Consider the following 66,380-nt stretch of genomic DNA (forward strand, 5'->3'; position numbering starts at 1 on the left):
TCCTGGCTGGTTTGCTTGACTCTACCCAAGTAACTTGAGATTCCTCTTCATTGCTATATTCTTCATCATCTTCAAAGATATTCAGCCCCACATCAGCCTTGCAAATTTCTTTATTAAAGGTCTCAGCCACAAGTGTCTCAAGTACACTCAAACTAGAACATTCTTCTATTTCATCCGGGAACTTCATGGCTTTAAAAACACTAAAGGTCACTTGTTGATCGTTCACCCTCATGGTAAGTTCACCATTTTGCACATCAATCAACGTCCTTCCTGTGGCAAGGAACGGCCTCCCCAAAATGATGGGTACTTCTCGATCCGCTTCATAGTCAAGAATGATGAAGTCGGCCGGGAATATAAATTTGTCAACCTGCACTAGTACATCCTCAATCTTCCCTTCCGGATGAGCCATTGATCTATCTGCTAACTGCAACGTAACTGTGGTTGGCCGAGCTTCACCAATGCCCAGCTTCTTGAAAATAGACATAGGCATTAGATTAATACTAGCGCCCAAATCGCATAAAGCTCGTCCCACATCTCTTCCACCAATAGAACATGGAATCGTAAAACTGCCTGGATCTTTTAATTTAGGAGGGATTTTACTCTTCAACATAGCACTGCAACCTTCTGTGAGAGCAACGGTTTCGAACTCACCCAGCCTCCTTTTCTTCGTCAAAATATCTTTCAAGAACTTAACGTAGTTGGGCATTTGCTCCAAGGCTTCCACCAAGGGAATATTGATATGGAGCTGTTTCAGTACATCCAGAAACTTCCTGAATTGCCCATCTTGCTGCTGTTTTCTAAAACGCTGAGGAAATGGTGGAGGTGGCTTATGCAAAGTCTTTTCTGTAACAGAATGCCGACCCGATGCTGTATCAACTGGGCCAATTTCAGAAGCTGAACTTGCTGATTTTTTACTCGTTTCCCCTTCAGTTTGGATTGAAGTGGGCTCCCTGCTGCCTTTTGTTTTCTCATCATCATTTTCCAGAATTTTCCCACTTCGTAAATTAATTGCTTTGCAATGTTCTTTACCATCCCTCCTCGGATTCTCAGTGTCACTAGGCAAAGAACCTTGTGGCCTATTTTTCAGATCATTAGCCAGTTGCCCAAACTGAATTTCCATATTACAAAGAGATGCTGCTTGGCTCTGAATCACAGCATCATTCTTTGCCATATAATCCCTCATTAAACTCTTCAAAGAACTAGATTGAGAGCCTTGAGATTGGTGAGGTTGCTGAGCCCTTGGCTGTTGCGAAAAACCTGGCGGAAATGACTGTTTCCCTTGTGCTGGCGCTCCACTTGAACTTGCTCCTTGACCCCCCCATGACAGATTTGGATGTTGCCTCCACGCTGGATTGTAAGAGTTTGAATACAGATTGTTGTTGCGGTTGAAATTTTGATTACCCACATAGCAAACCGATGCTGGATTTGATGGGCAATTCTCAAAAGTATGTCCGTCTCCACAATAAACACATGAAATTTCTGCACTTTGAATGGCAGCGGCTGGCTGAATATTTCCTCCCAAACTCATATTCTTCAAGATGTTGGTCATTGAGGCCATTTGAGCTGTTAGAGTCGTTAATGCATCTACTTCAAGAACTCCCGCCACCTTTCTACTCGTAGGAGCTCTAGTGTTTGACCATTGATAGTTATTACTTGCAATCCTTTCCAAAATCTCAAATGCTTCGTTGTAAGACTTGGAAAGAATGGCTCCATTGGCTGAAGCGTCCAAGACCATTCGAGAGGCTGCATTGAGACCATTGTAGAATGTCTCCATTTGTATACAATGTGGGATACCGTGGTGTGGACATTTTCTTAAAAGCTCTTTGAATCTTTCCCACGCGTCACTAGTGGACTCATCTTCCAGCTGCTGAAACGACATAATCTCACTTCTAAACTTTGCATTTCTCGTGGGAGGGAAGTACTTTCTTAGAAATTTCTCAGCCAAGTCATTCCAATTTGTAACTGAATCGGGAGGAAGGGTGTTGAGCCATGATCTAGCTCGGTCCCTTAAAGAGAACGGAAATAGCTTCAGCCTTAATGCTTCTTCACTCACTCCTTGAAGCTTAAAGGAATCGCTCACCTCCAAGAATGAACAGAGGTGGAGATGAGGATCCTCCGTTGGCATCCCGCTGAACTGCCCCACGGTTTGGAGCATTTGAAACATCACTGTCTTGAGCTCGAATTAAGCTGCTTGTATTTCTGGCCTCACAATGCCTAGATTTAGCTCATTAAACATGGGGCAGCGTATTCCCGTATTGCTCTGGCTCTGTCATCTGCCAAAACAATGGGATTAGTAACTTGCTGGCCATCCCCCTCTTCATCAACATGCTCAGCCATAGTGCCTCGGCTGTTAGCCTTTTGAGCCTTCCTCATTTTTCTGAAAGTGCGTTCGATCTCGGGGTCAATAGGAGCAAGTTCAAAGTCTTCTTGTTTGTTCATGCACTAGATTAAACCTGAAAACACACAGCCCCAAACAAGCAGAATTAGAACCAAACAAACAGAAATAAATTGCAAAATAGTTGATAATACACAATTTTAATTTTCAATCCCCGGCAACGACGCCAAAAACTTGTTGCGTAAATTTAAGCAATTAAAATGTGCAAGTGTACACAGTCGGCAACAAGTAATACAGTGATAAGTGAGTATCGTCTCCACAGGGATTTTAAACTAAATAATTACAAAAATCAACTAAAGAACAATTTAAAAATAAGATAACAAAATTAAGAACATGATTGGAGTATGAATCTGAAATTAAATGGGTATACGTAATTTAATCTAAAATAAAATGAAGAACTCAGAAAAAATTAACTCAGAGAAGATCTATGTGAACAATTAGATTTGGATGGCTATTTCCCCCTATGTTAATCTGCCTAGTTGTTATAGCAATCGTTCAGTAATTATGCACAGAGTTAACAGATTTCACAATAAGCCAGTAAGCTTTTTCCAAAACCCACTGATATAATTCCACAACTTAATTCAACACGTTCCTATATTAAATCAGGTTGTAAAACATGCATTTATTCACCAAATCTCAGGTTATACAAGGTAGCAAAATATTCCTATTTCACTACTAAGAACTACCTAAACATGGCATTTCTCTTGCATCATTCAAGTTGATTCCACTAGATAGATTCTTTCCAAAATCAGATCTAGCTAGTTTAATTGTTAGTTATGGCCAGTAATCAACAATCATTAAACATTAATTTTACTTGAATGAACAAAGGCAAATTACTAAACTCATGCATTGCATTAATACTTCATCACAGAAGGTTCATAGCCACCCAAATCTCAAGGTGATTAGTTCATGTCTAAACTGAAAATTACAATCCAAAACAGAAATTGTTCATCCATAACAAATATTCAGTTCACAAATTATAGAATCAAGAGTATACACTACAGAAAAGGAAATATAGAAGAAAGAGAATAGTAGAATCGGGTTCTAGAGTCCTCCTCCTTCCTTGGCCGTGATTCTCCTCCTGTAGGTAATGCCTTTTTCTGTATATATCTCTCTATTTTTTTTCACTGTACTCTTCTTGCTGAAAGATTTTTTCTGTACTGTGTCCTCTACTCTTTTCTGGTGTATTACCGCTGCCCTCTTCTTTGGGTACTTTCCCTTACCCCAATTAGAAAGCCCAATCCATCTTTGGTCCATTTCTTCTTGCCAGCAGCAATGCTCCCTTTCTGTCCCCTTTGTCTTTTGATTCCTTTAATTTCCCTTGGCGCTTTGAAGGTTCCTTTCCTGAATGACAAAAACACACAAATTTACATAAATATTTATAATTACTAACAACAACTCACAAACTCTTAAATGGACTCACTACTTAAAACATAAAGGTAAAAGTTGAACAAATTTACAATTAACACACTTTCATTACTCTTTTCAACCTAAAAACAAGTTCAAAAATCATAAAAATAACTCTAAATCATAGAGTTATCAGGTGGCAACCCTGGCAAATCTTCTGGAAACACATCCAGAAACTCACATATAAGTCTAGTCTCTTCTGGTCTCACTGACACGACCTGAGTGGTATCAACCACAGTGGCTAAGAATCCAATGCAACCTCATTGCAATAGATCCCTAGCCCTCAATATAGAAATCATAGGAATGTGAGGTCCATGCACAGTACCAACAAACACAAAAGGATCCTCACCTTCAAGCTCAAAGGTGACCATCTTCCTTCTACAATCAATGGTTGTCCCATACTTTGCCAACCAGTCCATACCCAGTATCATATCAAAGTCAGTCATAACCAACTCTACCAAATCCACTGACAACTCTCTGCCCTCCACTGTCACTGGCAAAGATCTGACCCATCTCCTAGATACCACTAACTCTCCAGTGGGTAACAAGGTACCAAACCCCACAGCATAAAAATCACAGGTGATAACTCTACAAAATAGAGTTATTTTACCACTTTTTATGTGCTAATTGTTGCTTAATTCTTGAGTTTTTAAATAATTTATTAAGTTTTTAAGTAATTTTGAATTTATTAGTCTTATTTTGATTTTATATGTTTTTGTGTGTTTTTATAGTTAAAATGTTGTAGTTAATTATTTGAATTATTATTGTTAAGTTAGTGGTAAAAAAATGTTGTATTATTGAACTTAAATGTAAAATATAAATTAAGTTATAATTAATATTTTCAAATAATTAAATTGATTTATTTTATAGTTGAAAATATTGTATTATGATTTATTTTATATTTATTTTGTAGGGAATTATGACATTTTTGCTCTTAGAAAGAAAGAAAAATGAAGGACAATATGACATTTTCAAGAAAGCAAGACAAGAAAAATTGTGGCATTTTTTCATTCTCTCTTCAGCCATTTGCCATCTGCCCAGGCCCATTCAAAGCCCACAAAAATTGCCAGCAGCCCATATTTTGGGCCCAACTCCTCCTGAAGCCCATGCCTCCAATTCAAGCAAGCCAGCCCACGGTTCCACCTGGTGCATTTCCTCCCTTCAGCATTAACCTTTGGCTCACCTCACTAATTTCCTTCAGCATCTTCCAACAACACCAAAAGCCTACCATTCTCTCCACTTTCCTGCGCCTATCTCCACCAAAGCATGCAGCCTCCTTGTCCCAACATTTTGAGCCCATAAAATATCACAAAGTACTATTTGCCCCCCTGTCTCTATTGTAAAAAATGCCACATTTTTACCCTACTTTCTACACATTTTACCCAAACTCATCATCACCCCTATAAATTTACCCCTATATGTCATATTATTCATCATTTCAAATTTAATTTAATCAATTTAATTAATTTAAATTGATTATTTTAAACTCATTTTTTGGCTATAAATAAGGGATTTGGGGTGTCCATTTTGGGGGAGAGGTTACTATACCAAAAACTCTACACATTTCAAAACCTCTCCATTCTCTTCTTCTTCTTTTTATTATTTTCTATGTATTTTTAGAGGAAATTTTGGGGGTTTCTCCTCCAAATTTTCCTATTTATGTTTGTAATTTTTAGTGTGTATTTGTTATTCTAGCTATGTGTTTCTAATCTTTTTAAGATTATTAAGGTGATGATGAAACATTTTGTAACTAGATAGTATTTATTTTGTATGTTGATTTCCCATTTTGTGTAACAAAGTTTATGGAATTTTCTTCTTTAAATATCTTCTTTCATCTTAAATATCATGTATTTTGGATTGTTAGTACATATTTACAATTTGTTCTTCATTAGTGCTAAAACATGATATTCTTTGTGTAAGATGTGTCATTAAATTGTACACATCCATGCTTAGAACAAAAATATTATGTTTTGCCTTATAAATAATGTTCATTGATTTATTTGTTATTTCATTAGATTGATTTACACTAAATGCTTTGAAATTATAATTTTGAAAAGTGAAGAAAAATCCTATCTTTTTAGAAATAATTTGTGCTTAAAGTTATAAATCTATTTAGAAAATGATAGTTTGATTTATTTTAACTATCACTAAAACTTGGGAATTAATGTACTTATAAATATTATTGAACTTATATTTTGTGGATTCTAATCCTTAATAATCTTATTTTACCATCTTCATTTCTATTATTAATTTATGTTATATATATTGTCTTTAATTTCTTTATTATTATCTTTTATTTTATTTTTATTGTTATAAATTATCATCAATCTTTGGAACTATGTTAGAATTTATTAATTTTGGTTTAAAATAGTTTCCTTTTCGATTTTAGACAACTCCTTTGGGTTCGACCTCGTGCTTACACGAACACTATTCTATAAATACGATTCGTGCGCTTGCGAGTATAATTATTTAAAACATACTCGTTTTGGGTCCATCAACAGGGTCTACACAATCTATCAATAACACTACTAGCAAGAAAAGAATGTGTAGCACCAGAATCAATCAACACATTATAAGAGGTTTGTAACGCCCTGGCTACCCCAGAGCAGTTACGGTGAACGGTGGACCGGAAATTTGACTCGTTGCCTGAGTCCTTTGGTCAAAAACGTGCTCTAAGTGTAATTAACAGGTTAAGGTATAAAACCAATAAAAAAGGAAATGGAGATTTTATTACAAACTGCTCTGCAGAGCTAAACAAAACATTTACAAGTGGTTCTCAGTACAAAATAGTCACTAGTGTCTGAAATTTTACAATCCCGCCGACCTAAGCGGCAAAAATAGGGTAAACCCCCTAGTTCCTCTGAGAACTCCTTGGCCGTGGTGGTCAAGCGGCCGCATATGTACACAACACCACATCAGCTCTCCACTCAAGGCTAGGTGAGCTTTTCCTTTCCTTTACCTGCACCACATAGCACCCATGAGCCATAGCCCAGCAAGAAAACATAATACTTTTCATAAACATTATCAAATGATTATCATTATAATCATACTGAACATAAAGCTTTCAACAAGCGAATGAACAACACATGAATCTAGCGGGAGAGTGGCTGTTAGGTAAGCCACTAGCCTCCAAGCTCTCTTTTCTAGCAGGAGAGTGGCTGCTAGGTAAGCCACTAGCCTCCAAGCTTTCTTTTTAGCGGGAGAGTGGCTGCTAGGTAAGCCACTTGCCTCCAGGCTCTGTTTATTCATCGACCCTCAGGGTCGGTCAGGCATTAATGCTCCTTGAGTCATTCAATGCTAGAAGTCGATTAGATCTAATCTCCGTTGGCTTGCGTGAACCACGCTAAGTCCATCCTTGACTAATAAGTCAGCGCCAAGTGACCAGTGTCCAGTATCAACGCCGAACTTGACTAATAAGTCACAGCTTCACAGCTGACACTAACACCTTTGCCAATTCTGACTGACAAGTCAGTGCAACGTGACCAGTTCCCAGTACCACTGCCGAACCTGACTAATCAGTCACAGCTTCACAGTTGATCCTAGCACCTTTGCCAAACCTGACTAATTAGTCAGTGCTATGCACAAGCGAACAACATATGCTAAGCATTCCATGTTCAATCCATGTCCATATTACACAATCAACATTCCTTACAAATATCCATGCATGTCACACTCGGGGTGCAGTTTTCTTACCTATGATTCGAGCTAGAATGAACAAGAGAACGACCTTTGAGAACGGTTTAGCTTTTAGTCCTTTAGCGGTTACCTAATCACAACACATTTGGGATACCATTAATAACCAAGATAATCAAGGGTCTCAAACCATTATCTAACCTCCAAGAGATCAATCCAAACTAATCCAAGTAGCAAGGACACTCCCGAGGCCTAAAACTAGGTTTCCGGGGTCAAAACGAGCAAACGGGGCGAAAACAGGGCAAGGGCTGCGGCCCTAGCACCTTGGGCCGCGGCCCCCAGGGTTCCCAGAGGCTAGGGCCGCGGCGCCTCAAGAACAGGGCCGCGGCGCTCCACCCTAGGCCATTCCCAACCGCGTTTCTAACACTTCAAAGCCTCCAAAATCATCCCTAATCATTCCCCAATCATCAAAACAAAGTTCCCAAGCTTCCCCATGCATCAAAACCCTCAAAACCCAAGGCTCGAACGAACCGAAAACTCAACAATTCACAAAATCAATTCAAATCTTAGAAACTCGGAAAAACTCAAAACTTAAACTTCGATTACCTTCAATTGGGTTGTTTTCCGTCGAATCCTTCAGTTAAGAAGCTTCTAATCTTCCCTAGGATCGCTATGCCTCGATCCTCACTCGATTCCGACTCCTAGAACTCAAGATTTCGTCAAATATGCTTCGAGTGGCGAAAACGAACTAACGAAGGGAAACGAGAGGTTTTCTATCGTATGTTCTATCTGATAAGCTACTTCAACCTTAAGTAACCTCAAATAAAACCTAATGCTCGGGGTCCCGAAAACACCCCCGGGGACATTATAGTCAAAACCTCCAAAATTTCACCCTAATCTCAAATATTCCCAATTTATCATCAAATGAACATTTCTATTACCCCAAAATTGACCTCATTATGGTAAAACCACTAATCCACTAAAAATAACCGTCTCATGTTGCTTAGCTCGAATATATCTCCATAATAATGGAATCTCATTCACAAATCAAGTTATGCACCCAAATACACAAATTACCCTCAACGGGCCAAATTATCATCACACCCCTGTAACAAGAGATATGGACACACATGCATGCATTTCACATCATATCATAATATAATCAACATATACATGCATTTAATCAATTAACAACATATTTAAGCAAGTATGGCCCTCCCGGCCAACTCTTCATGCCGTTAAACACATCGGAGAATTCGGGGCATTACAAGGTTCCAGCACTAAGAAGCTGACTTGTAACAACTGAGGGAGAAGCCTCAGCTTCTGCTTGAGTCAATGCGAACACTTGAGCTGGGGTCGAGCTGTCCGCTTTTCTGGGTTCTTCCTTTCTTGCCTTAGGCAATCCTTTTTAAGATGACCCACTGCTCCACATGAGAAGCAGGCCCTTGCCCTACACTCTCCCAAGTGATGCCTCTTGCATCTAGGGCACTCAGGATAAGACTTCCAGGCTTCACTACCTCTTGGACGACCCATAGAAATACCACGGGACCGCCTATCAGGACCTAGAACTGGGAAGGTGTCAGGAACCTTCCTCTTCTGATCAATGGGGCCAACACCCCTACCTGAACCCACAAATGGAGGACCTGTCCTCCTAAAATCCTTTCTGGCTGCACTGTCATGCCAGATCCTGTTCTCTGCACTTTCAACTATGAGTGCCTTCTCAACCACCTATGCATAGGTAGTAACCCCAGCCACAGTGGTGATACGTACATCACGGGCTAATCTGGGTTGTAGCCCCTGCAAGAATCTCTCTCTCCTGGTCCCATCAGTGGGTACCAGCTCCATGGCAAACTTTGCCAAACGATCAAACTTTAAGGCATACTCAGTAACTGACAAGTTTCCCTGAAGTAGCCTAATGAACTCCTCGGCCTTCGCCGCTCTAATAGCATCATTATAATATTTTTCATTGAATAGAGTCTGAAACTCTTCCCAAGTCAGAGCATTAACATTCTTGGTCTGGGTAATCACTTCCCACCAAATCCGAGCATCCTCCCGAAACATATAAGTGGCACAGGCCACCCTCTCATTACCATATACCCTCATAAAGTCAAGAATAGTGGTAATCATGCTCATCCATTGTTCAGCCTTGGCAGGATCTGCACTGCCCTCAAATACAGGAGGTTGATGCTTCCTGAACCTTTCATAGAGAGGCTCCCATTTATTTCCAACCTTAGGCAGCTGCCCAGCAGCTGGCACCGACACAGGAGGTGCCTCTGATACACTAACCACTGCAGGCGCTTGCTGCTGTTTCAGGAGACAAAGCTCTTCTCCCTGTTTTAATATTGTAGCCTGCAGATCACTGACTATCTACTGCCAGTTTACAGGAGCTGGCTGTGAAATCTGAGACTGGTCATTTTCTTGACCCTGGCTATTATTATTATTTTGGCCCTGATCACTCTGGCCAGCTGAAGTATCTGTCTGCCCTGAATTCATTCTTCTATCACTGATACCTTGCTGAAATATTGATCAATACGGCCAGTCAGGTAGTAATAACTAAACCTCTTGCCGCCTTACGGTCCAAGAACAAGCAGACAATCATCATATTCCACAGTCATACAATATATACAGGCAGATACATGTCAATAGCATTTAGCACTCAGCATGTATCACATAATAGTTCACAATTCAACCATACTTATAAGTATGTTCTAACAATCCCAGTACTAATAAGCACACAGTTGCTGAGGATATAATATTTCAGGGAACAGGTTTAACATGGTGTCTCATGCATACAGGTAAAGCATATATACCATATTTAAGCAGTTATACATATGACTACATAAATAGTTACCAAACCATGAGTCAAGCTTGACTTCAGTGATGTATGTACATGCCCAGCCAATCTACAGGAACCCTAACCTTGGCATGCTCTAATACCAAGTTGTAACGCCCTGGTTACCCCAAAACAATTATGGTGATCAGTGAACCAGAAATTTGACCCGCTACCCGAGTCCTTTTTTTAAAAACGTGTTCTAAGTGTTATTAACAGGTTAAGGTGAAAACAATAAAAGGAAAGGATATATTTTATTATGTAAATAAACTACTCATGAGCTATTCAAAACATTTACGAGTTATTTACAACTCAAAATGGCCACTACTGTTTCAAATTTACAACCCCGCCGACCTAAGCGGCAAAATTAGGGTAAACCCCCTAGCTCATCTGAGAACTCCTTGGCCATGGTGGTCAAGCGGCCACATATGTACACATCACCACCTAAGCTCTCCACTCAAGGTTGGGTGAACTTTTCTTTCCCTTTACCTGCACCACATAGCACCCATGAGCCAAGGCCCAGCAAGAAAACACAATAAAGCATGATATAATATCAACAATGATCGTAATAATCATTCAGGACCATCAGTCCAAACAGATAGGTGACAGTCGCAAAAGTCACTAATATTAGGAATATCTCCCTTCAGCCATGTGACGTTAAGGTCACCGGGTCTCGACAGGTAAGTAAACCTTTCATTAGCTTAAGCAGGATAGGTGCATGGTGACTAGTCACCAACATAACCTTCCTCATGACCATGGAGTCATAACCCTGGAACATCGTTCCCTAGCCATGTGACAAGCAGTCACCTAGGCCTTACGCCCTGGCTCTCAGTTTTTGCTCTCTTCTTCTCAGCCAAAATGGTTATATCTATCCTAGGGGTGAAATGACTATTATACCCCTAGGTCAATTTAAAGTTTCTAGAGGCTCCCAAGGGTAAAATTGGTATTTTCCTCCTATCTCGTTAATCATAATTAACGCTCTCCATTTCCTGCTATTCTCAATAATCTCAAACACCAATAATTCATATCCCGTTACCCTTTAATTCCTAGTAACGCTCTAATCATTAAAATCACCCCGAGACTCAACCCAAGCCCCGAACTTAAACCTGTTGTGACTAAACTGCTAATCAATAATCCAAGATCGTCTCATGTCGAATAGCTCGAACAAACCCTCATTATAATGTGATCTCAACATATATCACCGACATGCATACAAATATACAATTATACCCTCAACGGGCCAAATTACCATCACACCCCTGTAATTAAAATGTGGACCCACATGCATGCATTTAACGTCATAGTATAATATAATTCACATATACATGCATATTATCAGTTAATGGCACAATTAAGCAAGTATGGCCCTCCCAGCCTACTAATCCCGCCATTAAACCACATCGGAGAATTCGGGGCATTACAAGGCTAGTCGTGGTACTGATAGGTGGGTTGAAGTTCGGCTGGATAGAGGATTGGCGAACCAGAGATGGCTGGATCTCTTTGCTTTGGCAAAGCTTTTTAACTTGGAGGTGTCTTCACCATATCACTGTCCTTTGCTTTTAGACCCCTATTATCGGCAACCTGTGTTTATTCATAGAGGTTTCAGGTTTAAAAATGCCTGGATCCGTGAGCCTATGTGTCATCAGATTATAGAGGATAGCTGGAATTCTTGTAGGGGTCTGCCCTTTCAAGTTAAGGTGCGGGTCTGTAGTGAGAAGTTGGCCCAGTGGGGCAAGGAGATTACTGGCAATTTCAAGACCAGAATTCAGTCATGTAAAGAGGCTATTAAAAGAGTTAAAAGAAGGAGGGATGCAGATGGGGTGAGGAGATATGCTTCCGAACAACAAAAACTTTTTGAAGTTTTGGAGCAAAGGGAGGTGTTTTGGAGATAGAGATCGAAGCAATTATGGTTTAAAAAGTATGTTAATTCATCTTTGGCTTAAGATTTATGAATTCCATTTTGAAACCAACCATGTCACACATTTTTATGGGAGATACTCAAAAGTGAATTGGTTTAGATTAATTATGTTCACTAATCATGCTAAGAATTATGACAATTTAATTGATTATAAATGGAGTAATCCATGTTCTTGTAGTATTCACAGACTTTCTATATGAGTTGTGCTTTTGATGTAATTTGCTTTTTGTCTTCTTCCAATAGTCACTATTTCTCTTAACATGTTTAGGTTGCATTATATTATACATGTTATTAGAATGAATTACCATTAGATCTATTTTGATATATGTTATCCAGATTTTCGGATAGCGTTTAGATGGATAGCCTCGGGGAAGCAGAATTATCAAAGTCTTTCACGAAAGGTGACCAGAGCTCGCGGATGGACAGAAAGGCTTCGCCTCTCCCGTTTAGTGTCAAGCCTACTCTTTCAAGCAACCGAAGGTCACGGAGGCTCGTCAATTCTCCCGGAATCCCGAAGGGATATCCTTCAGGGAAGGTTTTTCCAGGAGAAGCTCTTCAGGCTACCTTTGCGGATACAGTCCAGTGCCTCGCACGAAAGAAGACCAAGCGGCCGAGTCATGGAGGAGGCATAGTTGGAATGATCTCCACCTGACACAGGATCCCACCTGACACGCCTGACAGGTCGAGGCCGCACACATCCCAGCACGCCTAAAAGTACCACTTCGCCTACTGTTCCGCTGACAGCCTGGAAAAGACAGCTGCCTTTGTGCATTCCCCATACTTTCTGCAAATATACCCACATAGAGCCTGGTAGCTAGGCGACTACGGTAATTGTATCCCCTATTTATGGCTGGTGTAATTAAGGCTCAGGGGGGCAGAGTGAAACCCTAATCCAAAACCCTAGCTATAAAGATCCCTTCATTTTACGATAGAGGGGACGGCCAAAAAAGATTACATAGCAAGAACTCTGCTGAAATCTCTCTAGCTTCATCTTCTTCAAGAGAACCCGAGAGAAACATTGTGAGTTTGTGAGGGTCTTATACACCAGCCATTTCACTGTAATCCACTACAAGTATAATAACATCGACTCGCGGACTAGGGCTCGTTAACGCCTGAACCACGTAAAAAACCTGTTTGTTTATTTATATTTCCGCACTTCTACAGTTCTTATCTTTTTATTATTTTGCTTGTATTCGTTTCCGAAAAACTCGGTAAACATTTTGGTGCTTTCATTGAGAGCTGTAGGGAGTTGTTAGTCAGCTATTTTTCTGTGTACGTTTTTTGTATTCGCTCCGTACTGAAAAGATGGTGACTACGAGAAAATCTGCGGTTGACAAAAATGCTAGGGTCAACCCCGATACTATAATGGAAGATGCGGTACAAAACGAACCCTCGGACTACCAAGGTGAAGACCCGACGTCCCGCCAGCATCGGGTCAGTACTGAAGATACGACATACTTAGAAAGCGAAGAAGAGTATGTCCGAGACGGTTACTACAAAGACGGCTACTACTACGAGAAGGATCCAGAACTGGTCCAAGTAGCCGAGGAACTGGTGGCCACTAAGGCCAAGCTTGCTGAGCAGGAGCGCGTCTCCGAAAAAATGCAGCGCATGATGGAGCGTCTCCGAGGCAAGCTTGGAGATCTAGGCGACTCGGACGAGGACGCCTCTATTTTAGGTGGTGCTGATGCCACCATGCCGGATCTAGCCGTTGCTGGGCCATCCAAAGCCGCCCCTAACAAGGGCAAAGAAAAAGTTGGGGAGCCTGTGCGCACTAACGCCCCTGCACCTCCTAAAGGCGCGAATCACCAGGCCAACTGCCCCCCCCCCCCCCCCCCGCGCGTAGAAGGTCTCTGGCGCTCCTAAGCCCAGACGTCCTTCAGCCCCAAGGGGGCACTCTGTGCCTGAAGGGCTCGGTGCTAAGGCACCCAGGCCTAAGGGAAGGAACAACCGCCCCAGTGATTCCGTCAACCAGGACAGTCGAGCTGCAGACACGCACTCCGAGGATAGCTGGTCCACGGTGGACCTAAGAAGAAGGTTGGAGGCCAAGTATGAAAAGGCCAAAGGAGAAAAGGCCCGGCCTCGCGGAGATGACCTGCGAAATCATCTCAACGACAAGATCCGGGGACGTGACCTCCCGGAGAGTGATACAAAGAGGCTCGAGGAACAGATAGCCGCCTTGACCAAGCTGGTCCGGAAGCAAAGTGGGGCCCTGTCAGACTCTGAGGAGGAAGACCCGGAACCATGTATTCGGAGGATCGCGGAAACGCCCCTCCCGGAGAACTTCAAAATGCCTCATATAGAATTATATGAGGGGAGGACAGACCCGCGCACCCATCTAGCTAAATACAACAAGATGATGCAAGTGGCGCACGTCAGTGAGGATGCCAAATGCATGTGCTTCTCACTCACCCTTACCAAGTCCCCAGAGGACTGGTGGAAAAGATTAGCTCCCGGATCCATCCACAGTTGGAAGGAGCTACAGTCCGCGTTCAGGAGGCAGTTCATTGCTGCCCGGGACCACGACATGGAGGTTGGTTCCTTAACCAACATCAAGCAACTACCCAATGAGAGCCTCAAAGCTTTCATTCAAAGAATGATGGAAGCTGCTGCTAAGACCAAGGTCAGCGATGATATGAAGCTGATCGCCCTTCAATCGGGGCTTACCGTCGGTTCCCTGCTATGGGGGGAAATGCAAAGGAGATGGGCAGAAACTCTGTCCGAATTCATGTCGAAAGCTCAGGGAATCATCAACCTTGAAGATGCCTACCAACAGGCCTTTGGAGTTCCCCCAGCTCCGACGCCCTCCGTGACTGCACCGAGCTTTGCTTCGCAAGCTCCCGCACCAGCCCTCACATTTCCAGGAGCCCAGTTCACTCCAAGCGTGTATGGGCCTTCCGCGTCTGCTCAGACGCCGAGTCAAACCCATTTTTCTGGGTACGGAGCTGTACAAACCGGATATAGTATCGCTCCCGGCCGGTCGCAACCGCAAGCGGAAGGCCCAGAACAAAATCTGAGCCAATCGCGGAATAAACGAGGAGGAAGAAACTCCAACCGGGGGGACCATTCAAAGAAACCCCGGAAGGACTATGAGCCCAAGTTCACGGAGTACACCAGTTTGATAGACTCACGAGAGAATGACTATCGAGCGACCTGTAATATGGTCGACTACAGGAAGCCCCCAAAAGTGTCTCACGGAGGAAGGCGTCCGTGAGACTCCAATAAAAGGTGTGAGTTCCACGGAGACGTGGGGCACACCACAAACGAGTGCCTTCAACTGAAGGATGAGATCGAGTCCCTGGCAAGAGCGGGACACCTCGGTCAATGGGTGAGGATACCCATAATCTATCCCGGACAGGGAGTAGTTCACGGAGCTGCGTTCTCTCCGGGACAGAGGGGGATCGCTAGCGCTCCTGGAGCTAGTCACCCCCAAGCTCCTGGATCCCAATTCCCAGCGCTCCCTGCTCCGACCTCTCCGGCACCCATTGCCATGTTGGCTCCCGGACCCGGAAATCCATATCCGCCTGGCCTTGCTCCGCCATCCGTTGACGGACACGTAGCCACCATTTCCGGAGGACCACACCTTGCCGGAAGCACCCGCAACTCCCAGAAAAGGTACTTGAGGGAGTTAGAACACACCGGGTAGATGTGCGCCTTGGTTCAGTCACCTGCTCAGCGTCCCCGAATGATGGATCTTCCCATCACCTTCACGGAAGATGACGCCCGACATGTGCACTTCCCCCACAACGATCCCCTCGTCGTGGAAGCCCAGATTGCCAATAAGAAGGTGTCACGGATCCTCGTCGATAATGGAAGCTCCGTAAACATCCTCTTCAAAGCTGCCTTCCACGCGATCGGATTAACCGAGACTGATCTGACCCCATGCCCCATCCAGCTTCAGGGGTTCAATGGGGATGCACTCATGCCCTTAGGCAAAATTCAACTTCCAGTCACCCTCAGAGGAGACAGCGACGCTTGTGCCTTCAGACACTGCACATTCGTGGTGGTCGACTGCCCCACGGCGTATAATGCCATCCTAGGCCGACCGGTCCTAATCGATTTTGGGCAGCAACCTCGATACGCCACTTATGTTTGAAGTTTCCATGTGACAACGGGCGTATAGGCACCCTCAGAGGGGACCAACGAAGTGCACGAAGCTGTTATAACGTCTCCGTCCGATCCGTCTACACGGTCCAGGAGGCGACTGTTGCCGCTCCTTTGGCGGAGAATCTGCCAGAAAATGGGGGTGCCCAAGGGGCATATGTTGACGAACTCGACCCTAGATTGGGGGTCGAGAGGGCGATAGAGCCGATGGAGGAAGTCGAGGAGGTGATCCTCAACCCGGGAGATCCCACCAAAGTCATTCAGGTGGGGAAAAACCTTCCATCGGCCATTCGAGAAAAGATCGTGGCCACTGTGAAGAAAAATCAGGATATCCTGGCATGGTGCCACGCTGATATGACGGGGATTAATCCTAATGTTGCGTGCCACGCACTCAACATCGACCGATCTGCAACTCCCGTTCGCCAAAAGAGGAGGCCGTTAGACCCAGTGAGGGCCGAAGCAGTCAAAGCTGAAGTGGACAAGCTGATGTCCATAGGCTTTCTCCAGGAGTCACACTATCCCGTGTGGTTGGCCAACCCGGTTCTGGTCCCGAAACCCAATGGGTCCTGGAGAATGTGTATTGACTTCACGGACCTAAACAAAGCCTGCCCAAAAGACTGTTTCCCTCTTCCGCGAATCGATCAAATGGTAGACGCTACTTCCGGGTATGAACTCTTATCCTTCATGGATGCATACTCCGGGTACAACCAGATCAAGATGCATGTCGCGGACCGGGAACACACCAGCTTCCTCACGGACAAGGGTGTCTACTGTTACGTGGTCATGCCTTTCGGGTTGAAGAATGCTGGGGCGACATACCAGCGCCTAGTAAACAGGATGTTCAAGGACCAGCTGGGGAGGAATATGGAGGTGTATGTAGACGACATGTTGGTAAAATCCAAGACCTCCAGGGACCACAGCGACGACCTTGAGGAAGCTTTCGCCGTGATTCGAAAGTACGGAATGAAACTGAATCCGAAGAAATGTACTTTTGGGGTCTCGTCGGGGAAGTTCCTCGGTTTCATTGTCAGCTCCCGCGGAGTGGAGGCCAACCCTGAGAAAATTCAGGCGTTCATAGATATGCCTTCTCCCCGAAAGCATAAGGATGTCCAAAGCGTTACGGGAAGGATAGCTGCTCTCAGCCGCTTTGTATCTAAGGCCACTGACAAATGTGTCCCCTTCTTCAATGTTTTGCGAGGAAACAAGAGGTTCGAGTGGACCCCCGAATGCGAAGCAGCCTTCCAACACCTCAAGGAACATCTAACTCAAGCTCCCATACTGTCCAAACCTGTCAAAGGAGAGGCATTGTTCTTGTACTTAGCTGTAACCAAGCATGCCGTAAGTGCCGCTCTCGTCCGGGAAGACGGCCGTCTCCAGCTCCCTGTGTATTACGTGAGCAAGAGATTACTGGACGCCGAGTCCAGATATTCAATGATCGAGAAACTCTCCCTCTGCTTGCTAATTGCTTCGCGAAAGCTAAGGCCCTATTTCCAGGCGCACACCATCAGAGTACTCACCAACCACCCTCTCCTGCAAGTCCTGCAGAAGCCCGAGTCTTCTGGCAGATTACTTAAATGGGCCATGGAACTGAGCCAGTTTGATATCCACTACCAGCCACGTGTTTCCATAAAAGGTCAAGCTCTCGCGGACTTTATTGTGGAATGCTCAGGAATGAATGACCTCCCGGAACTTCCCACATGGAAGGTCTATGTAGACGGAGCCTCAAATGAAAAAGGAGCTGGAGCAGGGGTTATCCTAATTTCTCCCCAAGGACATCAGCTCCAGAGCGCCATCCGTTTCGCGTTCCCAGCGTCCAACAATGAGGCAGAACACGAAGCCATGCTAGCTGGGTTACAACTGGCCAGGGAAGTCGGAGCCCAAAAAATCGAAGTATACAGCGACTCCCAACTTGTGGTAAACCAAATATCCGGAGAATACCAGACGAAAGGCGAAAAAATGGCTGCCTACGTGTCTCTCTCCCGCGGCCTCCTGCAGCATTTCAAAGGCCACCAAATCCGCCAGGTCCCCCGGGACCAGAATTCACTCGCGGACACACTGGCCAAGCTTGCAACAGACCCGGAAATTGAACAATATGGCCTAGTGCCCATCGGGCACTTAGAAGCGCCTAGTACCGAGACACGGAGGGTAAATGCCATCATCGACCATTCCCATTCCTGGATAGGGCCCATCCTCAGATTTCTCACCACCAGAGAGCTCCCCACTGATAAAGCTGACGCAAGAAAGCTCCAATATCAAGCTCCCCGATACGTGGTTATGGATGGAAAGCTTTACCGCAGGGGGTTGTCCATACCCTTCCTTAGGTGCGTTGCCGGAACCGAAATCAGCACCATCGTCCATGAGATTCACGGAGGCTTCTGTGGCGACCATACCTCCGGTCTGAGCCTCTCCAAAAAGATCCTTCGTCAAGGATACTTCTGGCCCACCATGAAGAAGGATTGTGTGGATTATGTCAGAAAATGTGAGCAGTGCCAGAGGTACGCCAAGGTTCCGCGCGCGCCGCCTACAGAAATTACCTTAATGACCAGCCCCTGGCCGTTCGCCGTTTGGGGTATTGACCTAGTAGGTTCCCTCCCAACTGGGAAGGGTGGAGTGAAGTATGCCATAGTCGCGGTAGACTACTTCACCAAATGGGTTGAAGCTGAACCTATGAACACGGTCACCTCTAAGAAAGCACTGGACTTTGTCATCAAGAATATAGTGTGTCGTTTCGGGCTTCCACGAAAAAGTGTGTCCGACAACGGAAAGCAATTTGACAGTAAGCATTTCACGGACTTCTGTGCATCGCATGGAATCATCAAAAGCTTTTTTGCAGTCGCCAGACCTCAAGCCAATGGGCAAGTGGAAGCAGTGAACAAAATCTTAAAGACCACGTTGAAGAAAAAACTCCAAGCATGCAAGGCTCACTGGCCGGAAGAGCTTCCGCGAGTACTTTGGGCCTATCGCACAACAGAGAGAACTTCGACGGGGCACACACCTTATTCCATGACCTTCGGTTGCGAGGCCGTCATCCCAGTAGAAACTATGATCCCCTCTCACAGGCAGGACACATACGATCCTACCCGGAACCACGCCCTTCTCCAGGAGTCCCTGGACATGATCGAAGAGCTCCGGGAGCAGTCGCAGGTCCAACTAAAAATGTACCAAGGCAAGATAGCCCGACACTTCAACACAAGAGTCAAGAGCCGTACATTCGAAGTTGGGGACCTTGTCCTACGGAGAGTATTTCCTGCTACGCAGGATCCGGGAGTGGGAGTCCTCGGACCCAACTGGGAAGGCCCCTATGAAGTCCAAGAAAAAGTGGGCCATGGGACGTATCATTTAAAGAGACTCGACGGATCTAAAGTCCCTCACGCCTGGAACGCGGAGCACCTCCGCCGTTACTATCAGTAGGCCCCGGACTATCTAGTCGGAAGTCCTTGGTAGATGTAGCCAAAATGTAAAATATGGAGATAATCCTCCCAGCTGTAAAACGCATGCCTAACAGGCTAATTTAATAAAACACGGAGAAATTCACTCCGCTTTTACTGCATTTTTTATCCCTTTGTTCCAAGCTGCGTTTTAACAAGTGACCACGCGGTCCGGAGACGTCCGGACCCCACGCTCACTTGGGGGGGTATACATGGCTAAGGCATAGCCATACGCCCCTTGAACAAAACATACAGAGAACACCACTTATGTGTTAGCATTGTGTTTGAAATTTTTAAATTGTTAAGCTTAAGTTGATTTGTTGCCATGAACATAAATGCATTACGTGTCATATGTGCCTTATGTGGTTATGTGAAAATTGCCATGCAAATGTCTGCCATTATGCATCATGAAAATTATCTCCTGTGTAGCCCAGCGATGAACAGGACTGGGGGTTGAGGCACATTCAGAGAGCTACGCCGAAACACCCCCAACTCCCTGACAAGTCCTTCGCAGAATACTCCGCGACCGCTGTAAAGCTTTGCTTCGCAAGTTTCAGCTCCAGGTCTCATAAAGTAATGAATAGCGAGATCCGCGACCGCTGTAAGCTTTGCTTCGCAAGCTCCAGCACCGGGTCCCGCAAGGCGAAAGATGGCAAGATTCGCGACCGTTGTAAGCTTTGCTTCGCAGGCTTCAGCTCCGGATCTCACAAAATAATGCATGGTGAGCTCCTCAACCACTGCAAGCTTCAGCTCCAGGAGCAGATATGATCGATCCCCCAATTACAGCAGGCCTTGCTTCGCAAAGCCCCTGCTCCGGGATCGCACATGGTGGGCGTGGCAATTTCCCCGACCGCAACGAGCCTTGCCTCGCAGGGCTTCATGCCAGGTCCCTGAAGTCAGCCACCATGAGGTTCGCAACGACAGTTAGTTTTGCTTCGCAAAGATCTAACCCTAAGTCTAACGACGCTCACCAAAAGAACTCCCGTTCCGACACCATGGAACGGCTCACCTTAGCAATCCCAGCAAACGGTATAACTACAAGTCCCGGGATTGGCTATTTGCCTTAGGAAAGCTGAAATACGGTGAAAGGAGTCTGGCCGTTGGAACCAAGAAACCTTCGTAACCTAGAAACTGCGTGGGAAAAGACATTAGCCGTTGGAGCTTCAAATTGGAAATGCATAGGTTCTGGCCGTTGGAACCAAAACCTCATGCGCCCCTACAGCAGTTTCTACCGTATAAAAGCCTACCCTAAACGCAAAGTTAAACAAAGAACTCGGCAAGAAAGGAAAGAAAAATGCTATAATTATGGCAAATATGTCTGCAATGAGAAAAGAGTACAGGGAGCTTCACCCCAAAGAAAAATACAAATGAAAAATAATAATCAGTAAAGAATATTTTTTACAAAAGATAAGACCCCTTCAAGCACTGGGGGTGGCAGCGGCATCCACGACCGGGGGCTCGGAGACAGCGGTCTCAACTGGGGCTGGCGGAGTCAGTTCATTGGAAGATGGAGCGTCATCAATGGCAAGTTCAGAGGTCCCCGCCTCTTCGGGATCTTCTGCCTCAGGGACTCCAGTAGGCTCGTCGATGTTATAAGTCTGGACGTACACCTCTGGGCTTTGATCCCACGCCTGTATCTTTTCCCTCATTGCGACGGTGTCCTCTCCCAGGTAGCCTACTACCTCCGGGTTTATTTTCCAAAGTTGGTGCATGAGGACCACGTGGGATAGATTAATCGTTCTATTCAGCACCACCTCGGCATCTTCCTTCTCCTTCAAGCGCTCCACCTCAGAGGTCGCCAGCTTTGCCTCCGCGACAGCCAATTGAGCCCTCAGTTTTTCCAGCTCGGTCTTGGATGCATCCCTCTCTCCCTTAAGGGAATCAATCTCCTTGCGCTGCACCTTATTGTGACCCAGCAAGGATTGCTTCTCGGTTACATGTGCCCTGACGGTGAATTGCAAGGCTCCAATCTGTTTATCCTTCTCAGCAAGCCCCAACTCCTGCATAGACGCGAGATCCTTGCTCCTCTTATGATCCTGCTCCTCCTTGTGAAGCCTATTCTGAAGAGTGGCATATTCCTCTTGCCGCTTAAGGAGGAGATCATTTTTCGATTGCAAGCGGGCTTCCAAGGTATCTTTCTCCTCCCTGGCTTGGGATAGCTCTTCCCGGAGCTTGGAGTTTTCGGCCTTCAAGTCATCCGACCGCTGCTTGAACTCATTCTCTGCGCTGGCCCGGTACTCTCGATATTTGGCAAGATATTTCTTATCTGCCTCTTCCTCGGCTGTGCGCCGGGCCTCCCCCTTCTTGCCCTCGACCTGTTGGGTCAGTTTCTGCTTCTCCGCCTCCAAGGCCTGGCGACCCGCCTGGCTCTCCTCCAGCTGAACCAGAACTGCACCCACCTCCCGGAACGAGCGTTCCGCGATAAGAGAGGCCTGCAAGGAAAAACAGCAGAATAAGTTAAGCAGAACCAAATGTACTAAGACCAACGACCCCAGAACACAGTAACTGATAGCTCACCCCAGTGAGTTGCTGCTTTACGGCATGTGTCAGCAACAGCGGGTCCTTACTGCTACTGATGGCCCATTTCTTAGAATTGAGCTCGCACAAGCTCAAGGCCATGTCTTCCATCATCTCCACCCCGAACGGCGCCAAAGCACGCCCGAGTCTAGGCACCAGCCTCTTCTCCAAGGCTGGGCCATCCAGATGCGCTCCAGCCGGGTGAAGGGATCTCACCCCTTCTGCCAGCTCCGCTCTCTTCACGGCAGACAAGTTGTCTGCCCTTCCCTGAGTAACAGCCTTCTCGGCCTCCAACCGCCTCTTCAAAAAATTATCAGCCCGTCTTACACCCTCCAGGAGGGCAGCGGAGAAACGTGTTGGCTTCTGAGGAAATTGGAACTTCAGGCCAGGCTGAGGAAGGCTTGTTTGTTGAGAAAGTGGAAGAGAAGGAGAAGAAGGAGACCCCGGAAGGGTGGACTCCCTTTGGACTGGAGGAGGAGGTAAAAGGGGTATCAGGGACGGTAGGGAAGACACTACTGCCCCGGTTTGTTGTTGCTGCTGGTGTTGCTTTTGTTTTTGCTGCTGCGGTGGCGGAGGTGATTGCCTTTGTTGTTGCTGCTATTGTTGTTGTTGCTTTTGTTGCTGCGGTGGCGGAGGTAATTGCCTTTGTTGTTGCTGCTGATTTTGTTGTTGTGGTTGCTGCTGGGTGACAGTAGTCTGGCGAGGACTGCGTGCAGCCCGGAGGTCTCCATCACCTCCGGGAGAAGAATGTCTGAGGTGTTTCTTCTTGTCGCCCTCAGCCTCTCCTCCGGGGCGCTTGCTCGTCCCGGTCGTCTTCGCGGGGAACACAAGCCCTTCCCCGTCGCTGCTACTACTCGAGGCCGCCATGGTCTCGGAAGGCCCCTTGACAGGAGACCTCTCCACCGCCGGAGACCCTTGCGCCTCGCCACCTGTCTTCTTGGACGTGGCAGCTTTACCTCCCCTACCAGCTCTGGCTTTTCGTCCTTTCCCCTTCGACGGGTCTTGGCTTGTGGCGGCCTTCTTGATAAGTGAGGTGACTCTCCCCAACATCTCTGCTTCGGGATGTCTTGCAAGCAATGCACGAAGCAAAGTTAACCAACCGGCAAGCGATGTGAAGAAAGATAAGCAGAAAACAAAACATGCAACAACATAAAAGCGCAAACAAGTCCACCAGCGGGGAACAAGAAACAAGCAAGAGAAAAGTTTGAAAGGGACGACCATGCACGAGAAACGTGGATGGCCTTCCCCGAGCAAAACAAAACATCGCTTCCTGCTCCAGGAAGCTCCCGTGCTCCTCGAAGTCCGGGAATAACATGCTGAGGGAAGAAGGGTCAACCATGGTGACACCTTCTGGCAAACTATCATCACTCAAACACCCGAGGAGCTCATCTACCCTATCGCAATATCTGTCAAAGGGTATCCTACGCGGATCTAGCCTAAGGAAGCAGGGATCGAACCCCGCCTGAGAAGTCCGGGAAACCTCAGACAGGCTGGGGGTGTGGATCAATCGAAAACTAGTCTTACCTCTCCCGGAGGTACCAGCTCCCGGAGTCCCTTCATTGGGGTAAGCTGCGGCGTGGCGAGCCTCGATCTCTTCTTCCTCCGGCTGGGGGTCGGGGAACCTCTCCGCCCAACTAGGAGATAAATTATTCTCGTCCCGGGCCGCTTGGCAGATCACCTTGGACAGCTCCAGGGAAATCTGCTCCCGGATGTCAGCTGACACCTGACTTTGCCCCCTGCCACTCACTGGCTCAATAGTTTGGAAAGAGGCGAGTAGCCCATACTCCCTCAAAGATTCGGTGGTCACAAGTCCTTCCACCTTCAGCTCTTCCTCCGAGAGCCCCTCGTAGAATTTTGACCTCCTTATCATCTCCGCACAGCAAGGTGTCCGCGGGACGACTTCTGCAAAATCCAAATACGAGCATTAGAGATCCTCCCGAAAGGCAAACCAAACGTAAAGAAACAAAGTTAAAAAGGAGAGGAATGAGCACTTACCAGGGACTTTGAAGTCCAAAGATAGGGCTGGCACCCTCTTCAATGGGAAGCCGGTCGTCAGGAACCAGTACTCCCGGAGATCTGGAACCCTCGCGGTATGACAGGTGGGACACATCACGTCCGGGTACCTCTCCAGCCTGTAAAACCCCACCTTGTCTGGATGACCTCTCATGGGTTGAGACTTCAGCCCATAGAAGTATAGCACCTCCTCCGAGGTAGGGGCCTCCAGGTCCCGGGACTTGCAAAAGATGTACCACCCCGCTAGGAGCTTGTAGCTGGGGGGAATCAACTGGAAGGGGGCAATCCCCGCCTTCACACAGAAATTGGCAAAATAACTTCTTAGGGGCAAGTGCGCCCCACACACTATGTGTGCCCAGCTCCAGGCACCAAAGCCCTCGTGACTCTGACTAGCAGACTCACCCAGCACCGACAGACGGGGCCACATCAGGCCTGGGATGTTCTTCAGGCCTGCCTCTGAGGAGTACAGCTCCAGCATGCCGCAGTTCCTGAACAGGTTCGGCTTCTGGTCCATCTCCCAGATTGAACTGTTGATAGTCGGTGGGCTAGCCGCGACCATTTTAGTTTTTCCTTTCCCCTTTGCGCCAGCGACAGGGGAACCTTGCTCCTGGGCAGATTCAGTCTCTACCGCAGCGATGATTTGTTCCTTTGAGGTGTTCGTCACTGAACAAAAGAAACAAAGAAGAAAAACTCTAAGCAGTCAGCACCCTTGTCATACCCTAACGGTATCAAAGGCGTCGGGGAGACCCTCCCCGAAAACTGCTTGGAGAGGCTCCCACCGAGCTTGCCGAGGGGTTGGCACCATGCCACCCGAAGGACAGCAAGGAACCAAACTCAAACTCCGAGCCTAAGCCCGCCAAGAGAAGTGTTTTTCCAGAGAAAGACACCCTAAAGGCGCTCACGCTTATGCCCTAAAACAGCAAACCAAAACAGCACAAGCAAGACGAGGAACGACTTTCCAAACGCAAATCGTCAAAGCATGCAAAGAGATTACTTATTGACTCACATCAGTCACATGCCTATCAAAGCCCTATTCATGCATGCATATAGACGACACCGGCAGAAAACTCAACCCTAACAACTACCAACAATCTAAGGATTGGAAGGAAAGAGCAAAGTAGAAATACTTACTGGTGTTCGGGTAGTTGAAGATTGAAGGAGTAACCGGATCACTGCACCGCACGATCACGTGAAGTAAATGCTGCCAAGACAAGGCAACGATTCAGACTTAGAGCTTCGGCGAACAAACCTACGGTCAAGTTGAAAGAAAAGTTTCAGGATTCCTTACCAAAAGAAGTGGCGAATTCGCAGGAAAGGAAGCTTGACAGCTTGAGAGTTCGAAGATTTGAGAATCTGAAAATCTGAAAGCTTGAGAATTTGAGAGCGTAAAGAGGAAGAAAGGTCTGTTCCCTCGTTTTTATAGCAGGAACGAAGTCCTTTCGAATTCTACAAATGGACGGTCCTGATCTTCCCATACCGCATGCATCAGATCCGACGGCTGGAGATGAAGCGCCGGTCCTATTTATGACTCCTCGGATGGGAATAAAGTATTTATTTCCCATCATTATACCATCTCGGGCCCGGTGTACCATTAAATACCGTCAAATCACTACTCAGATGCCTGACGCACGCATACTCAGCCAGTCGCCTCACGCACACGTCTTAGTCACAGAGCCATACCCGGCATGACGCGTGGCCCTTTGCCACACTTGAGTTCAAACAGAAGAAATATCCTTTCTTTTTCATACTAACACTCAGGCGGGAAAAAGGAACCCTTCCAGGAACACAGGAGGTGACCCCTCGCCTAATCTAGAAACCAGAATACCCGGAGGGCTGTACAAGCTCCCGGACCTCTCAAAGCTCTGTGACCTTGGGGGGTAAATGTTATCCAGATTTCCGGATAGCGTTTAGATGGATAGCCTCGGGGAAGCAGAATTATCAAAGTCTTTCACGAAAGGTGACCAGAGCTCGCGGATGGACAGAAAGGCTTCACCTCTCCCGTTTAGTGTCAAGCCTACTCTTTCAAGCAACCGAAGGTCACGGAGGCTCGTCAATTCTCCCGGACTCCCGAAGGGATATCCTTCGGGGAAGGTTTTTCCAGGAGAAGCTCTTCAGGCTACCTTCGCGGATACAGTCCCGTGCCTCGCACGAAAGAAGACCAAGCGGCCGAGTCATGGAGGAGGCATAGTTGGAATGATCTCCACCTGACACAGGATCCCGCCTGACACGCCTGACAGGTCGAGGCCGCACACATCCCAGCACGCCTAAAAGTACCACTTCGCCTACTGTTCCGCTGACAGCCTGGAAAAGACAGCTGCCTTTGTGCATTCCCCATACTTTCATGCAAATATACCCACATAGAGCCTGGTAGCCAGGCGACTACGGTAATTGTATCCCCTATTTATGGCTGGTGTAATTAAGGCTCAGGGGGGCAGAGTGAAACCCTAAGCCAAAACCCTAGCTATAAAGATCCCTTCATTTTACGATAGAGGGGATGGCCAAAAAAGATTACATAGCAAGAACTCTGCTGAAATCTCTCTAGCTTCATTTTCTTCAAGAGAACCCGAGAGAAACATTGTGAGTTTGTGAGGGTCTTATACACCAGCCATTTCACTGTAATCCACTACAAGTATAATAACATCGACTCGTGGACTAGGGCTCGTTAACGCTTGAACCACGTAAAAAACCTGTTTGTTTATTTATATTTCCGCACTTCTACAGTTCTTATCTTTTTATTATTTTGCTTGTATTCGTTTCCGAAAAACTCGGTAAACAATATAGAATTTGTATAAAACATAGTGTAAAAAGAGATATTAGCGGCGATAATACCCAATTTTTTTCAAAAGTTACACTTTAATACCCAACTTTTTTTTTGCGGTAATAATACATAAATCTACAATTTTGGTGCAACCATTAGTACTCATCATTAACTGCCCATTAAGTATCCCTGTGGCACATTTAGGTATTATCACGTGCCACGTAATTAATTATAAGGTAACTAATGATGAGTACTAACGATTGCAACAAAATTGTAGATTTAGGTATTACCGCAAAAAAAAAATTGCGTATTAAAGTGTAACTTTTGAAAAGATTTGGGTATTATCGCCGCCAATTAGACTACTAAAAATGTGTTACGTGGGCACTTAACGATGCGTACTAACGGATGCACCAAAATTATAGATTTAAATATTATTACCGCCAAAAAAAAGATTTGGGTATTAAAGTGCAACTTTTGAAAAAAATTGGGTATTATCGCTGCCAATATCCCGTGTAAAAAATTGTCTTATGACATTCCTTTGTATATTTATTTAAAATTGTGCTCTATATAGATTGAAGGTTGTATTTAAATCTCAACATCTTAACCTTTTAAGAAGAAAAAAAATTGTCAACAAGTTAATAATACATAATTAATAGAAACTTAAGAGGAATGGTTCAAAAACATTCATGTGGTTTGCTCTTATAAAATCTGATATTTGAGTTATTTTTGAGTACCTAACTCAAATATTATTACAAGACAGAGAGCCTAAATTGAAGAAAAAATACCTTTGTGTAAGCCTACATTAGACATAGCCAAAGATATTAATAACTAGTACCAAAATTTTTATGACATTCCTTTCTGGTTGGATAACAAATATTACTTCAACTCCAAGGCAAGAAACTCTAGCTTAATAGAGTACTATCCTCAGATCTTTCCTCAAATATCCTCTTCCTTGCCATTTTTTCCTGCAATATTAAGACACCCCCACAATTGATTTTGGCATATATATATATATGTATGTATGTATATATAGAGAGAGAGGTTACATTAGAATAAGGTTCCAATGTGTAAATTATTAAGTATCAGAACTATAGGTGGTTTAGATGGCTGCTTGTTCTAGCCATTAAGTCATTAACTGTGATAATTCTCTAGATATAAATACCAATATGATATGGTCTCTTATTTTCTTATGAAAAACAATTAGGATAAGTTTCTTTCTTTATGATAGCTCTTGCCTTCATTTTAGCCATCTGCAATAGAAACTAGTCTCAAAAGAATCAAAAGTTGAGTACAGATACCTTTTCATCCCAGTTGGTAAACCACAGAAAGCAGAAATGCTTGTAAGAAAGAATCAACTACAATTCCAATCCAAAGGCCTTTTCCTCTTAAGTCTAACTAGAAACCCAATGCAGTGGCAACCATGTCACACATTTTTATGGGAGATACTCAAAAGTGAATTGGTTTAGATTAATTATGTTCACTAATCATTCTAAGAATTATGAAAATTTAATTGATCATAAATGGAGTAATCCATGTTCTTGTAGTATTCACAGGCTTTCTATATGAGTTGTGCTTTTGATGTAATTTGCTTTTTGTCTTCTTCCAATAGACATTGTAACGCCCTGGCTACCCCAGAACAGTTACGGTGAATGGTGGACCGGAAATTTGACTCACTACCTGAGTACTTTGGTCAAAAATGTGCTCTAAGTGTAATTAACAGGTCAAGGTATAAAACCAGTAAAAAGGTAATGGAGATTTTCATTACAAACTGCTCTGCAGAGCCAAACAAAACGTTTACAAGCTGTTCTCAGTACAAAATGGTCATTACTGTTGTAAAGTTACAATCCCGCCGACCTAAGCGGCAAAAATAGGGTAAACCCCCTAGTTCCTCTGAGAACACCTTGACTGTGGTGGTCAAGCGGCTGCATATGTACACACCACCACATCAGCTCTCCACTCAAGGCTAGGTTAGCTTCTCTTTCCCTTTACCTGCACCACATAGCACCCATGAGCCAAGGCCCAGCAAGAAAACATAACACTTTATATAAACATTATCAAATGATTATCATTATAATCACACTGAGCATAAAGCTTTCAAACAAAGGAGTAAACACCACATGAGGTCCTGATAAACCACACTGAGTGACTGACAAGCAAGTCACTAATTCAAATGGAAGAGTGGCTGATAGGTAAGCCACTAGCCTTCAACAGGTTCTGGTAACCGTACTGAGTGACTACCATGCATGTCACTAATTCAGGTGGGAGAGTGGCTGCTAAGTAAGCCACTAGCCTCCAAGCGCTTATTTCATTCATCGACCCTCGGGGTCGGTCTGGCATTAAGGCTCTTTGAGTCATTCAATGCTAGTAGTCGATTAGATCTAATCTCTGTTGGCTTGCGTGACTCACGCTAAGACCGTCCTGGCTAATGAGCCAACTCAACGTGACCAGTGCCCAGTACCACCGCCGAACCTGACTAATAAGTCACAGCTTCGCAGCTGATACTAGCACCCTTGCCAAACCTGACTAATAAGTCAGTACCATGCACAAATGAGCAACATATGCAAAACATTCTATATTCAGTCCATGTCCATATTCTCGCAATCAACATGCCTCATGAATATCCACGCATGTCACATTTGGGGTGCAGTTTTCTTACCTTTGGTTCGAGCAAGAACGAATAAAAGAACAACCCTGAGAACGATCGACTTTTTGGTCCTTTAGCGGTTACCTGGTCATAACCAAATCATGGGATTCCATCAATAAAATGAATAATAAAAGGTTCCCAAACCAAAACCTAACCTCCGGGACCTCAAACACTACTCAACCGGGTAGTAGGTTCAATCCTGAGGCCTTAGGCTTGCATCCCCATGCTAAAAAGCTAATTCTGGCCAAAAATGCCTTAAGGGCCACGGCCCTCCTTGGCCATGCCGCGGCCCGCCCCTCAGACAGAGGCGCCTAAACCCCGCAGCCCCCAAGGGCCGCGGCTCACCCCTGCCATGCCGCGGCGCAAGCTTCAGTTCAGCCAAAACCCCTGTTTTTCTTCCCTTGTGTTTTCTCTTGGAACCAACCCTTCAAACCCAATTTAAACACCACCCAAACCTCTCTCAAACACCCATTTAAACCTCCAAACATCACCCATAACTATCCCTCATCATAACCCAAGACAAACCCCAATCAAACTTCCATCAATTCCAACAATTCACCATAAAAACACAAGCTGAAATCTAATACTGAAACAGAGATAACCCAACAAGTTAATGGACAAAGCTTACCTCAAACCTGGAATTGAACCCTCTTCAATGGCTGAACCAAGTCTATAACTTAAGCCCCTTGATTTCCTAGCTTAGTTCCACCCCTTGAGCTCAAAATCTCCAAAGAAGAAACAAGGAAAGTGAAGGTACGGGAAGGAGGAGAAGTAAACTCTGTTTTTGTTCTGTTTTACTCTACAGCCTTCCAGCTCATATATATATCCAAATCCCAAATGACCATTATACCCCTAGGTCTTTAAAAATCTCTAAAGCCAACTCAAGGGCAATTTTGGTACTTTCCACCTACACCGTTAATCATAATTAACGCTTCCCAATTCCCGCTAATCTCAATATTCTCAAACTCCAATATTTCACATCCCGTTACCCTTTAATGCCCGGTAACACTCTAGTCATTAAAACACCCCGAGACTCACCCCGATCCCCGAGCTTATGCCTATTATGACCAAACCGATAATCAACATTCCTTGATCGTCTCATGCCAAATGGCTCGAACAAACCCACATCATAATGTGGTCTCAATCTATATTACCAACATGCATTCAAATAATCAATTTACCCTTAACGGGCCAAATTACCATCACACCCCTGTATAAAGAAATATGGACTCACATGCATGCATTTCACATCATATCATAATATAATCAACATATACATGCATTTTATCAATTATTAACATAATTAAGCAAGTACGGCCCTCCCGGCCTACTGTTCACGCCGTTAAATACGTCGGAGAATTTGGGGCATTACAGACACTATTTCTCTTAACATGTTTAGGTTGCATTATATTATGGGGTCATTGGCAAAATGGCCTCTTTTTATAGTGCAATTTGCACTTTGGTTTAGTTTTAATAGTTTTTAGCTAAATGACCTCTTTTATTAATGAATTTTTTGTATTACCCATTTTACCTTTAAAATAAAATAATAATAAATTAAAATAAAACTGCACTATAAAAGGGATCTATTTCCACTAATTTCTCTTATATTATACATGTTATTAGAATAAATTACCATTAGATCTATTTTGATCTAGAATTTGTATAAAACCTAGTGTGAAAAATGGATATTAGCGGCGATAATACCCAATTTTTTTTTTCAAAAGTTACACTTTTATACCCAATTTTTTTTTTTGCGGTAATAATACATAAATCTACAATTTTTGTGTACTAAAACTGTTAGTACTCCCCATTATCTGCCCGTTAAGTATCCACGCGACACATTTAAGTATTAACACGTGCCACATAGTTACTTATCGAACAACTAACAATGAGTACTAATAGTTGTACTAAAATTATAGATTTAGGTATTACCGCAAAAAAAAATTGGGTATTAAAGTGTAGCTTTTGAAAATATTTGAGTATTATAACCACCAATTAGACTATTTAAAATGTGTTTCGTGTGTACTTAACGGATAATTAACGGTGAATATTAACAAATACACCAAAATTATAGATTTAAGTATTATAACCACAAAAAAAGATTTGGGTATTATCCCGTGTAAAAAATTGTCTTATGAACTTATTCCTTTGTATATTTATTTAAAATTGGGCTCTATTTAGATTGAAGGTTGTATTTAAATCTCAACATCTTAACTTTTCAAGAAGAAAAAAAATTGTCAACAAGTTAATAATATATAATGAGATGTACCCAAGCTATCATTGTCATATTAATAATAAAATTAATAGAAACTTAAGAAGAATGGTTCAAAAACATTCATGTGGTTTGCTCTTATAAAAAAGAAAAAAAAATTCGGGTCGTGATCCGACCTGCTTCAATTGCTAGCAGGTCAAGTCAGATCTCGACCCATCCCAATTTTGCCCCACTTATTTTTGGATCATAGGTCACCCCGTCAAGTTAGGGCTCTAACCCGCCCCAATCCACCTTTTTTTTTTTTGCCATCCCTATATTTGAGTTATTTTTTAGTACCTAACTCAACAGTTATTACAAGACAGAGCCTAAATTGAAGAAAAAATACCTACTTTAGACATAGCCAAAGATATTAATAACTAGTACCAAAAATTTTATGACATTCCTTTCTGGTTGGATACAAATATTACTTCAACTCCAAGGCAAGAAACTCTAGCTTAATAGAGTACTATGCTCAGATCTTTCCTCAAATATCCTCTTCCTTGCCATTTTTGCCTGCAATATTAAGACACCCCCATAATTCATTTTGGCATATATATATATATTTTAAAAATGAGATAGAGGTCGAAGTGACCTCCTCTTAATAATATTGAAAACCCTCACTTATGGCGGAGGAATACCGTGGTAACAAAGGGAAAAAGAAAACAAAAGTTATGACCACAAATGCACCCACTCCCTAAGAAGATCCAAAAAGAACACACCCTCAAATTCTTTCGTTCTATACACCCAAGTGGCAACCCAGAACCTGATTTTATCCCAAAGAGTGTCCACTGAAGAAGAGGACTCGTCAAAGGTCCTAGAATTCCTCTCCAACCAAATAGCCCAAAATGTAGCGAGGACGGTACACTGCCATAAGCGCATCACCCTCTTACCTCCCTCCAATTGAGAGAGGAACAATTGTGTAATGCCCCAAATTTCCTAATAAGGTTTAGGACCTTGATTAGGAGGCCGGGAGGGCCATAATTGATTTATTATGGTATTTAATGATCATATGTGTGTTAATGTGAATTATATTATTATATGATGATAAATGCATGCATATGGGTGTATTTATAATTATAAGGGCATTTTGGTAATTTGGCTTGCTGGGGGCATATTTGTAAATTGGGTGCATATTGTAATTTGTGAATGAGATTTTATTATTATGGAGAGATATTCGAGCTATTCGGCATAAGAGGGTTATATATATGGATTAGCGGCTTTGTCATAACATGGTCAATTTCGGGGTAATAGAAATGTTTATTTGGTGATAGATTGGGAGTATTTGAGATCAGGATGGAATTCTGGAAGTTTTGACTATAGTATCCCCGGGGGTGTTTTCGGGACCCCGAGCACTAGGTTTTATTTGAGGTTACTTAAGCTTGAAGTAGCTTCCCAGATAAGAATGTACGTTAGAAAACCTCTCGTTCTTTCTCTCGACAGTCTGTTATACCGTTTGAGCATTTTTTAGGAAATCTTGAGTTGTAGGAGTCGGAATCAAGCGAGGGTCAAGGCATAGCGATCCTAGGAAAGATTTGAAGCTTCTTAACCGAAGGATTTGACGGAGAACAACCCAATCAAAGGTAATCTAAGTTTGAAGTTTTAAGTTTTTAAAGTTTTTAAGCTTAGAATTGGACTTTGTGAATTGTTGAGTTTTTGGTTAGTTTGAACCTTGGGTTTTGAGGGTTTTTGAGTATTGGGAAGCTTGGGAACTTTGATTTGATGATTGGGGAATGTTTGGGTATGTTTTTAGAGGATTTGGAGTGCTTAAAACACGTTTGGGAATGGCTCAGGGTTGGGGGTCGCGGCCCTAGTTCGATGAAGCAGGTGTCAGGAAATTGGCCTTGCTGGGCGCCGCGGCCCTTGATGGAGGGCGCCGTGGCCCTTGCCTCAGAGAACCCTGGGGGCCGCGGCCCAAGGTGCTAGGGCCGCAGCCCTTGCCCTGTTTTCACCTCGTTTGCTCGTTTTGACCCCGGGAACTTAGCTATGGGCCCCGGGAGTGTCCCTACTACTTGGATTAGTTTGGATTGATCTCTTGGAGGCTAGATATTGGTTTGAAAACCTTTGATTATCATGTTATTGATGGTGTTCCATATTTGGTTATGATTAGGTGACCGCTAAGGGCTTAAAGGTTGATCGTTCTCAAGGGTCGTTCTCAAGGATCGTTCTTATATTGGTTCTAGCTCGAATTTGAGGTAAGAAAGCTGCACCCTGTGTATATGTGACATGCATGGCTATTATTGATGCATGTTGGTTGATTATTGAGTATGACATGCATGGCTATTCTTGATGCATGTTGGTTGATTATTGAGTATGACATGCATGGCTATTCTTGATGCATGTTTGTTGATTATTGAACGTGACATACATGGTGGTTATTGATGCATGTTGGATTGTTGAATGTTATGCATATCATGCATGAGAAACATGTGATTAGGACATGCTTTGTATACTGAGTATGATATCATTCAGAGCTTGAGCCTCTGTGTTTATGCATGGTCCTAATTGTACCAATACCGGTTTGGTAAGCATGCTGAATACCTTGTTTATGGATATTGAACATGTGATATATGTCTGGTGGCATGACTTATTTGTGTATGGCACTGACTAGTCAGGGACCGACTCTAAAGTCAATGAACATGCATTGAATGGCTCTATGGCATTGTTATCCCTGTTTTCCCCCGGGACGCGTGGCGTGACATGATGGGTAGATGGGCTCCCTCAAAGAGATCCAGGCCCACCCTGAGCCCAATGAACAGGGAAGAAAGTCATGATAGTCCCCGTCCAGATGATCCCGGACAAGGTGTCCCTGTCCAGATGATCCCGGACAAGGTGTCCCCCGTCCAGATGATCCCGGACAAGATGATCCCGAACAAGGTGTCCCTGTCCAGAATGATCCCGGACAAGGTGTCCCCGTCCATATGGTCCAGGCCATTAGTAAATGAACCCGGACAAGATGTCCGGGTAGGAAAAGTTTGGTCTTCCCTGAAGCTGACAGGTCCTCGAAAAACACAGAAGTTGGTCTCCTCAACTATGAACAAGAAGTTACGCATGGAGCGTACACTGTTCCTGGGAAACAGTGCTGCCACTACACTGACAGATCTTGTCCCCCGAATCTTCCTCGTGGATCGTAACACCCAGACTGAAGCAACTGTTTGTCGCGAGTCTTATAATGTGATCATGTTTTGGCTGGCCCAATGGGCCTTCGTTAATATATGTTATATATTTCAAATCCTTTGTATTATGGCTCCATTAGTGAGCAAACTATAATTACATCTCTATTGGCCCAGGATTAGTCCAGCCCAAGCCCATTGCACAAGACTGCCTATAAATAGTGCCAGTTGTGCACAGTAGGGGGGATCCGAAGGGTTGGCTTGTAAGCGATTACTCTGCTCAAATTTGCAGAAAACTCCATTGTCAAAAGCTCTCTAAGCTCTAATACAAATGACTCGTGGACTAAGGCTAGTTAACGCCCCAACCACGTAAAAACCCCGTGTCAATCTTCTATTTTCATTATTATTATCAGTAAATCCCACTTATTGATATAGTTGCCGAAAATCTCAGTTAACAGGCATTAATGCTGGACCGACCCTAAAGTCGATGAACATGCATTGAATGGCTCTATGGCATTAATGCTGGATCGACCCTAAAGTCGATGAACCTATAAGCGCTTGCCTGGTCTAAGACCAGATGATCATGGCCCTGGTGACTGTTTGTCACATGGCTAGGGGACGCTGTCCATAGTTACGACTCTAGGGTCGGGAGGAAGGTTATGTTGGTGACCATTCACCATACACCTATCCTGTTCCAACTTATGAAAGGTTATCATAACAGTTAAGCACTGGTGGCCCTATCGTAACATGGCAGGAAGGAGCTGTACCTACTTTTGTGACTTTTGCTACAGTCACCTATCTATTTTGGACTGATAGTCCTGGTTGATTATTATGGTCATTGTTGATATTATATCATGCTTTATTGTGTTTTCTTGCTGGGCTTCGGCTCACGGGTGCTATGTGGTGCAGGTAAAGGCAAAAGGAAGCTGGACCATCCTTGAGTTGGAGAGCTTAGGTGATGATGTGTACATATGCAGCTGCTCGTCCACCACGGCCGAGGTTTAAAGTGGAATTAGGGTTAAACCCTGTTTTGCCGCTTAGAACGGCCTATTGTAAATATATTTTCTGTAACAGACTCTGAAACTATATATTCGAGATCCCAATGTATATATTAAACATTCTAGTGAAACGTTACATCTTAACCAAAGTTTTTAATCCCTAAACCGCTAATCATACGTAGTTCACGATTTTGGCCAAATGACTCGGTTAGCGAGTTTAGCACTGTTTACAAGGCACACCGTAACGGTCCCTGGAGTTTGGGGCGTTACAAATTGCGCACAAGAGGAAGGCATACACCAATCGACCCCGAACTCTTGTAAAACTTTATTCCAAACGAAACTGGCAAACGAGCACCGAAGAAACAAATGGCCCACTGACTCGCTATTGTTATTACAGTTAACACACCAATTTGGCGACAAGGAATGGAAAGGTCTCCTCCTCTGCAAATTATCATGGACACTTAACTTGTCTAAGAATAATAACCATCCAAACACTTTAATTTTGTAGGGGACACCACTTTTCCATAACCTTTTCGCCCACGGCCACTCTGGCCCTAACTGATCATAGGCCAAACTGTGAAAGGCCGACTGGCAACTGAAAACCCCGCTACTGTCTGGTTTCCAGATTCTTTTATCTTCAAAAAATTCCGGCAGATGCACATCCTTAATCAAATCTAACATCTCAATCAAGCTAGGAATCTCCCTGTCGAATAAATTCCTTCTAAATCTGAAGTCCCAGCCTAAACCTTCGGTGCTACTACCAACATCAACCACTAACAAGTCTCTGATCGAAACATTCGCTGCTTCGGACACCCTGAATAAATCAGTGAACCGTGAGCTCAGGGTACAGTCACCAATCCACTTATCCTCCCAGAAGCGAATCCTGTCACCCCTCCCCACTTTGAAAAAGACCCTACGCCTATACTCCTCATACAACAAAGAAATGTCTCTCCACGGACCACGAACTGAAAATCTACTCCCACCGTTTGTATCCCAGAAGCCAGCATCTTCACCATACCTACTACTGACCACCCTGTGCCATAAGACTCTTTTTCCAAGGGAAAACGCCACAACCACTTCATAAGAAAAGCCTTATTCCTCAAAACCAAATTCCCAATCCCCAAGCCTCTGTGACTACGAGAATTACAAACATCGACCCAGGAGACCAAATGATCGGCATCTGACTTGTCTGCACCTTCCCAAAAGAAATCGCGCATCAATTTCTCAATTATCATTGCCACATTCTTAGGGATACAAAAAAGCGACAGGTAGAACACGGGAATGGAAGACAGAACAGATTGAATAAGAGTCAGCCTCCCACCTCTAGACAGAAAAGCACTCTTCCAGGAATCCAACCGATTAGCACATTTAGATATCACCGGGTCCCAAAACCCTTTGGAACGAGGGGAAGCCCCCAAAGGAAGCCCCAAGTACTGAATAGGCCACTCACCCACTTCACACCCAATCTCACTAGCTTTCTGATGCACCAACTCTTTCTGCAAATTAATCCCCAGAAGCTGACATTTCTGCAAATTGATAGATAACCCAGAAACTACACCGAAGACCTTTAGAATGTCCAAGAGAACCACCAGGGACTCCTCATCATTTGCGAAGAAAATCATATCGTCTACAAACTGAAGGTGGCTCACATCCACTTTATCCTTGCCCACTGAGAAGCCTCTTAAAGTCGTGGCGCTTTTAGCTTTATCTACCATTCTTCCTAAAACATCTGCTATCAAAGTGAACAAGAATGGAGACAAAGAGTCCCCCTGGCGAATACCCCTATAACCTTTAAACTTTCCTCTCGGACGCCCATTTACAAAGACAGAGTAAGAAGTGGAGGATAAACACCCACGCATCCACCTCCTCCAAACTTCACCAAATCTCTTCCTTTCCAAAACTAAATCCAAGAAACCCAAGTCCACACAATCATAAGCTTTAGTGAAGTCTATTTTAAACACCCAACCTTTTCTTCCTTTGCTTCTATATTCCTCCACTGCCTCATTTGCAATCAGAACTGTGTCCAAAATCTGCCTCCCCTCGACAAAAGCACCTTGATTTTTGGCAATTGTGTCTGAAAGAACTCCTCGAAGTCTATAAGCCAACACCTTTTAAATAACTTTGTACAGACTAGTGACTAGACTAATAGGCCTGTAGTCCCTAACCCGACAGCTATTCAATTTCTTCGAAATTAGGCAAATGAAGGTTTCATTGGTCCTTTCGTGGATAACACTATCCTTGAAAAAATCATGAAATACATCCATCAAATCCTTTTTCATTACCTCCCAATTCTTCTAATAAACTGCAATGGAAAACCCATCTGGCCCCGGGGCTTTAGAGCCATCACATGCAAAAACCGCTTGTCTGATCTCGTCTTCCGCAAATGGACGCTCGAGGAAAGAAGCCATAACCGACGAAATTGGAGACCAGGAAATCCCGTCCACCCCAACCCAATCTCTCGGCACCGCTGAATACAAAGAAGAATAAAAACCCACAATAGCCCTTTCAATATCGAGGTTTTTATCCCAAATAGTTCCATCCTCTTCCTCAATCCTAGAAATGAAATTCCTTGCTTTTCGAGCACTAAGAATGCTATGGAAAAGTTTGGAATTAGCATCCCCTTCCTTTGCCCATCGACACTTAACCTTAAACCAAACACTTCTTTCTTCTTCAAAAACAATTTTCTGCCAATCCTCCTTCACCTTTGAACGTTCCAAAAGCAAATTCTCATTCCAAGAACCCCCTTCCTCCAGTCTATCCAACTCAAATAGTCTCATTTCCAAGAAATGTTTCCGCATTTTTCCTCTCCCCAAAGACCTGACGACTCCACTTCTTAATATGACCACGAATAGAAGCTAGCTTGGACATAAATTCCATGTCCGGCCCCCCTTGCCCCTTAGCTGAAACCCACCACTCCTGGAAAAGAGAAGAGAAGTCCTTGTGCTCCAACCAAGCATTATCAAATCTGAATGAAGAAGGGCCCCAAGACGGAGGACTAGAATCCAACACTACCGGACTATGATCAGAAACTACCCGAACCAAAACTTCCTGTCGAATGAAAGGAAAAAATTCTGACCACGAAGTAGAGTGAAAAAACCTGTCCAGCATACAGCAAATTGGCTTATGTCTAAAGTTTGACCAAGTATAACGACCATTTTGAAGCTTTGGATCAACCAATTTTAATTCTCTAATCAAAGCGTCGAACATCTTCATGCTCCTAGTATTAGAATTGCTATTCAACTTCTCCTCAATTCTTCTAACCACATTGAAATCTCCCCCAACACACCATTTATCCCCACAGATAGCACTCAACCCAGCCAATTCATCCCAAAAACGGTCTCTGCTACCATAGACTACAGGACCGTAAACACCTGAGAACCACCAGGGACCCTTCCCCCCAGCCTCCAGGCGATTGAAATTAAGAAATCCCCGACTAAAGAATCAATTGCAGAGACACTCCTTGTATCCCAAACTACCAATGTGCCTCCCGAACGGCCAATTGGATGCTGATAAATCCAAGCTTTAAACCTAGATCTCCAAATGCTTCCAATGAAACTCCTATCTACTGAGATCCTTTTTACCTCTTGTAGAACAATAATGTCTGGGTTTACTTTACAGATCAATTCCTTAATTGCTTTCCGTTTGCCTTTATTGCCACAACCTCTCACGTTCCAAGTAAGCATCCTCATAACTTGTAACTGTGCCCCAAACCCCTCTTTTTCCTGTTTCCATAGTTAACATTAAAGCTCAGCTTGTGTAACATCCGGTAAATTTTCTGAGATAGACTGACAGAGTCTCCTAAATTTTCCCCTCCCAAAGCAGAATGAATCATCGATATACCCAAAGAATCCATAGACTTAAGAAGTCTAGAAGACTCGCTCAACTTCTCCTCATCCTTGCTCCTAATATTGTCGAGAGAGGGTGGCCTCTCCTGCGAAATACCTCCCTCTGACGACCCTTCTACGCACTCAATCCCGTGAACTTCCTCAACCTGAGTACTTTCTTCAAATCTTCCTTCATCCCACAAGTATCTCACCTGCTCAACACAGTCCTCTTTGTCATTCTTTTCACCGCCTCCAATCTCATCCACATATTCATCTTCTGAACTACCTGAATCAAGCTCCTCATCTATTGGAAAAACTAAATCCTCCTCTTCTCCTACAGTTGCAAAAGAAGGCTCCCCCCCCCCCCCCCCATCTTGATCTTCTATTAAATACTTACTTTCTACGCCCCTGTTATTTTGCCTGCGAGAGTACACTTTCAATCCAGCCATGTTAACATTAAACTCTAACTCCTTCTCCTCTAACTTCTCCAGCAGAACACTCTGCTTCGTATTGACCTTCCTTCACACCGAAACATCCCAATAAATAATATTCCCTTGTGAAAAACTGCCACGCTGCTTAGGAGAAATTCCTTTTGAATTTGACAACTTAGCTTTTGATTCTGTCCAACCCAAACCGTGGCCCAAAACCTTTAAAATACTTATTGGATTGAAGAGAGCCCTTGGCTTGACAATCAAATTAAAAAGACAAGGCCCATTTTCCAAAGAAATTTGAAACCGGCCCAAAGAAGCTGCTGAAACAACCCAACATTTTTCCTTAAAATGCCACGTGAGAGAATCATTTTGAACCTCCTTTTTGAAATTGAAGCATGTGCTTGCCATCCCTCTAAAATTAATAGATAAGTCTGACTTTATTCTATTAAATATTCTCTTTAATGGCAGGCATAAGTTACGTGAAGAAACAGAATACTCATAAATGGCGATCGTGTTCTGCGCCGATCCTCTCCTTGCTGTCTGCAACTTCCGACCAGTCATGGCCACCATGGCGCCGCCTTCCATCTCCTCAGCTTCCTCATTCGTCTCTTCCTTCTCACCATTGATCCCCTTCTGCTTCTCCGAACAAACTCCTTCATCTGGACCCGATCCAAACCTATGCTCCCTGGATGTTTTCCTCACCCAAAATTTCCTGACCGGAAAAAAATTCTTCCCTCGAACTTTAAACAAACGCAAGGAAAGCAGATTGCCATCATACGAGAGAGAGAGATCAAGCTTGGAATAAAACCCGAAGCATCCCCCTTCACTTTAATACAGGCACAAAATAAATTCTTCCTTTCCAAAGTATGCTTGTCTATAGCTAATAGCCCTCCACAGATTGAGTCGATTACCTTGAAAACATGGTGGTTCCATATATTCAACGGAATACCTTCAATACCAATCCAATCATGTTTACAAGAAATTTTCCTGTTCATCAGTTGATTTCTCCAACTCCATTTTGCAAAGGAGACTGTTGACACTCCAGGAATGGTAACCGAGCCAGTAGAGATCAGCCCTTCCTGCTTCCTCTCATTTGCACACTAGATTAAAGCCCTATCGTCTGAGAAATTCGATACGCATAACTTTTTCCCCCACCATCTTTGGACTCCCTCATGAACAGCCGACCAAGGGAACTGACTGTCCCTTCTGAACATGAAGACAACCAACCTCCAATCGAAACAGGCCTCATCCCCTGTTACCAAAGATTGGCAATCCTTTAATAACACATTTTCCGGTTTGACTGCCCCTTCCTTCTCATCCATGATCAACTCCTTGGAATTTCCTTTAACGATAGAAGCCCAAGAGACTTTTCTATCCACCTTCCTACTGAGATCTCCTTGTGAATCAAAGCCATTCTTCTTAACCAGGTGCCTCAGGCAATCCGCTAGTCCTTTCCATCCTTGAGCAAAGTCCTCCTCCGGAATGATGATCGAATTGAAAGCACTGTTATTGAGTACGGAAATCTTCAAAAAAACTCCTCTAACGTTTTGAACACATTCCAACAACACCCTCGTGGAATTATCCCTGTAAGTTCTCCTCTGATGCACCCTAAGGACAGCTTTAGCATCGATCAACCACACTACTTCTTCTAACAGCCACCTAGAAGTGTCTAAAGATAGTGAAATCTCATAACCTGATAGCCTTGTCCTCTCACAAATCCTTACTGAGCCACCATCCTTAGAAAGGGCCAGCATAAACACCTTGAAGGCTGTACGAAAACTCCAATACCTCTGACCAGAAGACAAGATGGGATCCCCCGAGCCAGATTTTTGTCCATATCTAGTGGGAAAATGGACATATTTCTTCCCATAACCAGTGGGGTTATGGTGCGCTTTAGATCTGGACATACACTCTCTCTCTATTGTTTCCCTACTAACTGATCAACAATATGAAAATATCACTGTAATATATATATATAGACAGATAGAGAGAGAGGTTTCATTAGAATAAGGTTCCAATGTGTTAATTATTAAGTACCAGAACCATAGGTGGTTTAGATGGCTGCTTGTTCTAGCCATTAAGTCATTAACTGTGATAATTCTCTAGATATAAATACCAATCTGATATGGTCTCTTATTTTCTTTTGAAAAACAATTAGGATAAGTTTCTTTCTTTATGATAGCTCTTGCCTTCATTTTAGCAATCTACAAGCTGGAAAATCTAAATAGAAACAAGTCTCAAAAGAATCAAAACTTGAGTACAGATACCTTTTCATCCCAGTTGGTACACATTGCTATCACAGAAAGCAGAAATGCTTGTAAGAAAGAACCAACTACAATTCCAATCCAAAGGCCTTTTCCTCTTAAGTATAACCAGAAACCCAATGTAGTGGCAACCGGAATTCCTACCAAATAGTATGCTCCAAGATTGACAAATGCCCCCAAGTCCTGCCATCCACAGCCCCTAGCAATACCTGGATTAGGATGAGAAAAATGAACTTGATTAATTCTGACTAGAAGTGGTCATAGGCATAGTCTAGTGTTACTATACTTCTACTCGCTAAGAGGAGTCCCAAGTTCAAATATGTCAAAAAATCAGACCAGAAAGATTTATTTAGTGAATGTATCAAGCAAGGAAGAAAGAGCTAAGGAAACCTGAAAGAGTAGCATGTAAACTGTCAAATATGACAGATAGACAAACTAGAGGAGCCATGTTCATGGCATAATCCACAACTTCCTTGTCATTGCTAAAGATGTAACCGAAAGTGTTTCGCTCAGCAAACAGAACTGAGCTTACAATAATGGATTGCGAGACAGCAAGAAACATGACAGCACCAACTGCGAGACGCGCTGCTCTTGGGTTTCCTGCACCTAATTCATTTGAAATTCTAGTACTATTTGCCCCCACCCATAAAAAAAAAAAGAGAAAGAAATCCATTACTAATAAAAATGTGGAGATTTCTTATTCAAATTAATTAATGGATGAAGTTTAGCTAAAGTACAAACCTTCCAGCTGAACCAAGTCCTTCTGGTATTGTATAGAGTGTTGTGATGGTAGACACACTGTTTAAAGCAACAAAACTTTCACTCAATTTAAGGAGCCAGTCAAATGAATTTTGTGGTAATTTTGAGATTTAAAATCCAAAAGATGGATGCATATCAAAACAATTATGATAGAGATATACCATACAGATAACACAGAAGTCTCTAGCTGTGGATTTGGCAGAATACCAGACAGCAAAGTAAGCAGCTCAAAAGACCACCACTCAAGGCTTGAATCATGACATAAAATGAAAAAAAGTACATAACTAAAAGCTCTGTCTGGCAAAGAAACAAAACAACTACACACTTTGTAGAAAAAAGAAAGTTGATATTATTACCAACTCCTAGCAACAGAAGGAATAGCAAAGCGCAAGAACTCTCCAAATCCTTGAAAGAGCTCAGAAAAAATTGGAACCCAGGTACTTTCACAGGCAAGGGAAAATGTCATGTAAAATAAGAGTAAAATCACATTCAACGAATATGAGATACCAATAGATATTGCAGCTCCACAATGTTGTAGTCCACACTTGAATACTAAGGTCCAACAAAGAGGTACATGGCAACAAATTGAAACACAAGAGATCACTAGCAAGGGCTTGATCAAGCTTTGTGACTGAAAGTATCGAATGAGTGGTTGAAGAGTTGCATAAGCAAAGAGTGCAGGGATGAGCCACAACAAGAATTGACCTGCTTCTCTTGAAATTTGGGGGTCTTGGCCCACAAGTACAAGAATTTTTCCTATGTAGGACCACACCAAAGACAGAGGGATACATACTAAAATTCCGAGTTTGAATTCCGAGTTTAGTGTTAGTTTGAATTGCAGTGTTAGTTTGAATTCCGAGTTTTCGATATTGCTTGGCTCCATATGCTTGTCCTGAGAGAGTTTCCAATGCACCAACCATTCCACTGATTATGTATACCTCCCATCAAGACTTGATCTAATGGTTCTAAAACCATTTTTACTTCATCAATTAGACCTTAATCATACCTCAATTATATTTGGTAAATCCACTAATACTCAATTTTACCCCAAAATACTAATAATCGACATTGTTCTATTTTTCACCACTTAACATCTTTTGCCTTCTATATCTCACTTTTCTCACTTGATTTCATGCCTTGTCCATATTTTTCATACTTTCTTATATCTTGAGCACATCAAACACACATAAGAGATAATTTAACTGTCACAAGGTTAATAATATTGAACATACACATAGACATCACATACACAACTTTGATACTTATACATGAAAACACTTATAAGAATATGCATATGCTCAAATTATACATATTGTATGATATGTGATGCAATGCAATTATGTGATTATTGGCTATATTATATCAAAATAATATGGGTGCTACAAACAACACTAATTTTAAATAATTAAATTACAACATAAAACAATAAATTATCTATAAAAACACACAAAAATATATAAAATCAAAATAAACTCAATAAATTTAAAATTACTTTAAAACTTAATAAATCAATTAAAAACTCAAGAATTAAACAACAATTAGCACATAAAAAGTGATAAAATAACTCTATTTTGTAGAGTTATCATGTAGCATTTAAGTCTTTTTTTTTTACGGCAAAAGTCCCTAACGTTACATAATTAAATTTTTAACGTTAGAGACTTTTGCTGTAATGACCCAACTATTTCTAAGACCTTGGACCATTAAAAACTACTAGACATAGCTATTATTTTGGAAAGATACATAAGAAATAATATATATTTATTAAAACTTAAAATATTGTATCACATACATAACAATAGAAAATATGACATGGGTACCCATTGTTTAAAACATAAAACATAATTTTAAACTAAAGAAAATTGTTTACAAAACTAAATGCGGAAAAACATGTTTTAAAATAAATAACTTCATCCTCGATCGACACGCAGTCCACACATTCCATCCATCCTCAACACACAAGTCAAGCTACCAAGAATCCTTCCGCCTTCCAGATTCATTTTCCTGGATCACACTAAAAATAAAGGAATGAGCCTAATGTCCAGCAAGGAAAACCTACTAAAGACATACATCATAAACATAAACTATAATACATATGACTATAAAAACATATATCATATAGGACTACAATATTAATGGTCATTAACTCATTAACATGGCATGTGATAAACCATCGAGGTCCCCTGTCTAATATCTGAGGTAGGGTAAACCATAACTCTAAACCATGAAAATGATAAAATAATCTTGGGGCTTGCTATCTAAGCAAGTCATATGCTCAAGCAACTAAAAACATAATCTTGGGGCTTGTTATCTAAACAAGTCGTATGCCCAAGGACTACAAAACATATCATACGTATACATATTATAGCATAAACATATCATAACATAAACATAACATATAAGTATAACATATCATACAAACATACAAGATCTATTCTATTTTCCTTACCAAAACCGGAATATGATAACAAATGCGGGACTTGGAACACTCCTAAAACTAACAATAAGAATGGTGAGTGTTTCTAAAGAATAAAGAATGAATGTGGAAGCTAAACCATCAAGAAGAAACTTACCAAGAAAGAACTTAAGTTTCAAGAACCAATAACGAAAGTTAGGATCTGAATAAAAGGAACAAAAGAAAACTAAAGAGTTTTAAAGAATTGGACTTAAAGAATAGGAGTACCTTAGTTAACCTTATGGATTGGTCTAACTCCAATATCGAAATACACTAATCCTCACTTCCCAAGTATTGTATAAAGCTTAGGAATGACAAAGCTTTTTTCCTTTCCCACCCAAGTGTATCACTCTTATGTTCTCACTGACACCTTGGAGTATGATCACAGCTGAAGACTGAGGAGAAGGGCTGGGTTCTAAGTCCTATTTATAGAGTTCTAGGAATAAAGATCTTCTTTTTTGCTTTGAATATAAATAATGAATTTAATTAAAAATATTTGAATATTCTTCGGTCAAAGGCTTAGGACTTGGTCAAATTGTTCAGAGAGAGGTTGAAGGAGTCAAAGCTTGATATTTAAAATTAAAAACAAAAATAATAAAAACAAATAGAATCATAACTTCTAACTCTCTAAATCTCGTAACTCTAAACTCACCTGCAGTAAAATCAACATAACTGAAGTTGTAGGACTTCGATTTAGACCATCTTTATACCATTTGAAAGCTAATTCAATTATCTATAACTTTCTAGAAATTCTATTTTTCGAAATTCATTACATAACTGGGTCAAAAATAGGTTGGAAGTTACAGTATTCTAAAGTTACAGGAAAATTAATTTAATTATCTAAATAACAACCTAATCCACAAATAAATAAAATTGTGACAAATGTCATGCTCCTAACAGATTCTGGTGAAGACTAAGTCTTATATTTCCCTTATTTTATCATTAAAATAATAATTCCTTAATAATCATGTATATGACAAGTGTCATAATCCTATTGGCTCTATCTAAACCTTAGGAATAACCATGCTCATGACAAGTGTCATTTTCTTATTGGCTCTATCTAAAATCCATAACTATTGCTAGGAGTTTCCAACTAAGTCCCGGTTTGAACCAAAATCCATGAATCTAACATACTAAAAACTAATACTATATATTGCTACTACTACTACTATCTAACTAGTTAAGTAAAATTCTGGGACTCTACATTTGCTTCTAAAATATAAAAGATCAGGACTTAAGTGCTTCAATTTTGAAAAAACGGGGGTTTTAGCCGCGAATTTCCCTATAATTTTTTTTTTCAAAAAGATCAAATACTCTTAGCATATAAATTTTTTTTTTAAGGGCTATTGACTACCCTAGACAATCCCATATTAATTACAAAATTAAGAAAAAATATATATATGTTTTTTTACATTATGTCATATATTAGTTTCTCAATTTTTTTTCTTTACATTATTTAAATATTTTGATTAATTAAAATAATAAATAATAAATTTGGAGAGAGAAAGAAAGAAAATTGAATAAATCATTTTTTTTTTAAAAATGTTTAAATGAGCTCTAAAAATTCTACAAATGTAGAGAAGTAAATTATTAAATTATTTTTTTAAAATTATTCAATTTTCTTTTTTTCTCCCTCCAAATTTATTAATTTTTATTTATTTATTTATATCTATTATTTTATATAAAAATGTTTAAATATATAATATTTAAATGATGTAAAGAAAAAGTAGAAAAATTAATATATGACGTAACGTAAAAAAACATATATATACTATTTTAATTTTGTAATTAAAAAAATTAATATGTGACTAATATGGGATTATTAAGGTACTCAATAGCCCTTAATTTTTTTTATATGTTAATTATAGAGTATTTGATCTTCTTGAAAAAAAATTATAGGAAAATTAGCAGCCAAAGTCCCTGATTTTTTAAAATTGAAGTACTTAAGTCCATAATTTGTATTTGTTAGCGGTAAAAGTCTCTAACGTTACATAATTATTGTACAATTTCACCATTTTAACAAAGATATAACGGATTGGGGAAATAATGCAATAATTATATAATGTTAGAGATTTTTGCCAGCAAAAAAAAAGATTTAAATGCTACACTTGAAAAAAAAAAATTAGAATCAACATAGACATATTCTTAAATATTTAAAATAGGAGTACATTTTCCAAATATATGATTTATTTTATCCTTGACAATAAAGGAGACCCCACCTATTCCAGATAATGAGATATCTTAAACAATCATTGACTTGACTAATGTTTTTGTGAGACTACCAGTCTATAAAAGTTATTAAAAGGGTCAGAAGGTGTGGGAGAGATCATTCTAATAAACTTGTTTGAGCTGATTGAGTTCATCTCCATGGCAGCTCACTCAGATAATAGTTATAAGGAAGCCATGGAAGAGAGCTTATTACTAAGGCCACAACAGAGCAGTGAAGAAGAAAGAGGTATTATTAGGAGGAGGAGTAGTATCAATGGTGGGAATAATGAGATTGCTCTAACATGGAAGGTGTTTTTTCAAGAAGTGAAGAGATTAGGGTTCTTAGCAGGACCACTTGTGGCAGTGGTTTTATCTCAGTTTCTATTACAGGTTATTTCCATTATGATGGTTGGTCACCTTGGAGAACTTGCTCTTTCGAGCTCTGCCATAGCCAACTCTCTCTCTGTGGTCACTGGTTTGAGTGTTCTTGTAAGTTTTTTTTTTCCTCTTCAAAAACCCTAATCTTGCTATGAATGTTTGTGATGGATAATGATAGAAACCAGAAAATTATGCAGAACCATGAAAAGGGCATCTTTTGTTATTTGTCTTTGAGTAGATGATGCTCTTTCCAGCTCTGCCATAGCCAATTCTCTCTCTGTGGTCACTGGTTTGAGTGTTCTTGTAAGTTATTTTGTTTTCTATTCAAAAACCCTAATCTTGCTATGAATGTTTGTGATGAATAATGATAGAAACCAGAAAATTATGCAGAACCATGAAAAGGGCATCTTTTGTTTTTTGTCTTTGATTAGATGATCAATTGTTCATGACCACATATTTTGCTTACAATAAATATATTTACCCTATATACCAATTTATTGGTTTAGGTCTTCTTTTGATTTAGAAAGGTTTGAATTAAATAATTTTAATTTCCTCTTTTAGATTCACCTTAGTTTTAGAGATGGAGTGACCAACTTTGGTTTGTTATCATGATTAAATAACTATATTTGCATGACTTAAGATAATATTATATTATAGAAAAACACATAAAAAACACACATAGTAGCTTTGCTGACACTTTAATTTATGCCATATTTATATATATTTAGTGCACATATTATAAATTAGAATTAATAAAATTTAAATTTGTAATATAATATAGGAAATTTTTAAGGTAGGGACGTCAAAAAGAGCCCTACCGGTGGGGCTCTTTTGTGTTCTCAAGCCGTGAACAGTTTTCGGCACGATTTTTTTTTATGACTATGTATATTGTAGTTATTTAGAGCATCCTGCAAATTTTCATAAAATTCTGAATAATTTACAGTATCGAAAACTAGTTCAAAAATAGATTGTTGCACGCGTGACTAATTGTTTTATGCGCGTGGAAAATAGCATGTTTGAACCTAGTTTTCGGCACCATAAATTATTCGAAATTTTTTGAAAATTTGCAGGATGTTCTAAATAACTACAATATGCACGATCATAAAAAAAAATCGTATCGAAAATACAAAAAAGCCCCACCGGTTGGGCTATTTTTGAAGGCCCTTCCATAAAATTATCCAATAATATAAGACTTTTCTCTCCAACTACTGAGCAAGCTTTGAATTCTCCACCATATATTATAGAAAAAAGACGAAGAAGAAAAAGAACTATTAAAGCCTACCAAATGGTCTGATATGATACATGCATCTCCCTTGACCAATGACTTTCATTTTGTATGTGGAAAAGCTTCTATCTCTTAAACTATGATTGAATTGATAGTGGAAAGGCAAAAGGAAAGAAAAGTAAGTGAGGAGCCTTGTCTTTGACTGATAACTAATTTTGTTCAAAAAAAAGTAATAATAATAGTTATTACTTTATCAAGTTGATTAGTAAAGCAAATTGTGTAATTATTTTTCCATACTCTCTTTTCTTTATTTAAAGTTTCATTTTCCAAATTTCCAAAGGCATCCCTAATTCTTTTGAGTCATAATGATTAAACAATATATGAACTGGCCATCGTGTCCTTAGGCTAGACAATAAACTTAGTTGGATGAATTCTATCCTTCCACCTATTTGTAATGAGTAATGATATATGCACCCAAACATTACACACAGTGATGTAGCAGTTTAGCTTAGTCAATCACATTTATTAAAACTGAGACTCACTGTTTTAAAAAGCAGTGATACGTCACTATGTATAATGTTTGGGTGCACATATCATTACTCATTTGTAATAACTCTTCATTCTCTTAAAAAAGAAAAAACTAAAACTAAAAAGATTTTGTAATTTGTATGTTTTATACAGTTGGGAATGGCCAGTGCACTTGAGACCATGTGTGGGCAAGCATATGGAGCCAAGCAATATAAGAAACTTGGGCTTCATACTTACACTGCAATATTTTGTTTGTTCTTGGTTTGTATTCCATTATCTTTGATTTGGATGTTCATGGGAAAAATACTTGTTCTCATTGGCCAAGACCCTCTTATTTCTCATGAAGCTGGAAGATTCATAAAATGGCTTATTCCTGCTCTCTTTGCATATGCAACTCTTCAACCACTTGTTAGATACTTTCAAACCCAAAGCATGATAGCTCCAATGGTCATGACCTCTTGTGGCATACTTTGTTTCCATATTCCTCTATGTTGGGTTTTAGTATTCAAGTCTGGAATGGGAAATGTTGGAGGAGCATTGGCCATAAGCATTTCTTTCTGGTTAAATGCCATCATACTCGGGTTCTATGTAAAGTTTTCTCCTTCATGTGAAAAAACTCGAGCTCCAATTTCTATGGAAATATTTCACGGGATCAAAGACTTCTTTCGCCTGGCTATCCCTTCTGCAATAATGATCTGGTAAACTACAAATAGCCTTCTTTTTATAATTATTTTTCACAATAGTATTGTTTTGATAATTTTTTGCAAAATGACCTTCTAGACGCCCTAACACCCCTCAATATGGGCCTCTTGGCAAAATGACCTACTTTTAAAGTCATTTTGCACTCTAGCCTAGATTTAATAATTCTTTGTAAAATGATCATCCATAATTTAGATAGCTAGTTAAAAATTTAGACAGGTGGTCGAAAAATTTAAACAGCTAGTCGAAAATTTTAGACAGCTGGTCGAAAAATTTAGACAACTAATCGAATTTTAGACAGAAGTCATTTTGCAAAAAATTATCAAAAGTAGGCCAGAGTAGAAAACCACTTAGAAAAAGAGGTTATTTTCACCAATTTCTCCCTCAATATCCTACTAGAAATTCCTGACACTGGATTCGGGGGTGCATAATGACATTATAAAATAATCTATTTTCACCAATTATATGTTAGGTTGTGATCTTTGTTAACTTTTCATTTTCTCTTTTACTTATCATAGCCTGGAGTGGTGGTCATTTGAGCTGATTATTCTGATGTCTGGGATGCTACCAGATCCACAGCTTGAAACTTCAGTTCTTTCTGTATGGTGAGCCATTTTTCTTTTGTGTTAGTTTCAGCTCTATACTATTGCCTTACTTATATCAATAATACTAATACTACTATGTTGCAGCCTACAAACTATCTCTACATTATATTCAATTCCATATGGAGTAGGTGCTGCAGCAAGGTATATCTATATCTATATCTATATATATATATATATATATATGCACTCATACATATTTGTTCAAACAATGCTTATATGCAATCAACTATGCTAAAACTAAAAACATATCTTATTTATACAGTACAAGAGTTTCAAATGAATTAGGAGCTGGGAATCCACAAGGAGCTAGGATTGCAACCTTTGCTGCAATGTTTCTGGCCATAGCAGAGACAACTATAGTAGCCACAACCCTTTTCGTGTGCCGAGGTGTTTTCGGTTACACTTTCAGCAACGAAAAGGAGGTTGTGAACTATGTCACAGAATTGGCTCCTCTGGTTTGTTTATCTGTTGTACTAGACAGCATACAAGGAGTCCTATCAGGTTAACAACAATAGACTTCTCAACTCATTTGCTAAACTAATGACAAAATAACCGGACAATTCTCCGACTCTTCACTGTTCTCGACTCGTAAATAGTTTTCGGCGCGTTTTTTTTTATGACTGTGTATATTGTAGTTGTTTAGAGCATCCTGCAAATTTTCAGAAATTTTTGAATAATTTACAGTACCAAAAACTAGGTTCAAACATGAAAAGCACGTGCATAAAAAAAATTAGTCACGCGTGCAACATGTTTTAACCTAATTTTCGGTACTGTAAACTATTCAGAATTTTCTAAAAATCCCGTCGATGCTCTAAATAGCTACAATATACACGGTGATAAAAAAATCACGCCGAAAACTGTTTAAAGGCCGAAAACACTGAGAACCCCACCACCGGTAGGGCATAAAGTGAAGTCCTTATAGGAGAATTATCCCAAAATAACCTCATAATAAGATGTCAAATTTGTATTTCATTAAAACATAGAATAACAAACGAGTATAATCCCTATTCAATGATTTATAAGTGTATATATATATATTTACAACAATAATGTAATGTTTCAGGTATTGCTAGAGGATGTGGGTGGCAGCACATAGGAGCATTCATAAACCTTGGGTCATTTTATCTGTGTGGAATTCCAATAGCTGCTATGTTGGGTTTTTGGGTACAATTGAGAGGAAAGGGGCTCTGGATTGGTATACAAGTAGGTGCCTTTGTGCAAGTCACTTTGCTTTCTCTTGTCACTGGTTGTACAAACTGGGAAAAACAGGTCTACCCTTTCTTCTTCTCTATTATTACATTATTTTCATTTCTATATTACCCTTATATATTGATTAGAATATATGTTATCTTAAGCTAAACACGTCAAATGCTTTTTAATAAGATTCTAAACTTCATTTTTTTTCATTGTTAATGTTTTGATGTTTCAGGCAAGTATGGCAAGGGAGAGATTATCTGGGGATAGATCAAAAAATGACTTGGAGCAGCAGATGAGCTGAAAATACAATTATGAATGTATTTTTCTATATATACATTAAAATTCATTGCCAACTTTGAGCACAAAATAAACATTTGGGATTTTGATTTATATGGAAAAAAAAGCTATAGATCAGTTGCTTTAGTAGTAGTGTCTTTTTAAAAAGTGTGTTAATTCATCTTTGGCTTAAGAAAATTATGAATTCCATTTTAAAACCAACCATGTCACACATTTTTATGGGAGATACTCAAAAGTGAATTGGTTTAGATTAATTATGTTCACTAATCATGCTAAGAATTATGAAAATTTAATTGATCATAAATGGAGTAATCCATGTTCTTGTAGTATTCACAGACTTTCTATATGAGTTGTGCTTTTGATGTAATTTGCTTTTTGTCTTTTTCCAATAGTCACTATTTCTCTTAACATGTTTAGGTTGCCTTATATTATACATATTATTAGAATGAATTACCATTAGATCTATTTTGATATTGTATAAAACATAGTGTAAAAAGAGATATTAGCGGCGATAATACCTAATTTTTTTCAAAAGTTACACTTTAATACCTAAATCTTTTTTTTTTTGCGGTAATAATACATAAATCTACAATTTTGGTGCAACCGTTAGTACTCATCATTAACTGCCCATTAAATATCCATGTGGCACATTTAGGTATTATCACGTGCCACGTAATTACTTATCAGGTAACTAATGATGAGTACTAACAATTGCACAAAAATTGTAGATTTATATATTACCGCAAAAAAAATTGGGTATTAAAGTGTAACTTTTGAAAAGATTTTGGTATTATCGCTGCCAATTAGACTAATAAAAATGTGTTATGTGGGCACTTAACAATGAGTACTAACAGATGCACCAAAATTATAGATGTAAATATTATTACCTCCAAAAAAAGATTTGGGTATTAAAGTACAACTTTTGAAAAAAATTAGGTATTATCTCTGCCAATATCCCATGTAAAAAATTGTCTTATGAATTGTATTCCTTTGTATATTTATTTAAAATTGTGCTCTATATAGATTGAAGGTTGTATTTAAATCTCAACATCTTAACCTTTCAAGAAGAAAAAAAAATTGTCAACAAGTTAATAATACATAATTAATAGAAACTTAAGAGGAATGGTTCAAAAACATTCATGTGGTTTGCTCTTATAAAATCTGATATTTGAGTTATTTTTTAGTACCTAACTCAACTATTATTACAAGACAGAGAGCCTAAATTGAAGAAAAAATACCTTTGTGTAAGCCTACTTTAGACATAGCCAAAGATATTAATAACTAGTACCAAAATTTTTATGACATTCCTTTCTGGTTGGATAATAAATATTACCTCAACTCCAAGGCAAGAAACTCTAGCTTAATAGAGTACTATGCTCAGATCTTTCCTCAAATATCCTCTTCCTTGCCATTTTTGCCTGCAATATTAAGACACCCCCACAATTGATTTTGGCATATATATATATATATATATATATATATATATATGTATGTATGTATATATATATATATAGAGAGAGAGAGAGAGAGGTTACATTAGAATAAGGTTCCAATGTGTAAATTATTAAGTATCAGAACTATAGGTGGTTTAGATGGCTGTTTGTTCTAGCCATTAAGTCATTAACTGTGATAATTCTCTAGATATAAATACCAATCTGATATGGTCTCTTATTTTCTTACGAAAAACAATTAGGATAAGTTTCTTTCTTTATGATAGCTCTTGCCTTCATTTTAGCAATCTACAAGCTGGAAAATCTAAATAGAAACAAGTCTCAAAAGAATCAAAACTTGAGAGTACAGATACCTTTTCATCCCAGTTGGTACACATTGCTATCACAGAAAGCAGAAATGCTTGTAAGAAAGAACCAGCTACAATCCCAATCCAAAGGCCTTTTCCTCTTAAGTCTAACCAAAAACCCAATGCAGTGGCAACTGGAATTCCTACCAAATAGTATGCTCCAAGATTGACAAATGCCCCCAAGTCCTGCCATCCACAGCCCCTAGCAACACCTGGTTTAGGATGAGAAAAACACACTTGATTGATTCTGACTAGAAGTGGTCATAGGCATAGTCTAGTGTTACTATACTTCTACTCGCTAAGACGAGTCCCAAGTTCAAATATGTCAAAAAATCAGACCAGAAAGTCTTATTTAGTGAATGTATCAACCAAGGAAGAAAGAGCTAAGGAAACCTGAAAGAGTAGCGTGCAAACTGTCGAATATGACAGATAGACAAACTAGAGGAGCCATGTTCATGGCATAATCCACAACTTCCTTGTCATTGCTAAAGATGTAACCGAAAGCGTTTCGCCCAGCAAACAGAACTGAGCTTACAATAATGGATTGGGAGACGGCCAGAAACATGACAGCACCAAGTGCAAGACGCGCTGCTCTTGGGTTTCCTGCACCTAATTCATTTGAAACTCTTGTACTATTTGCCCCCACCCATAAAAAAAAAAGAGAAAGAAATCCATTACTAACAAAAATGTTGAGATTTTGTTATTCAAATTAATGCATGAAGTTTAGCTAAAGTACAAACCTTCCAGCTGAACCAAGTCCTTCTGGTATTGTATAGAGTGTTGTGATGGTAGACACACTGTTTAAAACAACAAAACTTTCACTCAATTTAAGGATTCAGTCAAATGAATTTTGTGGTAATTTTGAGATTTAAAATCCAAAAGATGGATGCATATCAAAACAGTTATGATAGAGATATACCATACAGATAACACAGAAGTCTCTAGCTGTGGATTTGGCAGAATACCAGACAGCAAAGTAAGCAGCTCAAAAGACCACCACTCAAGGCTTGAATCATGACATAAAATGAAAAAAAGTACATAACTAAAAGCTCTGTCTGGAGAAGAAACAAAATAACTACACACTTTGTAGAAAAAAGAAGGGTTTATACCTTTTTGGACCTTGTGTTTTTTCTCATTACCTGTTTGGACCCTGTGTTTTGACAAATTACTTTTTGGACCTTATATTTTGTAAAATAGTTAAAATAGAACCCTAAACTTTGATGAACAAAAAATTGAATATAACAACACAGTTTTTAAGCAGAATGATTTTATTTTTGTTCTGAATTGTTAGTTTGGTAAATTATTTGTGATTTTAGTTGAGAAAACATTGACCAAAAAATCGGGTTCAGGGTTCTATTTTAACCATTTTACAAAACATAGGGTCCAAAAAGTAATTTGTCAAAACACAGGGTCCAAACAGGTAATGGGAAAAAACACAGGGTCCAAAAAAGTATAAACCCAAAAAAAAAAGTTGGTATTATTACCAACTCATAGCAGCAGAAGGAATAGCAAAGCGCAAGAACTCTCCAAATCCTTGAAAGAGCTCAGAAAAAATTGGAACCCGGGTACTTTCACAGGCAGGGGAAAATGTCATGTACAATAAGAGTAAAATCACATTCAACCAATATGAGATACCAATAGATATGGCAGCTCCACAATGTTGTAGTCCACACTTGAATACTAAGGTCCAACAAAGAGGTACATGGCAACAAATTGAAACACAAGAGCTCACTAGCAAGGGCTTGATCAAGCTTTGTGACTGAAAGTACCTAATGAGTGGTTGAAGAGTTGCATAAGCAAAGAGTGCAGGGATGAGCCACAACAAGAATTGACCTGCTTCTCTTGAAATTTGGGGGTCTTGACCCACAAGTACAAGAATTTTTCCTATGTAGGACCACACTAGAGACAGAGGGATACATACTAAAATTAGGGAGAAAATTGCAGTGTTAGTTTGAATTCCGAGTTTTCGATATTGCTTGGCTCCATATGCTTGTCCTGAGAGAGTTTCCAATGCACCAGCCATTCCAAACTGCTCAACATGAAAATTCACAGACATTTGTATAAACACTAGTGATTAATCCAGTTCTATATTCTTTATTCTCTATTGAAATTAACATAAGAAATAGAGAAACACAAAATCAACTAAATTTCTACTATTATGAATGAATGAAAAAAGATTACAAGAATATTAGAGGAATTTCTTCCATCCAACCGAGCTCATTGTCTAAGCCAATCTATGAGCCGAAATGAGATTGAGATATTACCAGAATATTAGAGAATAAAGCTTTAAACCCCTTTTTCTTTTGTCCTCATAAAACTTATGATTGTTAGATTGCTTTTGTAGCTTAATAAACTACTGACATTCATATCTCTTTTGGATCCAAAACATTAAAACTCTAAAAAGGGACTAATCACCAATATTTCCCATAAGTTTGAGAAAACAAACTAGTAAAATCATAATGAAAAAAATTCTTATGAATGTGTAATAGGGTATGGGCAAGCAAGAGTAATTGAAGAGAAAGAGATGACTCACAAGAAGACTGAAGCCAGAAACAGCACCAATGGAGATGGCAATAGCAGTACTCGAGAGATAAAGCTTACCCAGATGACCAACCATCATAAGAGAAATGATTTGTAGAAAGTAGAGTGACAAATTCACAGCCACCATAGGCCCTGCTATGAAACCCAATAGCTTCACTTCTTCAAAAAACTCACCAAATCTTATTGCTTCAGAAAACCCATCTCTCTCCTCCTTTTCTTTTGCCAAGAGACCCTCTTCCATGCTTTCTTTTTCTTCTTCTTCTTCTCTCATGAAACTCTCTGCCATGGCTTCCCTCATTTCATACTATTTTCTCCCTAACGTAGGAGTAATGGGGTAGGCCTATTCTATTTTTTGTATCAAGAATCGAGTTTCCATGTCTGACAGTGGCACATTCCGAAAAAAACTCCATTTATGAGCATTGATTATTCAACAAAATTTATAGGACTCAATGCATGAACTAATGAAACAAAACAGGGAGAGTTTTTTTATTTTTTATTTGCTTTGAATAGCTGATATATCACCAGAATATGTTATTATATTTTTGTTCAAGAAGATAAATTTGGTGAATTATTAATATATAATATCATATTAGTCTCGTTTTCCTCCCTCCAATTTTTATTTATATAATTTTGAAAAGTATGCATTTCAAAAATTAATTATATTTTTTAAGAACTTGTGTTTTGTGAGTTAATTATTTAATTTTTGTGTTTTGATAAATTATTTTTTGAACATGTGTTTGTAAAATGATTTAAATAAGTCCTTAAAACTGATTTATTTTTTATTTGCTTTGAATAGCTGATATATTACCAGAATATGTTATTATATTTTTGTTCAAGAAGAGAAATTTGGTGAATTATTAATATATAATATCATATTAGTCTCGTTTTCCTCCCTCCAATTTTTATTTATTTAATTTTGAAAAGTATGCATTTCAAAAATTAATTATATTTTTTAAGAACTTGTGTTTTGTGAGTTAATTATTTAATTTTTGTGTTTTAATAAATTATTTTTTGGACATGTGTTTGTAAAATGATTTAAATAGGTCCTTAAAACTGAATTTTGATCAAACTTATTGAGTTAAAATTATAAATAATTTACCATACTAACAACTCGGAACAAAAATACAATTATTTTGTCTAACAATTGTGTTGTTATATTAATTTTTTTTATTAAAATCGGGTTTAAGATCTATTTGAATCATTTTAATAAGTCAAAAAGTAATTTGTCAAAACACATGGTCCAAAAAAAAATAAAAAATATATATATAAACTCTTATTTTTATTTGAGTTTACAATCTCTTTTTTAAAATATATTTTGACTCATACACTATTGGAATATAATGTCCCACATGGAACAAGTGTAAAAATATTGAGCTATTAATAAGAACATGGGTATAACTCCATTAATTACTAATTAATATTTAGATGGAACCTCATAATTATTATTGTTGACCCTTGGATGGATGAGTAATACAACCGAAAGATAATAGCTAAAATTCTCTTGTTCTCTGTTCAAAAGCGTAAACAAAGATTGGCCAACAGATCCCGCTCAAGGAGAGTATACGACTAGGCTGGTCGTATATAAAACTCAAATGCTGTGTCTCCCTGGTCGATGGTCGAACAGATTCTCTATCAGGATTCTCTATCAGGTGTTAGCCACGTGTTGAAAATATTTGCCACGTTATCCACACTTACTTTTTGGATAACAATTATCATAAGTCATATTCCTAGCAGACATTTGATCCACACCAATCCAAATAGTGATCCGATAATGAAAAATCATCTTTAGATACTGTATTTATAATTCTTATTAGATGTTTTCCCTTTTCCAATAGTTTTAATCTATAATTCATGTCGTTTTCTGAATTTATTGTAGTTTTTAATTTCCTATCATTTTTTTTAATTTATTTTTGTCTCTCGCTTTGATGTCGTTTTCCGATTTATTGTCCTTTTATGGATGATTGTCGTTTTCATTATTTCACCGTCGTTTCTAATTTCAGTTTTCTTTCTTTCATTTATTGTCGTTTTCATAATTATACGTCGTTTCCCGTTTTGTTGTCCTTTTCCCAATTTGTCGTTGTTTTTCCTGTTTCTCTTTTTCTTTATTTATTGTCGTTTTCTTGTTTGTTGTGGTCGTTTTTAAAATCATCTGAAGATTGGTCAAATCATTATAATAATACAACTATGTCATGTCGAAGATCATATTCTCTCACTCGTATCAAACCAAATTAACAACTACATAAAATTAATACAACTTATTTTGTCAGTTGGACAAAATCCAAGTCTTACTACATTAATTTAATCATGTCAAAATAAACATAATTTTTGGGAGTTTTTGAAGTGAGAAGAAGAAGCCATGGCAGAGAGCTCAGTTGGAGAAGAAGAAAGCATGGAAAGGGGGCTCTTAGGAAAAGAAAAAAAAGGTTTTTTGGTGAAATATGTTAGAATATTTGGTATGCATTAAACATCAGAACACATCAGCAAAGTTACGTTATTCTTCCAGTCTTGTATACCATTTCGCCAGATGAGTCTGCGTTTATTTCTGATATTTTTTTTAAGTTAGATGACAGTTGTAAAACCTCCTATAAATAAGTCTTATTATCTCAGTTGTTTAAGGGTGAGATGAGAACAGATTTTATTTTGTAAAATATGAGCTATTTCAGAGAAAGAAAGAGAGAGAGCCTGAGAGAGAAACACTTGGGTCTTGGGTGAGAGATTTCTTTGTACATGGTCAAGTGTACTTGGGGTTTTGCTTAGGTTCAAGACATTGTAATCCATCAAGTGTAAAAGTTCTCTAGTGGTGACAAGTTGTAATCTCCATTGTTGTTTCATAGTGCAGAGAAAAACATCCCAAGGGGAGTTCAAAGAGGATGTAGGCTCAAGTTATTTGGGTTGAACCTCTAAAATTCTTGGTGTTCATTTTATTGTTTTTCTATTGAAATTTGTGCATGTTGTGTCTATTGGTTTATTGATTTTGTGTCTGTAGATGAAGCTGGTGTGAGGAAGGTGAATTCCCTAACAAAATATTTGATGAAGCGAAGCTATTGGGTTACATTGCAGGACCTATGGTGACAGTGAATTTGTCTCAGTATTTTCTTCAAGTGATTTCTATAATGATGGTTGGTCATCAGGGTAAGCTTGCTCTCTCTAGCACAGCTATTGCCATCTCCTTCTGTGCTGTCGTCACTGGCTTCAATGTTATTGTAAGTCAATCCTTTCTCTTCTTCTTATATATTTTCTCTTTCAAAATCTGATACATATACTGAAGAAATTGTGAATAGCTTGATCTTATTGATATATTTTAATCGTATATATATATATATACAAAAGAATAGAAAACAGGAAACTAGAGCTGTAATTCTAATCTAATTCCTAAACTCACAGTTATCCATATATACAAAACATTAAGAGAATATCTCAATACCCCCCCCCCCTCCAGTTGGAGCACGAGGATCATAAATGCCCAACTTGGAAAACAAAAACTGAAATTGACGGGTCCCCAAAGGCTTGGTAAAGATGTCCGCAAGTTGAACAGTTGTAGGAACATAAGAAGGAAGAATAGTGCCGTCTTGGATAGCATCACGAACAAAGTGACAATCTGCTTCAATGTGCTTTGTTCGTTCATGGAAGACTGGATTCCGAGCAATATGTAAAGCTGACTGGCTATCACAATATAGCCCAATAGCATCAGTATGTTGAATCCCCAAGCTAAGGAGAAGACCCTTCAACCATTTCAATTCACAAGTAAGAGAATTCATAGAGCGATATTCAGCCTCTACCGAAGAACGTGCCACAGTAGGTTGTTTCTTGGTTTTCTAGGAAATCGGGGAATGACCAAGAAACACAAGCCAACCCGTGAGAGAGCGACGAGTAAGAGGACAAGCTGCCTAATCAGAATCACACCAACCAGTCAAGGAAAGAGAGCTATCAGCACGAAGTAAGATTCCTTGTCCAGGAGAGCCTTTCAAATAGCGAACAACACGCAAGGCGGCTTCCCAATGTTCCTGTCTTGGTTCTTGTAGGAACTGTGATAAAACGTGAACAGAGTATGCCAAATCAGGACGAGTGATCGTTAAGTAAATCAAACGACCAACCAAACGAAGATAAGGTTCCAGATTGGACAAAGAATCTCCTGAAGCATGAGCAAGCCGATGGTTTTGCTCAATGGGAAAAGATGCAGGCTTAGCACCCAGAACACCAGTCTCAGAAATGATGTCAAGAGAATACTTTCGTTGACAAAGAAATATACCATCAGGACTTCGAGCTACCTCAATCCCGAGGAAATATTTAAGAACCCCGAGATCCTTCATATGAAAACACGTGCTTAAATAGTTCTTAAAGATATTCAAAGCAGCGGAATTATTGCCATATATAATTAAATCATCAACATACACCAAAACATTGATTTGAGTATCACCCTTAGTATAGGTAAAGCGAGAATAATCAGCATAGGATTGTAGAAAGCCATACTCTCTTAAAGCAGTGACAAGTTTGGAAAACCAACACCTCGGTGCCTGTTTCAAGCCATATAAGGACTTTCGAAGACGACACACCATATCAGGTTGAGAAGACCCAAAACCAGGAGGAAGCTTCATATAGACTTCTTCATTGAGATCCCCGTGCAAAAAAGCATTATGCACATCCATCTGATGCAGCTCCCAATTTTTAGATGCTGCAATGGCTAAGAAAGCACGAACGGTGACCATTTTTGCAACAGGTGCAAAAGTCTCGTTATAATCGATCCCGGCAATTTGATGATTACCAAAAATAACCAAACGAGCTTTAAGCCGTTCAACACTGCCATTAGAGTTGTACTTTATTTTATAGACCCATTGACTACCAAGAGCACGTTTACCAGGAGGTAATTTTTCCATAGTCTAAGTACCATTATCCTCTAAAGCACGAATTTCTGTGTGCATAGCATGACGCCATCCTTCATCTGTCATAGCTTCTTTAAATGATTTTGGTTCACAACGTGCAGTAACAGCGGCAAGAAATTACCGATGGCTAGCAGAAATTTTTGCACAGTTAATATAATGTGTTATAGGAAAGGGCGTACCAGAGGGAGCTGACGGCGCGGGTGAACTTAGAGAGATAGCAGATGGACTTTGTGTGATAACAGTATTAGTAACATAGTCACGAAGCCGAGTGGATGGAATCTTTTCACGGAGTCCACGTCCCATGTGAGTGTCATTGATAGAATTTGGAGCAGCCCCTGCTACCCCCCTTGTAGATGGATGTTGGAGTGGAGATGTGGACTGAACAGGACTCTGTGCAGCAGTCGGGCTAGACTGTGCTACAGGAAAAGGGAAAGTAGGCTCTAAAGTGGTAGTTGTTGGAATTTGGGTGGTGACATGTAGTGGGGAGGATTCATTTGTGCGTTTAGGTTCATTACATAATGGTTCAGAATCACCAAAAAGATTAAAATCAAAGTCATCATCACCTAAACTCACGCTGCCAGAATTATATGTAGAGCTAATAGTAGAAGGATCATTTTCAGCAAAAGGAAATTGATTTTCAAAGAACTTAACATCCCTAGAAACAAAAAAACTTTTATTTTCTAGATGAAAAAGTCTCCACCCTTTCTTACCAAAAGGATACCCAACAAAGATACATTTTCGACTGTGACTTGCAAATTTATCATTCTTAGCACGATGATTATGGGCATAACACAAGGAACCAAACACTCGCAATTCATCAAAAATTGGCAAAGTATGAAATAAAATTTCATAAGGTGTTTTATTCTGAAGAACACTTGAGGGTGTTCGATTGATCAAATGAGAAGCTACTAAGACACATTCACCCCAAAAATAAAGAGGAAGATGACTTTGAAAACGTAAGGCTCTTGCCACTTGTTTAACGCACAAAATGTGACAATCACTAAGCGGTGGTTGTAGTATAATCAGGCGGTCGATCCACAAGGAGGTAACCTAAAATCAAAAGGTTAGTAGGAAATAGCACAAAAAGTTAGTAACAAGAAGTAAATAAAATTGTAAATGGAAAGATGTTTGAGATTTTGGTATTGTATTTTGATAAAGTGATGAAATGAGATAAGTAAAATAAAGGTAAGATGTGATCAAGAGTTTGAGAAAATGAAAGGTTTCAAGAATCATCCATATGCTTGTTTAGTTAATTGGTTACTTGATTTACAAAAATACACAAGTAAATAGTTCACATCCCAACATTTACTTGGAAAATCTAACATTAAAGTCCATAGTTTTTCTAACAAAAGTTCATTTGAGTTATAAAGTTCTTTACTTTAAAAGTACAATGTTAATCTTATGAAAAATCTAAAAATGACAAAATACCCAAGGGCAATAATGCAATAGAAGATTAGACATAAAATTATGTATCAATATTACTTTTACTAATTAGAAGCACATAGAAAGAGCATGACTAATCCTATATACTATTAGCATAAGTAAATAAAGATAACAAAATAAAGATAGAGATGAAAGAACATAAATAACTCAAATATATTACATTAAGAACAGAGTAAATCAAAGTAGCAAAATAACATCACTTGCATATGGAATCATCCCTAACCTTCCTAGGAAGATTAGGCCATTATGCTCATGATTCTCACAAAATTCTAAGAAGAAAATATGAGAAGAAAGTTAGTGGAAATTTTGCTATAGTTTCTCTACTCTAAAAATTACATTACAAATGTGAAGAAAGTGTCCCTATTTATAGATGGGAAAAAGGACTAAAAAGAAATTAAACAACAAAATGAGGTTTACAAAATAAATCTGAAATATTAATAATAAAATATGATTTTGAAAAATCAAATCTTATTATTAATATTACCCTAGCTATTTTTGTGTATAGTCAAAATGCTCTTTTTCTAAAATACCACAAAAACATAATCTATAAAGCTCAAAATAGCAATTTACAAAGCCCAATACCCACAAAACATGGCTGGTGATACAAGAGGGTTTTGACCCATTTTCAACCAATGAGAGAGTGCCACGTAGGCAGCCTTGGCTGAAGAAAATGCCTTGGGTCTTGACTGGGTTGTTGGGTGCCTTGGGTGCATGGAGTGTTGGGCTTCCATATGCATTTGGGCCTTTGTGGAATGGTTACGTTGAAATGCTGAAGGAAATCAAATATGCATATATGCATATATGTGGGTCAATGTAGGAAATGGCTGAAGGTCACATTCACGTTGAAGGAAAATATGCATATATGTGCATATGGTCAATGCAGGTGGAGACAGGTGGCGCAAGCTGGAGGAGCTGCCTGGGACACGTGGCAGGCTGGGAGCGCGACAAGTGGCTGCTGGAGAGAAGGGAAAGCTTTGGGCCTGTGGTGCTTTGGGCCGAATTTCAGGGCTTCAATTTTTGCAAAAATGCCAACTTTTCCTCCTTTATTTCTTTATTTCTTCTTTCTTTTCTTTATGCCAAAATGCACTTTAATTCCTACAAAATAACAATAAATTAAATTCTAATAAAATATTTTCATTTATAAAATAAATCATATTAATTCCATGAAAATATTAATTAAAACTTAATTTATTTTGACAATTAAAATCAACAAATGTACATTTTTCACCACTAATCACCACTGTTAAAATATGACGATGCTTACATTCAACTCTACCATTTTGTTGTGGAGTCCCCACACACGAGGTTTGAAAGAAAATCCCATTTGAAAGAAAATAATCTTGCAAACAATTAAATTCTGTCCCATTATCACTCTGAACAATCTTAACCTTTTGACCAAATTGTCGATCAACCATAGCAAAAAATGACATAAACATTTTAAACACCTCCAATTTATCAATCAACAAATAAACCCATATAGCTCGGGAAAAATCATCCACAATAGTAAAAAAATAACGAGCCCCACATGAAGAAACAATATTGTAAGGACCCCATAAGTCACAATGTACTAATTCAAAAATTCGGGAGGCCTTATGGTCACTAAGAGAAAAAAAATCACGAGTTTGTTTGGCACGAGGACACACATCACATGCCTTATTTAATTTATCACTAGAATTACGTAGGAAAGGTAATGACTTTACTACTTTCTCTGAAGGATGTCCAAGACGTTGATGCCAAAGTTCCAACGAAGATGAAGAACCATCCACTGAGATAGCTTGCATTGTAGACGGTGGCCGGAAGTAGTAAAGTCCATCTCTCCGTTCACTCGTTCCAATCAGCTTCCTCGAATGACGGTCCTGTATAACACACATATTAGAAGCAAATTGTACAAAACAGTGCATGTCATCAATGAATTGTGTAATCGAAATTAAGTTGCAGTGCAATTTAGGGACATAAAGAACATTTTTAAGAAATAATCCTTCCAAGAGTCTCACACTTCCCTCTTTAGTAGCAATTAATTTTTGACCATCAGGGAGTCCGACGGGACATGCGGCAATATCATGAACATTAAACAAACAAGATTCATCCCCCGTCACATGATTAGAAGCACCAGTATCAATAATCCAAGAAATCTTGGAAAACTCACCATGTAAACGGTCGGTAGAGGAATGAGTATTACCAAACATAGTAGCGATAGTTTGCCATTGTGTTGCACTTAGGTGAGGAAGAGAGGCATGTTTAACGCCCAAACGTGACTTCTACTTAGCGGTAGTCGTAGTATAGATGGGCGGTCGATTCCACAAGGAGGTAAAGAAACAAGTTAATCAATAAATAAATGTTAGAGATAAATAATATGAAGAAAATAGAACAAGTGATATTTTTGTTGTTTTTGAGATTTAAGTATTAGAAATAAAGATAGATTAAAGTGTGATGTAACAATAGGTAACAAGTAGGAAGGATCAAGAATCACCAATATGCATACTTATTTATTTGGGTCTTTGATTCACAAAATTTACACAAATGGATAGTTCACATCCCAACTATTCATTTGGAATATTTAACATTGAAGCACAAATATATTTAACACAAATGTATTCAAGTGATTATTATTCTTTACCATGAAAAGATGAGATAAATCTTATGAGAAATCTAAAAATGACATTATACCATTGGCAATAATACAATAGAAGATTGGACATAAAACCTAATACAAATATTACTTTTACCATTTATAAAATACATAGAAAGAGCATGACCAATTCTATATAGATTTTAGCAAAAGTAAATATATATGAATGAGATGGAGAAAATGATAAAGATATTATCTATATTATTTTCACTAATT

General features: G+C 40.1%; 2 protein-coding genes, 1 long non-coding RNA gene, 1 other non-coding gene and 1 pseudogene across 8 annotated transcripts; 2 read left to right on the forward strand and 3 right to left on the reverse strand.

Annotated features, from left to right (window-relative positions):
• Positions 1-1,790: 1,790 nt before the first annotated feature.
• Positions 1,791-1,897, forward strand: LOC133828180 (small nucleolar RNA R71). The gene has a single exon (XR_009890815.1). It is a non-coding gene; the product is annotated as a small nucleolar RNA R71 (small nucleolar RNA).
• A 40,414-nt stretch (positions 1,898-42,311) lies between these two features.
• LOC133820895 (protein DETOXIFICATION 14-like) lies at positions 42,312-44,261 on the reverse strand (annotated as a pseudogene).
• Positions 44,262-45,070: 809 nt separating this feature from the next.
• On the reverse strand, positions 45,071-57,662 carry LOC133821849 (protein DETOXIFICATION 14-like). Of its 4 annotated transcripts, none has more exons than XM_062254006.1 (8): positions 57,205-57,662; positions 56,156-56,700; positions 55,591-55,677; positions 55,412-55,468; positions 55,065-55,303; positions 54,678-54,883; positions 54,207-54,291; positions 45,071-45,285 (listed from the first exon to the last, which is right to left on the reverse strand). In XM_062254006.1, the coding sequence occupies exons 1-7, from the start codon at positions 57,508-57,510 to the stop codon at positions 54,229-54,231; spliced, it is 1,503 nt and encodes a 500-aa protein (XP_062109990.1). In that variant the 5' UTR covers positions 57,511-57,662; the 3' UTR covers positions 45,071-45,285; positions 54,207-54,228. The 4 variants fall into 4 exon arrangements, with proteins under 4 accessions (XP_062109990.1, XP_062109989.1, XP_062109988.1 ...); XM_062254005.1 differs by having other exon boundaries at positions 45,071-45,295; XM_062254004.1 differs by lacking the exon at positions 45,071-45,285 and having other exon boundaries at positions 53,966-54,291; positions 57,205-57,661.
• Positions 48,043-52,999, forward strand: LOC133821848 (protein DETOXIFICATION 12-like). Of its 2 annotated transcripts, XM_062254003.1 has the most exons (8): positions 48,273-48,433; positions 48,520-48,625; positions 50,229-50,773; positions 51,293-51,379; positions 51,464-51,520; positions 51,642-51,880; positions 52,443-52,648; positions 52,809-52,999. In XM_062254003.1, exons 3-8 carry the CDS (start codon positions 50,235-50,237, stop codon positions 52,875-52,877), a joined length of 1,197 nt encoding a protein of 398 aa, XP_062109987.1. In that variant the 5' UTR covers positions 48,273-48,433; positions 48,520-48,625; positions 50,229-50,234; the 3' UTR covers positions 52,878-52,999. The 2 variants fall into 2 exon arrangements, with proteins under 2 accessions (XP_062109986.1, XP_062109987.1); XM_062254002.1 differs by lacking the exon at positions 48,520-48,625 and having other exon boundaries at positions 48,043-48,433.
• Positions 57,663-64,959: 7,297 nt separating the features above from the next.
• LOC133820896 (uncharacterized) lies at positions 64,960-65,770 on the reverse strand. Its single transcript, XR_009887216.1, has 2 exons — positions 65,682-65,770; positions 64,960-65,391 (listed from the first exon to the last, which is right to left on the reverse strand). It is a non-coding gene; the product is annotated as an uncharacterized LOC133820896 (long non-coding RNA).
• Between the last annotated feature and the right edge of the window lie 610 nt (positions 65,771-66,380).

The sequence above is a fragment of the Humulus lupulus genome, chromosome 3, assembly GCF_963169125.1.
Source record: "Humulus lupulus chromosome 3, drHumLupu1.1, whole genome shotgun sequence".
In the NCBI taxonomy this organism is placed as follows: domain Eukaryota; kingdom Viridiplantae; phylum Streptophyta; class Magnoliopsida; order Rosales; family Cannabaceae; genus Humulus; species Humulus lupulus.

Bases quoted from the DNA above. Each gene is read 5' to 3' on its own strand.
- LOC133821848 (XM_062254002.1), top strand. From the start codon at position 48,104: ATGGCAGCTCACTCAGATAATAGTTATAAGGAAGCCATGGAAGAGAGC. The intron at 48,434-50,228 runs GTAAGTTTTTTT...TGTTTTATACAG, and splicing joins TCACTGGTTTGAGTGTTCTT to TTGGGAATGGCCAGTGCACT. The intron at 51,380-51,463 runs GTGAGCCATTTT...ACTATGTTGCAG, and splicing joins ACTTCAGTTCTTTCTGTATG to CCTACAAACTATCTCTACAT.
- LOC133821849 (XM_062254006.1), bottom strand. From the start codon at position 57,510: ATGAGGGAAGCCATGGCAGAGAGTTTCATGAGAGAAGAAGAAGAAGAA. The intron at 56,701-57,204 runs GTGAGTCATCTC...CATGTTGAGCAG, and splicing joins TTTCTGGCTTCAGTCTTCTT to TTTGGAATGGCTGGTGCATT. The intron at 55,469-55,590 runs GTATATCTCTAT...TGTTTTAAACAG, and splicing joins ACTTCTGTGTTATCTGTATG to TGTGTCTACCATCACAACAC.